This window comes from Notamacropus eugenii, chromosome 1, assembly GCF_028372415.1.
Source record: "Notamacropus eugenii isolate mMacEug1 chromosome 1, mMacEug1.pri_v2, whole genome shotgun sequence".
NCBI classification, from domain to species: Eukaryota; Metazoa; Chordata; class Mammalia; order Diprotodontia; family Macropodidae; genus Notamacropus; species Notamacropus eugenii.
In genome coordinates, this window is record NC_092872.1 from 585545823 (window position 1) to 585614746 (window position 68924).

General features: G+C 37.9%; 1 long non-coding RNA gene across 4 annotated transcripts; it reads right to left on the reverse strand.

Moving 5' to 3' along the window:
- Positions 1–39581: 39581 nt before the first annotated feature.
- LOC140527791 (uncharacterized) lies at positions 39582–58932 on the reverse strand. 4 transcript variants are annotated; one of them, XR_011974921.1, is made up of 5 exons: positions 58333–58932; positions 57437–57489; positions 56417–56524; positions 42247–42370; positions 39582–40049 (listed from the first exon to the last, which is right to left on the reverse strand). It is a non-coding gene; the product is annotated as an uncharacterized lncRNA (long non-coding RNA). The 4 variants fall into 4 exon arrangements; XR_011974926.1 differs by lacking the exon at positions 42247–42370 and having other exon boundaries at positions 39582–39977; XR_011974923.1 differs by lacking the exon at positions 42247–42370.
- Between the last annotated feature and the right edge of the window lie 9992 nt (positions 58933–68924).

Genomic DNA, 68924 nt, shown 5'->3' on the forward strand with positions numbered 1-68924 from the left:
AAATTTGAACTTTTTTCCCCCTCCACTCACATAGCTATTACTCTGGATTAGGCCTTCATCATCTTTCCCCAAGATTAGTGCAATAGTCTGCCTCTAGTATCTTCCCCTCTCCAATAGATTTTTCCACACAGTAGAGTGCCATTCCTAGAGCATGGGACTAATTAAGTCCTTCCCTTGTTCAGGAACCTGTAGTGATTCCCTTTTGCTTTAGGGTCAGATACAAACTCTTTTCTTTGGCCTGGAAAGTCTTTCACAGTGTGGCTCCGACCTACTTTTCCATATTTATTACACATCACTCCCCTTCATGTATGTGATGGTCCAGACAAACCAGTCTTTTCCTCACACAAAGACTCTATTTCCCATCTCTGCTCCTTTGCCAGCTGTACCCCTTGCTTGATAGGCACTCTTCCCTTCTCTCACCTGGGCGGCTTTCAAAGCTCAGCGCAAATATTACCTTCTCCGTTATGCCTCCTACCCCAAAAAAGTCTGTTCTGTTTATTTCATATCTATTATATGTTTAATACAGACAATGAACAAGGGCAAAATGGGTTCAATCAGTTCCAGAGAAGTAGAAAAATCCAGTGAACATTAAAGCAATTGGAGCAAAAATCTTTAACATATATACTTAGTTATGTCTAATGGTAGTCATGGGGTAAGGAGGGGTAAAAGAAAAAAAGACATTTATTATATATGTAAATGGAAGTACAAGTTGCACATAATACATTTCCAGTTTCATGTGCAAAATAAATAAATAAATTGGAAAAAATAAAACAATAGCCAAGGCTAAAAAAAAAAAAAATTATCCATGATAAAGATCTTCAGTCAGTTCTTTTGGCCAGGCCTAAAATCAAAAGGCTCAGAGGGGAAAGGTTCTAATTCAGTATATGAAACTATGTGCTTACATTTCACTCAAGCATATACCTTCAGTTTGGTCTGAGATTTTCCCCCCGCTTCCCAGTAGATTTAGAAGAGTAGATGCCTGGGGGCATATGTGCCTTAGGACCTGCTAAAGACAGCCCTCAGGTGGGTTACTAGGTGTATAATTAGCTGAGCTTGCTGATAGCCTTAGGGAATTTGAATAATCCCACCTATATACTAAAACTGGGGAATTGGGGGAAGGAATGTTTTCTCGGTTACTTGAGAGGTAGGGAAGAAAGGATTATAACCTTGGCTGTAGGACATCCATCCTGAGCTGAGTTTGCCCTGAATCTGGAGTGGGTGTTGAACAACCTCTTCAAACTGGAGCAGGAGAGGAAACTATGCTTCTGGCTAAGGCTTCAGGACAGGCTGGATAAGTAAACTTCAATAGGAGTACAAACTGTGTCTAGTGGCCAAGAGATTCTGCAGGGAAAAAGAAGCAGCAAAGACCCCCTAAATAAGAGGGACTTTTGAGGATTTCCTGCTTGGCTTTGTTAGTGAAAAAGCCCCAAATGACAAAGTTCTCAGTTTGTTTCCCATACCTTATTAAAACAACCAATGTTGAGAGCTCATAAGCCCAGGTGATAAAAAATACTAACTGAAAATGCTCAATGAGAGAAAAGAGGTGGAGGGAGATGAGACACTGCCCAGGAAGCCAGCTACCAACAGCAGAAACTAAGAGGGGTGACCAGCGGCATTCATGGAAGGAAGACCTCAGCCAGAGAGTGCTTTGTGTTTGGGATGGTAGCTGGGGCTTTATAAATACTTGGGGTTATTGGAAACCAAATAATCCCTTCATGAATCTTATTTGGTTTTCAATATATTTTTAATCTTTCAATATATTTTCTTCTATAGTGGCCCTGGATGCAGGGGGAGACCTTGGCCCTTGTAAGGTAAGGTCTTTCCCAGGTCTCAGATCTATATCTTGCCACTGGACCCAAAGGGCTCCAGAAGAGGGAGTGAGGCTGGTGACTTTGCACAGGTCTGCCTCACTTAAATCCAATTCACTTGCAAGTCAACACATCACCTTCCTGATGTCCTTGGTCCTGTTTGAGAATGAAGGACAAACAACACATTTTGTAATGTTATAACCAATATTTTTGTAGTAAGACAAAGTTGGTCAATATATCATGCAGGACTATTCAAAGATTTTCCCCATCTATATATATATATACTCATCATCACCATTCCCCACCTGGGAAAATGTACGTACCTATAGGTATTATTAAGGACTCATTCACCTATTTATTGTGGCGTCATAGGAAAATTCCTTAGCAATGACTTTATACCTAATAATTATAATCTGGGTGCATTGACTGACTGATCTGCTCTCTGATTATACTGAGGTAGGGGAAGAGGGTGGAACCCCTTCTTTACGATAGGAGTTGGCAGAGGTGGGATTTGAACCCAGGTTCTCTGATTTGAAACTAGCACACTTTTGCTGTGTCACACATTAAGATTTGAAAAAAATGTTTTATATACATTGTGTCATTTCAGCCTCAGTTAAATACAGCTGTATAGGTCTGTGATTAAAAAAAATATCTATGTAGATTTACACACATATATACACAAACATGTGTGTATGTATATATATATATCAGTGCATGTATGCACGTTTATGGATATATACAGGTGCATATTGCATTGTGCATGTATATGTGTACACACAGGCATGTGTAAATGTATATGTTTATATACATACATAGCAATGTACATATATGTGTGTACATGTGTGAAGTGTCTGTGCCTATGCGTATGTATGCATTTATACATATTTTATATTATATACATATGTCCCTTTCACAAATGAGAAAATTAAGGTTCAGAGAAGTTAAATGTTTTTTTTTCCTTCATGATAACACAGCTAATGATCAGAAGTTGATTTCAAACCCTAGTCTTCCAGACTCCAAGGACAGCAATCTATTTCAGAACAGTAAGACACTTCCTTGTACTAGAGAGATCTCTTGGGCCATGAGAGTCTCTTATCCAAGGGTTATGTACATATTACATTGAATCATAAAACAGTTAACCTGCTTGAGTCCCTATCAAGAAAGGAGATTAAAAGGATTCTAAGCCAGAAGCAGTTAATCGGTGTTCTGACAAGTTGATTGCCCCGGTTGTTGCATTTCATACCTCTGAAATAATTAATTCCTCTCTCAGGAAAAAAAAAGTACATGATATGAAACTCAATACTTCTAAGGCTGAGAGAGTGAGGTACTGAACAGCTAGAGGTACTTTTAGGGGAGTCCTGTTGAACTGGAAACGAGGAAGGACTTTTAAATCAGAGAAATGCTGCCTTTTCAAGCCTATTGTGTATAAAACACGGCTATTTGTGTCTTGAATATTTCACAGCAATGATGGGACATGAATCATCTGAGATGTTTTGATTACTTAAATGAGATTCAATTTCAAGCTTATCTTGGTAATGTGTATTCTCCAGGTTTGAGAAGCAGACATAACTTCTTTTAAGAAACTCCTATTACTGAAAGTTCTTGGCATCAGCAGAACAGAACTCCCCATGTATTTCTTAAAAGACAAGGCAGTAAAATGTCCTGTCCAATGCAGAGCTTTGTGGCTATATGTGCCCTTTCATATTTCCCTGGTAAGCTCATTCTAAACTGAAAGAACCTAAAGAAAATTTCTAGAGTCCTGCAGACCAGGATCACTTAGTCAAATGTAACTAGGAGTCAGTGCTATATTAATCCAATAACCTAGTATGGTAATACAGTTCACTTGTGTTTCTGATAGTGGACAGTTGATTGGCACAGTGGATGGAGTGTTAGGCCAGGAGTCAGGAGGGCCTGAGTTCAAATCCAACTTCAGATACTTAATATCTGTATAACCTTGAGCAAGTCACTTAACTTCTGTTTCCTCATCTGTAAAATGGATATAAGAACAATACCTCCCTCCCAGGGTTGTTGTGAGGGTTAAATGAGATAGTAGGTGCTATAGAAATGTTTGCTATTATTACATTCACTTTCTTAAGTTTCAAGTATTTCCTTCTTTTGTTTGAGTTGCTCTCACTCAACCTGAAGGCAAGATCTCTGTTCATATTCTGACTTTGTTCTTTAACTACCTCTGTGAACTCAGATGGACAAGTCCCTCAGCCTCTCTAAACCTCAGTTTTCTCGTCTACAAAAGGAAGGTGCTGGCTGGATTAGATGATCTCTAAAGTCCTTTCCCATTTCTGAATCCTAACATCCTAATTCAGGAAAAGTCAATTTCATTTTGAGGTTAGGTAATCTGACTGTACCGCCCACATTTCATTGGACATTGGTCAGCTCAAACCCTCTAATTTATTATCCTGTGCTTGGTTTTCAAGGTCATCTGTAATATGGCACAATCCTGCTGAGCCAACATTATTTCTTATTTGAATGAACAGGAATTCTTTATTCTTATTAGGACAGTTGCATCTACAAACCTCACATATTAATGCTCATTTTCACATTCGTATCTTTATGCTTATTCTTGACTCTATCCAAAATGCCTTCTCTCTCTCATTTAACTATTACTTCTGAATTATAGTTCTTAGAAGCAGTCACTTAATGGCTCCCAAATGACTTCCTGGCTTCAGTAAGTTCTCCCCAACTGGACTGTAAGCTGTGAGTGAGGGAGTACCTTACATTATTATGAGTCCCAGCAGGGCCTTACTCAGTGTAGGTACTCAATAAAAATTTGTTGAATAAATGAAGGGGAAACAAAATTATATCCTGAGATAATGTTCAACAGCACTTAGCACTTAGTAGAAGGAGCTCAGTAAATTTACTGTCTTCTCATTTCATTGGATCAGACAGCTCTCCATTTGTTTAAATGAATTATGGAAAGAATCAACATTCCTTCTTCCATGAGGACTCCTGAAATTCATCGGGTGTGATTCCCTGAGCCATCTCCAGGCTTGCACTGTTGTGTTTTGATTTTGTTTTTCCTACTTTTAAGATCCTATATTGCCGGTTTTAAAACACTGGCATGAAAGGAGCTGTCTAAGCAGAAAACAATGATTTCTGTTGACTAGAAGCACTCTGGGTAGGGGCAGCTTTAATATCATCAAATGTTTGATCCAATTAAAAAAGAACTTTTATTAAGGAGGACCTGAACTCTTTGGAGACTGATTGAAGGGAGGGTAAGTCTACAAGGAAATTCTTATTTTAAAAATAATAATGCTACCAAGAAGTGTAGGGATAATTCACCCATAATTTAAGGAAAGAAAAGTTGTAAAGTAGATAGAATGTCTCTTCCTTTCACCAGGTCTTTCTTGGGTGACAACCTATTCCCCCTCTTTCTCATCAGCTCCCAACCTTCCCCCCAAATACACCCACAAACTCACATGTACATACACTGCACACACATGTATACACACATGTACACATACAAATATGCACATGTACATGCACACACATATACTAGCAGCCAATCCAAATTCCCTGTTCCTTAGGCCCTCCCTAGCATATTACACTGCCCCAGTTCTACCCAGGCCTTTTATTAGGATAGGTCCATCACCCATATCTACCATCTTCTGTTAGCCTGTCTCCTGGCTATTTTCTATACCATGTGTGCCCTTCTCCCTACTGGAGCTAACTCTGAGTTGATCTTGTCTATTCTCTCTCTCTCTCTCTCTCTCTCTCTCTCTCTCTCTCTCTCTCTCTCTCTCTCTCTCTCTCTCTCTCTTTCTCTCTGTCTCTGTCTCTGTCTCTGTCTCTCTCTCTCTGTCTCTCTGTCTCTCTCTGTCTCTCTCTCTCTGTCTCTGTCTCTCTCTGTCTCTCTGTCCTCTCTCTCTCTCTCTCTCTCTCTCTCTCTCTCTCTCTCGTCTCTCTCTCTCTCTCTCTCTCTCTCTCTCTCTCTCTTCCGTTCCAAGATGCTGGGTAGTTAAGCTAATAAGTACATTTTTATGTTAGTGAAAGAAGACTAGAGGTCTCTCTCAGTTCTCAGGAAAAGAATTCATTTTAGACATAGTATTCTAGAAGCAATTCCTCTTTTTTTCTTACAACTAAGGGAATTTAATATTTAGAAGCACTGGCCTGGGAGTAAAGAGACCTGGGTTTAGTTACTGACTCTGACATTAACCAGCTATGTTGCCATGGACAAGTCTGAGCCTCATTTCCTTCATTTATAGGATAAAGAGATGTGATTAAGACAAGATAATCTAAAGTTCTCTCTGACTCTAAATCTATGACTCTGTGATCCTCAGTAGCTTTTAAGGTACCTTCAAAGTAGAAATTGAGTATCTATGACTCTTCACATAGGAGAAACAAATAGACATTATCATGGTTTCCCAGAGAATGGAATCTTTGGGCAGAGCTATTATTAGGAATCATTTCAAGTAGGGTTAAAACAATCAGGAGAAGAGAAAAGAGAGTGGCTGAGAGGAGAGTATGGTGGAGGAAGGGCAGGACAGAAGTGTAAGATAGTCCAGACATGTATACAGTAAAACAAAGAGAACAGAGTAGCTTATTCCCCAGCAGAGAGGAAGAGGTCCTGGAACAAAGGTGGCACTGGAAAATTGAGGCTAGAACTTGTTAAGGGAGTTAGACTGGCAGACAGCCAAGAGGCACAAGAGATGAGGATAGTAGGAAGTGTGTACACACACACACACAAACACACACACACTAGAAAAAAAAGTGCATACTTCTAGGAAGAAAGCATGCTCCTTGAATGTTGATTCCCTGGGATGAAACCTAAAGTACTCCTCCTTAATTATACCTCTACTTTAGTACTACCAGTTGGTCATACCAAGAGTTACAATAAGTGAGAGAAGCTAACAACTACATAAGCCTAGGCTTCTTAGACTACTAGCCTCCTCCACTCCTTTAATTTTCTTAGCATCTAGAAGGATGATTTGAAGAGAGAAAGTCAACACGTTGAATCTGGTTGTAATCAACTCCTCTCTGGGTAGCTCTATTCATTGAATATTACGTTGAACCTTTACATCCTCACAGTAGGTTTCCTGAGTTTGGAGGGAAAATGATGAGTAAAGCCCTCAGGTATCATAATAAACAATTTTTGGAAATTAACTAGTAGTTATTGTAGATTTTATTGAATTTTGATTTAAGAACTTGAAAGTAGCAGTGTTAATATAGCATTTTAACAGGTGAGGATATTTTCACAGTTTTGGCCTTCACATTTTGATTGAATTAAGTAGATAATGCTATTTAGCCAAAGATTTCCTAAAGCAAAACTCATTATAATAAAATCTCATTTTATATGATTTTTTAAAAACAGGAGTACTGGTTTTACAAAATGAAAATAACTAGAAAAGACCTGAATTATGCTTACTTCAAAAGATCAGTGATTATTTATTAATGTTGGTATTTTTCTGCTAAGAAAGATCATGCCAACTTTAAACCTTAAGGAATTCTTGTCCATATTTCACCATATCCAGGATATTTCAAAAGTCTTAGTGTACTATTGGGCCATTTTAGATAGACAGAGATCCTACCTAACAGATAGGATACTTTCCTCTCCTTCTTTTAGTATTTTGGATGTGTTGATACACCATTTGGATTATCCATAATTTTTTTCTCCATCTTACCACATGATCAGCTCATCTCTTTCTAATCATGAAGCATGTTACTTTAATAGTGCCTTTATGCCCCTACTTAAACATATATCAGGGTTGGTAACACGCCAAAATCCACTTATCACCATCATGCATCTTTCCACTGTCCTTTGAGTTATTGAATTATTATAATGTAAATTCTTCTGATCAAATTTTTCTCTTCCATGATTCACAATCATATAATTTTACCAAGAAAATATTGTCCAAGATACATACTATTGATGGATTAATTCAATGAGCTACATATCCAAGTGCACATCATAATCTTGGCAGCATTTCTTGCCCAGTATAGTTTTCTTAAGCAGACTATTAGACTCTTTCTAGCACAGCTCTAGATGAGTTTAAACATCAACGTAGGAATCCCATGCTGTTTTCTAAGCCTGGTAAATCCTTCGTATCTATTGTGAAAACTATCCCTCTTCCTTTATTCAAAATTCACTTCAAATATCTCTATAAATTAAGTAAAAGCAGGAAAGTTGAATATCCCCTTATATTAGTATACAGCTCTCCCCAAGAAGAAAAGGTCACTTATACATATATTTAACACAAAAAGCAAACATATGAAAAGACAGCTATCACCTGTTTGTCCTACCTCTTAGGAGCATAGATTTAGAGTTGGAAGGGGCCTTCCAGATCATCTCTAGTCCAACTCTTCCTCATTTAACAGCTGAGAAAAGTAGGTCCCAAACCTGCTTCCTGAAAGAATTATCTTGCTCAAAGTTGCAGAACTAACCAGTAGAGCTATCCCTTCCACATCTCCAAGGTTAGAGGTATGGCACCCCCATGATTGAAAATCTATGTAAAAGTTTTTGATCCTCTCTTAGTACCAGAGAAGTCTGAATTATTATGGTGTTAAAACATAAAATATGTTGATATTATATATATATGTGTCTGTATGTATATGTGTGTATATATATGTGTGTGTGTGTGTGTGTATAGTTATTTCTGAGTTTCTAAACTTTTTCTGGTCATCAGCTAGCTTTTGCATGTTGGCTATGGCTTCCAAAAAATGCCAAAAAATTCCCATTTAATCTCTTAAATCAACCTATAACATATCAAAAGCTCAAAGTGGAAAATCAAGAAATACAAGGGATGACTGTAATAACAGAAACACCAGTAATAGTAATAGACCACATTTGCATAACACTTTAAAGTCTGTAAACTTTATGTTAGTCTCATATTATGTTAGTCTCACAACTCCATGAGGTAGATGTTATTATTATCCCCATTTTACAAATAAAAAAACTTGAGGCTGAGGTTAAGTATTTGGACTCAAGTCTCCTTGACTTCAAAATGAGCCCTGTTTACTGTGTCATCGGGATCTGACCCCAGGTCCTCTGACTTGAATATGACACTGCTTCTTCTTGGAATGTGAATTTGCAAAGGTCAAGAGTTATGTACTAATAAATTCTCATGTAATTATGAGAAAAGCAATAATAATATTGATTGCCTGGCTGCTAAAACATCTCGCTTTCCTTTTCAAGGTTCCTGATACCCCCAGTTACTGGTTGTTAGTTAAATTTCTTTTTATGCTTTCATTTCTTATATGGCAGAGTGAAAATTGATTGGGAAAATGTGAATTTGAGTTCAGCCTCTGAGACAGACTGGCTGTTTGAGTCCGGCCAAGTCAATTACATCTCAGTATCTTGGGCAACTCTAAGACTATAAGTTACAAAGGAAATTTCCTATGTCAGTGAAATCACTGGTCTGGTTGATCTGGTGGTATAATGTGTGTGTCTGTGTATGTAAGTTTATATTTGTGTGTACATGTATACATGTATGTATATGTATATATGCATATATACACATTATATGTGTATATTTGTTCAACTTTATTTGATCAACTTTAAACTAAACATTATTCATTTAAGAAAACATCTTTGATGATTCCTTTCCTGTCACTGCCATGAAGTATTTATGATTTAAATAATCAGGTTTAAACCTAACAGTCTGGAAAAAACAGTCTACAAAAATTTACTATGTGCAGCTGCATGCTAAACATGGCAAGCAGATAGGAAAGTAATTCCTGACTTGAAGGAGCTTATGTTCTAAGGGGGAAAGACAACACATGAAAGAAAGCTGAAAAAGGGAGCAGTGGGAGAGGGAAATGATGCATTGGTGCATGGTAGACTAAGTCTGAGATAGAGGGAGGAGTGTAGCCTGGAGAGGAGTAAAGAAAGACATGGTTGGCCCAGGCCAACCTCCTTAAGATGGAAGTTTTGAGAGGAATCATCCAATCAGAAGGAGAAGCTATGGGGGTAGAGTATACTTCCAGTGTGTGAATTCCAGGACTCCAGTGAGTTTCCAGGATGAAGAGGTTTCTAAGTCCTCTTAGAGAAAGTCTAGGAGAAAATCAGGAGAGCAGTTTGAAGAGGAATAAAGACATACTTCATCCTGAAGCATGACAAATTTTTATTTTATAAATTTTAATGTTTCTATGCTCATGTAAAATGCAGCGTGGTGTTGTGTAGCAGCTCTCAAACTTTGATCTCAGGACCCTTTTACACTCATAAAACTATAAGCCCCTTAATATATATGTAGGATATATATGTATATATGTTTATCATGTTAGAAATTTAAATGTCAGTATTACTATGAAAGTAATTTTGACTTCATAGATGTCCTGAGAAGGGTGGGAACCCTAGATCACACTTAGAGAACTTTTGTTATAGAGTACCTAGAGTGTTGGACTTTTTTTGAAGAAAGCCAGACTAGTGCCTTTGACCCTGGCTAGCTAAGAGACCCAGGGCAAATCACACTATCTCAGTATGTCAATGGAAGCTACCTAGAACTTATCTAAGTCACAGATGGGTTGAAATCTACTTTGGTGGAAGAGATCTCCTTAACGAGAGTACCCAGTATTAATTAACTCAAGATTTGCCTTGTATAAAATGAACTCAAACCCCTTTTAGTTCTTCTGATTTTCTTTTAGCTCTATAGTTAATGTAGTGATGATGTAATTTGACGGAAAGAACACAGGACTAGGGGTCAGAGGCCTGGTTTCTTGTCCCAGTGTTACCATTTTAGTCAGTGAAGTTTTCTCAGGGCTTCAGTTTCCTTGGCTGCAAAACAGAGGTAACAATGCTTACCCTGCCTACCTCAACAGGGTAGATGAGACTCTAGTGGACTAATGCACACAATGGACTTTCAAGACTCTGAAGTGCCATACAGATGGACAGAGGTACATTCATGGTCTACTTTCCATTTTGCTTATGGTTTTAAGCGTCTTCTCTACCCCTCCCCACACACACACCCATCTCTCAAAACTGAATAAATTCATTCTACTTCATGCTGACCTGAAGCTTCAAGCTTCATCATCTTTGGCAACATCTACCTTCCCTTTGTTTTTTCCTTGATTTTCTTCTTAGACTTTTCTCATAAAAAGTTGAATGAAATTCTACACAAAAAAAATAAAATCATAATGATTTCATTGACATGGAAATTTTCTCATTATCCTATAGACAGCTGAGAGAGTTCATTAGGTTCCATTTTGTGGAGACTAAGAAAAATGATCCTGTGGATAGCATGTTTCCCTTTGCTTATCAGAGGGTGGAAGAAAAATCCATTTTTTTAAAAGAGAAAAGAAAATCAATGTCAGTTTTGCTTTTTATTGCGCTGCTTTAATTGGAGCTATGGCAAAGACAGGTTGGCCTTTTAGGATCATTGATTTCATTTGGATCTATTGTGTGTTTCATCAGCATCTTCCTAAATTTAAGTGAAAAATGTTAGACAATAGAAAGGAAATCGGTGATTCGAAAGGTCTTCCAATTTAGTAAAGAAAATAATAATGACAGTTATAATAATCATTACTATTAGTATGCTTCTAATCTATTACTCTTTCTTTTTTCCATGGAAACATAGCAATAACATTCTCCATACACTTCTCTACAATGTTTCAATCTATAAGGCTTCTGGTGCTCCATTTTAATATGCCCTGTAAGACTTTGTAATATCCCAAATATGTCGATTTGTTTAGTGTACTCTGTTCTGGGTAGCACACCAAATTTAGACTTTTCCAGTCTACTGTCATCACCATTTATTTATTATTAGGTAGGAAGAAAACACAGTAAATAGCGTAGTGGAGAAAGTGCTAAATTAGGAATCAAAAGACATCAAATCGTGGCCCTGCCACTTATTACCTGTGTGAGAGAGTACCTTGGGAAATGCATTTAAGTGATCTGTGCCTTAACCTCCTTAGATGTAAAATTGTAGGTGAGGGGGAATACACTAATATGACCTCGAAGTTCCCTTCAAAATTATCTTAAAAACTGTGATTTATGGTAATATATTTATAAAGAATGAACTAAGAGCATGGATTTAAACAAAAGGAAATATCAATTTGGTTTAGAGAATGTGATGGTGTTCCAGTTGAGCATTTTAGATGTGACTTTATATAGACATATAATACATTTCCAGTCAATAAGAATTTTATGAAGTGATTACTGTATCAGAATATACCTAATATTGAAAGGGAATAAAAATACCTATGTATACATACATATATCACTGATATATCAAGTGTATATGTTTAGGCAGGAGTCAGGAGGACCTGAGTTCAAATCTCACCTCAGACACTTGACAAGCTGTGTGACCTTGGGAAAGCCACTTAACCCCAAGTACCTCATCCTGGATCATCTCCAGTCATCCTGAGGGATATCTGGTCACTGGATTCAGATGGCTCTGGAGGAGAAATGAGGCTGGTGACCTGCCTGTGCCTCCCTCACTCAAAAACAAAGTCAAGTGCAAGTCATGCCATTATTTCTCTGATGGCATGGTCCTCTTTGGCAACAAAGGACAAACACACATGTTTATGCACCTATACTTATACCTGTTATATGAAATGTATATATGCCTATCTACCATTTACATAATATATACATGTATTTGTGCAGACATACATGCATATATATGTATACATACATACACTTACACACACACAGCATCCCAAAAGTCTTAGTTCAGTCAGGCTTTCTTGAAAGCCAGGTTACATTTACAAATTTACCTAGTACACAAAGGATATTGGAATTGCCTGTATGCTTGATGCTTCATTGCCTTGCAGGTCTCAGTACTGTCTCTGGATGAAGCAGAACACTGAATAGTCTAAGGCAACTAGCCCACTTACAATTTTTTAGACTTTTTCTAAGTGACCCAGAGCTATTAGGGTTTCTCGAGTTTTATACACATACAATGATATCTCAAGTTTTTAAAAATGCACCAATCTAGAGTAACTACACCCTAAGCAATTTTGACTGTACAATTCATGGGTAGGTCAGATTAGGATAAACATGGGACTTGGGAGAATTCCTGTGGGGTCAGGGTTTAAATAGACTCTTTGGTCATTTTAACTTATTCTGATTCTCACCCCTCCTCTTCTTCCCCTTTGGGTTTGGGGGAAGACCTCATCTAATCAGACTGAAATGGTGATTTTTTTTTTTCAGTTTGTAGTTTAATTCAGTTTTAAATTACTCAAAGGATTTGTATTTTAATCAATGGCTAGTGTACCCTTCATTCAGGGATTGCTGTGATTTTTCTTAGATGGTCTCCATGACATGTGACCTGGTGGCTGGCCCTCTGATGATAAATACATGCATAGTCTGCTTTTGAATCCATACTTGATTCCGTGTGTCACTACAGACTTCAAGAATCCAAGGACATTCCCTCATCTCCATACAGCCCTGGAAGAGGAGTTTAGTGGAAGCTAGTGTAAGTCTCATCTTAAAATACAAACTCAGATAATCCTTTTTATCTATTTGCATTTCTAACCTATTATTTCCTTTTGTAGGAAATTGCTTTTCCCCCTAAGAAGGTCTGTATAAAAAAAAAAACAACTTAGATTGTTTGCTTTTGTGACATCAATTGAAAGAGTACATGTTAAGGGACTGAAATGGAATTCAGTATATGCATATCAACAACACATATATGTATATATGTATGTTTAGAAATACACGTGTGTAATATAGATATATTGAGTGATAGGTGTGCGTATATAGACACATACAATACATACACATACAAACATGTACACATATGCATGCACAATACACATGTATACTATACATACATACACATGCAACATATGAGGAAAGGGAGGAGTTAAAAAAGGAATTTGTCAAGGGACCCCTTAGAAATTTTCAAAAAGATGATATAATTGTTTTGCATTTTCCTGCTAAAGGGAAAGTTGTGTTTAATGTCCCGAAGCTACTGAATCACAGAGTACCACCTAGCATACAGTGCCATGCAAATAATAGGAATTAAAATATTTGTTGATTTGAATTGAATCATAGGATGTTAGAGCTGGAAAGAAACTTACGAGATCATTCAGTCCAACTTCATCTATCAGTTGGACAGTCAATTAATATTTATTAAGTACCTACTATGTGCCAGGTCATATGCTAAGCTCGGGGACCATGCTAAGCCCTGAATGAAAGGCTATCTCTGATTTTGCGGTCCAGAGAAATTAAATGATTTGCTTAAAGTCAAATAATCACTTACTGCCAAAACTACCATTGGTAACCAGGGTTCCTGTTTCCGAATTCAGTGCTTTTCCCACTGTTTCATTGCCTAGTGGAAAGGATGTATGCATTGTCACCTTTCTCCCTGAGACAGACACAGCGGTGCACAGTTTGAAATAGATGTCAAAATGTTCCAAAGGCTTTGGGTCTCAAGGCACCTATTTTTAACCTAGACCTTCTTACTCCTATTGAATTTTTATGCAGAATTACAAGAGGTGAAAATACCTTCTGTCAATATGGCATAGTGGTTAGAGAACTGCCCTCAAAACCAGGAACCACTGGGTTCACATATCTTCTCTGAAGCATACTGGCTATGCAGCTGAGTAACTCATTTAACCTTCTAGTGTGTTAGGCAACTCAAGACCATAAATTACAGAGAAGTTACTGACCTGCTATGGTGGAGGTGGAGGAAATTCCTCCTCAAGGAGTTCTCCTACATCAATGAAATCCCAGGTCCAATCTTATCCATTACCTCTAACCTGGGCTATTGTAATAGCCCAGTACTTTGTCTCCCTGCTTCTAGTTTCTCCTCCTCTCTCTAATTCTTTTTCCACAAAGCTTCCAAATTAATCTTCCTGTGCCTAAGGCATAGGAAATTAATCTTGCTAAGGCTTGTGTCTGGACCTAAGTCCTCCCCTCCCCACTCAGAAACCTTCAGGGCTTCCCTACAGCCTCTGGGATAAAATACTGATTCCTCTGCCTGCCTGGCATTTATAGTCCTTTCACAATCTGGCCAGCCTGTGCTTTTTGCATTATTTCACAATACCTTTCATACAATCTGTGTTTCAGCAAAACTGGACAACCAGCTGTTCCCTGGGTTTGACATTCCATCTCTTATCTCAGTGTATTCACACAAGACACTTTTCCAGTCTTCAAAGTCTGGAATGCTTTCTCTCCTCATTTCCAATCTCTCTGAGACTCAGCTCCTTTTTACCTTTTTCCTAGAAGTCTTGCCTGCCCCCTCCCCCCACCCCAAATAGTTCATGTACTTTCCTTTCTGAAATTACCTTGTATTGAATCAAATCAGTGGACAACTTACAAGACCTCAGTAGAATAGAAATGCTTTGAGGATAGTGACTCCTTTTTTGTCTTTGTATCCCCAGAACTTTACCTTATTATTTGAATTTAAATGAATTGAGCATTAGAATCTAGTGCTAATCAGAGAGGTTTGTCTAATACAGGACACTGTAACCATCCTATGTAGTTATTGGATAGCTAGGTGGCCCTGAAGTCAGGAAAGACTAATTTTCCTGAGATCAAATATGTTCTCAGATACTTACTAGCTATGTGATCCTGGCAAGCCATTTAACTTGTTTGTCTTAGTTTCTTCATCGTAAAATGAGCTAGAGAAGTAAATGGCAAATCATTCCAGTGTCTTTGCCAAGAAAACCCTAAATGGGTTCACAAAGAGTCAGACAGGATGAGACAAGTTTGAAAGACAACAAAATAGTTAGCAAGGACTTCTCTGAGCTTCCATTTTCTACAAAACAATTATAGCCTTTTTTTTGAAATTTTCTAAGGAATCTTATGACAAATTCCTATTTTAAATCCCTCCTCCACATATGTGTGTATAAATATATACATTTATATATTTAACACACACATGCATTTTGGAGTATACAATATGTACATATATATGATGATATGTATATTCTTACTTCCATTAGTCTCTGAATCTAGACTCCCTCTGATGGTATGAAAGCAAATGATTTAAGCCTTTAGTTTTCTTTTTTCTTTTTTCATACAGATCTGAGTGTGTGGTAGCGTGCAACAATCAGCCCCTCTTTGTACAAGGTAGTGCACAGGTTTGTCTTCTTTCTCATTCAGATTTCACCAGCATTCTTATCTTCTTTGAGTATTTAGTCATTTTTGAGATCTTGATTCAGGAAACTATTTGAGGACATCATACAGCTCCATCTGAATGAGTTGAAAATGAGTTTTTTTGACTTCTGCCCTCAATCATTTGATTTAAGACCTTAATAATTTAATGTTATAGTTAACATTTAAAGAGATTTCATTTCTTCACTTTGTTCTCATTAAGCACACATGATTTGCCTTTAACTAGCTTATCACAAAATGATATTTCCATGTTTTTCTATTTTTTTCTGAAAGAACAAAACTGTTTGCATTGAAGAAATTGTATTCCAGTTGCCTATGATGCAGCAACTGGAAAATAGAATTTTTTTCCTATCCTTTTTGAATAGAATTGTGACTTATTCGTAGTTAATCTGCTACTTAACTAGATCATAGGGAACTGGGATTATAAAATAAGGAATACCTGTACTGTACTTACAGGCTTTGAAAAAAATCTATGTGACATCTTCAGCAAGTCCTATCTCCTTTCTTGCTATGCAATCCCTATCAGTAGAGAGCCAAAGGACTCTATAGGACTAAGAACTACTATGTGTTTTTACCTATTTCTTGGGTAGCCATGGCAAAATAATAGTGATGATTAAAGATTACCCAATATCTCATTTTCTGAGGCAGAGTTTTCTGGGATTTAGCTAGGCTGGTCCTTAGGCAGTAGAAATATGGTCTGTGGTCCCCTATATTAGAAGCTTACCTAGCTTGGAACAGTCCCCAAACTTCATGAATATAATAGATATTATATGTATTATTATCTTCATTTTACAAATAGAAAACTAAGGCTCTGAGAGTTTAAGTAGTTTGTCCATGATCACACAGTTAGAAAGTATTAAAGATGGAAACTGAACCTTGGTCTTCCTGAGTCCAAGTCTGTACCTCCAATGACAACCATTATGACATCTTTAAGTTACAAATAATCCTTCTCATTATCAGGGATAATTGAAGCTATGTCAGTCAGAGAGTTCCACTATTTTGTAAGTCATGGGATTCTTCCATTGATTCTTGACTCTGAGATCTTCTTCCTTGCAAGGAGCTAAGTGGCATAGTTTTTAATTTAATATTATTTTAAAATTATCTCATGTATAAGAATTACAAAATATCTCTGAGTTATAATTTAAAATCACTGAATAGGGGTAGAACCAAAACAGCAGAGGAGAAGGACTGACCTGTAAAAACTCTCTCCCATAAAATACCTGTAAAAAATGACTCTAAATAAATTCTAGAACAGCAGAAGACACAAAATGACAGAGTGAAAGAGATTTCCACCCCAAGACAGCCTGGAAGGCTGACAGGAAAGGTCTGTCACACCAACCTCAGAGCAGAGTGCATCTCAGCCTTGCTCTCCCAGTACAGCAGGGACAGGACCGGAACAAGCCTCAGGGGGCGGAATCCCTGGCAGAAGCTACAGTTCCCAGATTGCTCAACCTACAAATGCCGAAGACAGCTTCAAAGCTCAATGAGAAACCTCTTTCACCTGAGTAAGAAGGGAACTCGATCTGGCCCCACTGGCAGCACCCACTGTAGCAGCAGCATCCATTTTTGGAGCCCTCCACCTGAAGACTTGGAGGAAATTGAGCAGCTGATCTGGATCTCAGTCCTGAGTGGTGGCCCTGGGATCAGGAGGAATGCTGGCTGGCATGGTGGAGCTGGAGGAGGTTGTGGAGAGGGAACCCTACCTGCAGATCCTAGGTTGCTCCCAGACCAGTGCACAGGTCAGGAGAGGAATATACTCCTTTCTCTTGATTGTGCCACCTTGGAGGAACTGAGAACTTACAGATCCCTAGAGTATACCCTCTTCTTGACAAAGGACTCAAAAATCACATAATTGGCTGGGAATGTGCCCAAAAAAGAGGGGGAAAAAAAGACTATAGAAGGTTACTTTCTTGGTGAACAGGTATTTTCTTCCATCCTTTCAGATGAGGAAGAACAATGCATACCATTAGAGGAAGACATAAAAGTCAGGGCTTCTACATCCAAAACCTCCAAAATAAATATGCAATAGTCTCAGGCCACAGAAGAGGTCAAAAAGGATTTTGAAAATCAAGTAAGAGAGGTGGAGGAAAAATTGGGAAGAGAAATGAGAGTGATGCAAGAAAATCATGAAAAGCGAGTCAACAGCTTGATAAAGGAGACACAAAAAAATGCTGAAGAAAATAACGCCCTTAAAAATAGACTAACTCAAATGCTAAAAGATGTCCAAAAAGCCAATGAGGAGAAGAATTCTTTAAAAAGCAGAATTGCCCAAATAGAAAAGGAAGTTTGAAAGCTCGCTGAAGAAAATAGTTCTTTAAAAATTAGAATGGAACACATGGAAGTTGATGGCTTTATGAGAAACCAAGAAATTACAAAACAAAACCAGAAGAATGAAAAATTGAAGACAATGTGAAATATCTCATTGGAAAAACAACTGACCTGGACAATAGGTCCAGGAGAGATCATTTAAAAATTGTGGGACTACCTGAAAGCTATGATCAAAAAAAGAGCCTAGACATTATCTTTCATGAAATTATCAAGGAAAATTGCCCTGATATTCTAGAACCAGAGGGTAAAATAAATATTGAAAGAATCCACTGATTAACTCCTGAAAGAAATCCCCAAAGAAAAAACTCCCAGGAATATTATAGCTAAATTCCAGAGTTCCCAGGTAAAGGAGAAAGTATTACAAGCAGCTAGAATGAAACAATTCAAGTATTGCAGAAATACAATCAGGATAACACAAGATCTATCAGCTTCATACATTAAGGGATCAAAGGGCTTGGAATATGATATTCCAGAAGTTAAAAAAATTAGGATTAAAACCAAGAATCCCCTACCCAGCAAAACTGAGTATAATACTTCAGGGGAAAAAATGGTCATTCAGAGAACTTTCAAGCATTCTTGATGAAAAGACCAGAACTGAAAAGAAATTTGACTTTCAAACACGTCAAGAGAAGCATGAAAAGGTAAACAGGAAAGAGAAATCCTAAGGGACTTACTAAAGTTGAACTGTTTACATTCTTACAGGGAAATATCATATTTCTAACTCTTGAAACTTTTCTCAGTACTTGGGTAGTCTGAGGGATTACACACACACACACACACACACACACACACACACACACACACACACACATAGACAGAGAACACAGGGTGAGTTGAATAGGAAGGGATGATATCTAAAAAAATAAAATTAAGGGGTGAAAGAGGAATATATTGGGAAGAGAAAGGGAGAAATGGAATGGGGCAAACTATCTCTCATAAAAGAGGCAAGAAAAAGCTTTTTCAGTGGAGGGGTAAAGGAGGAGGTGAGAGGGAAAAAGGGAAGCTTACCCCCATCACATTTGGCTTAAGGAGGGAATAACATGCACACTCAATTTGGTATAAAAATATACCTTACACTACAGGAAAGTAGGGGGAAAGGGGATAAGTGGTGTGGGGGGAATGATGGAAGGGAGGGCAAATGGGAGGAGGGAATAATTAGAAGTAAATACTTTTGGGGAGGGACAAGGTCAAAAGAGAGAATAGAATAAGTGGGGGGGCAGGATAGGATGGAGGGAAATATAGTTAATCTTACACAACATGAGTATTATGGAAGTCTTTTGCAAAGTTACACATATATAGCCTATATTGAATTGCTTGCCTTCTCAGTGGGGATGAGTGGGGAGGGAGGAAGGGAGAGAAGTTGGAACTCAAAGTTTTAGGAAAGAATGTTGAAGATTGTTTTTGCATGCAACTAGGAAATAAGAAATACAAGTAATGGGGTATAGAAATCTATCTTGCCCTTCAAGAAAAGAGAGAAGATGGGGATAAGGGAAAGGAGGACAGATTAGGGGAAGGGATAATCAGAATGCATGGTGTTTTAGAGTGGGGGGAGGAGAGAAATGGGGAGAAAATTTGGAACTCAAAATTTTGTGGAAAGGAATGTTGAAAACTAAAAATAAATAAACGTTAAAAAAATTAAAATAAAATCACTGAATAATAGATTAGAGCTTGAAAGAACCTGTCTCTTTCCTTAACAACAGTTTTGGGACTAGAGAGGATTTTATTTTATTGAGGCAGCTTGGCATAATGGATACCACCTTTGACTTAGAGTCACTCACACGACACACTCAGTTCTGTCAAGTTCTTCATTATTCCTCCTGGTCAGCATGTGATACCTAACACCTTCATACCAGAACAGTTCACTGAAATAACCGAAGGTGGTAGTTTTTGAAGTGTGCAGCAGGTAGGGTTTTATTCATATGATCCTGTTTGGTCTCCCATCCCTAATGTCATGGGAAAGGAGATGTTAGGTACTGGTTGATACCAGAGACTCAACTGAAACAAACATGGAGTACAGATGTGAACTAAGGAAATTTCCAAAAAGGAGCAGGAAGAGAGGAGTGTACTCATGGTCCAGGATAGAGGCAGGCAGCTAAAACTGAGTCTCATGAGTCTCAAAAACACCCACAAAAACTAGGTATTATTGGACTATTACAGGACGTTAGCATCTAGGGCAACTCTTTCAGGTACAGATGAAAAACTTGAATTCTGAAGAGTGAAACTGATATTCCCAAAATAATATAGGTTACAAATAGCAAAGCTTCTGAAAATTGGGACTAAGGAACACACGAACAAGGGCAGTGCTTCTAGGATTTAAATATAGCCTTTACAAACAGAAAGAGATGCTGGTCATCTACCCTACAGGCTTATATGTAAAACTTTCTCACTGACAAGGACCTCTGCTAAGTAATATTTGGAGAGTAACAGAAGACTTACAAGATTGATCCATCCCTGCCTCTCACACTGGAGACAGAATCTTCTCTACAGGAAACAAATGGGTTGCTATGAACACATCAGGCTCTCTCTGTCCCATTTTAGGGTCTAACCAACCTTGCTTTATAGATGTAGAAACTACGAAATATAAAACACCCAGATTAAAATAAAAAAGAAATAGAAATTTTAAACAACTGAATTTGACAGGAAGAGATTAAACAAGCCATAAATGAATTTCAAAAAAATTAAAAAACTCCATGACCAGATGGGTTCACAAATGAATTCTATTAAACATTCAAAGAACAATTAATTCCACAGTTTGCAAAAATAACAAAAGAGAGGATTCTACTATTTTTTTCTATGACAAAAATATAATATTTACACATTAACCAGGAAGAGTCAGAACAGAAAAAGAAATCTATGGACCAATATCCCTAATGAGTATTGATACAAAAAAGTTTGTTTATACAATATGGCAAGCTTGGACTAATGCTAGCAATGTACGGGTGGTTTTATATTAGGAAAATTATAAACTTAATTATAGTAATTAAAAAATCAATAAATCATATGATTATCTCAATGGAAGCAGAAAAAAGCTTTTGATAAAATGCAATGCCCAAACCTATTAAAATCATTAACAGAAATAGGAATGAATTGACCTTTCCTTACAGTGATAAATAATGCATATTTAAAACTAAGAACTAACATTATATGTAACCAATAAACTAGAATACTTTCCCAGAAAATGAGGGATGATAAAAGGATATCCATTGTCACCACTTCTATCTGATACAGTGCTAGAAATGCTGGCTATATCAGTAAAATTAGAAAAAAGAAATTGGGGAAATTACCATAGGTAAAAAAGATGCAAAAATAGCACTTTTTGCAGATGATACAATGGTATACTTAAAGACCTTTAAAGATTCAATTCAAAATTGATGGAAAAAATTAACTTCAGCAAACTGGCAGAAAATGAAACAAATCCACATAAACATCATTATTTCTATATAATATACTTGAAACCTAGCAGGAAGGGATAGAAAAATTATATTTAAAATTATAACAGAATATGTTAAATACTTGGGGCACCTACTTTCCAAAAACATATACAATAGCTATATAAATACAACTATAAACCATTGTTTACAGAAATACAGATCTAAATAAATGGGAAAATATTATTTGCTTCTGAGTAGAGCAAGTCAGTAGAGTACAAATGACAACACTACCTGAATTAGTTCACTTATGCAATACCTTATCATTCAAATTACCAAAAGATTTCTTTTATAGAGCTAGAAATAAAATTCATTTGGCAGCCAAAAATTTAAGAATCTTACATGGAATAATAAAAAAGAATGGGAACAAAAAAGGCCTGGCAGTGCCAGATATCAAACTATGCTACCAAACAGTAATTCTAAAAACAATGTGGTACTAACAATAAAATACAGAGATTGATTAATAAAACAAATAAACTAGTGTGCAGAAATAAATCTTATCTAGTACCTAGTAGATAGCAAACACAATTACCCTGCTTCTGTTCCTTTTGTATCTTCTCATTAAATATTTTTTACGAAAATAAGTTGATTATTAATTGATTAAATGAAACTGAGACTCTAATTACTGGTGATTAATATTAAGGAGAACAATATTAAGGAGAACACACAGGACAGGGGTGCAAGTTGAAGCATTAAAGACACCTCTGACCCCTACAGGGGTACTTCTAGAACCATGAGGATTCAGCTTTCCTGGAGGATCTGACTCACCAGTGTGAGTGGGAGTTGGGATGAAGATTCTCAAAGTTTACAAGGTCTATATAAGCCTCAGAAGTGGCATTTGAACCCAGGCTGTCTGATACCAGAACTATGACTCTTTCCACTATACCATATTACTTCCAACTATGATATGCCTTCATAAAAACAATAAAAGAAATACGTAAAATACTAAGTTATCTTATAATAACACAGAGAAATATAAGGTATCAAAGACCTGACTTGTGGGACTTTAAAATGATGAAGAGGGCATTGCAATGGGATAAAATGTATACATCAAATATTTTTCATTTTTTAAAAATGGTTGAATCCCTACACAAGAAGCCCTGTTTTCCCTGACTGTCCTTGACAGAATCCTTTACACAAATGTTTCCAATTTCATCAGACAACAGTAATTACTATCTTCTCTACCAGGTTTTAAAGGTCTGGAAAGTGGCTTGCTAAGTAAGTATATCTACCAGGTATGTAATTTCTCAACCTTTCCTCTGTGTTGTCCAAACCCTTTAAATGTCAGGTAGAAACTGATTTGGTGTCTGATAGTAAAGCTGCATTTATTTTGGTAAAGTGCTAATAGTAAAGGGGTTGTTTCTAAACCTTTTATCAGCTGAGGCAGCACATTTGAATCTCCTCAGCTTTTAAGACATACCTACTGTTTGAAAATCAAAAAAACACAATCTGTACGAAAGTATCTGAAGGTCAGATCAGTTTCTGTCAATCTTTTTTTACACCACAAAGAGAGCAACAGATTTTTAATGAGGGCTACAAGAATGAATCAAAAGTTACAACAGGCTACTTTCCTTTTTGGAAAAAATTATTAAAAATACCTTTTTGGCATTCATGCACATATCTCCTACAGTTATTTTCTTTCTGGACTGGTAAAAACCAGTGCTGAATGTTTGTTGTTATATATAGCCTATACCTACCCTGTGCCCATGTATTCCTTGTGCCTTCTGATTCCACCTCAGAAATTTCTTCCCCAAAATCACACCAAGGAGCACAAAAGACAATAATGAAATTATGCTTTACAACAAAGGTGTCGAACACACAGCCCATGAGCCCCTTAGAACCCACAAAACTCTGAATGTGTCCTGAACCAGATTAAAATGTAGTTCCTATCTGATTTAATGTGTAGATGTATTTTTAAAAAATAAATATACAAACATGATTATCCAAGTCAATCTGTGACCTTCAAAAGTCCTTATGTACAGATTAGGAAACCATATTTCCATCTGAGTTGAACACCACTGTTCTTCAAGATCCAATCTGGTTTTGCAATCTTTTCAGTACAGTTGGCACCTTGCTGGTATTTATGCAATTAAGGAAGAGAAGTCAACACTATGGCCAAGTTTGGTGAAGAGTCCTGAGATCAACCATCAATCAGCAAGTATTTATTAAGCACTTTCTATGTGCCAGACACAGTGTTAGCCATTGTAGATATAATCATAACAAATGAAATAATTCCTATAATCAAGGTGCTAATATAGTATGGGGGAGATAAGTATATGCATAAATAATAAACATTTAAAATATAAAATAAGATAAATATATATTTGATTAATATTATAATATAATATTATGATATAATATTATATTATATATAATATTTGATTAATATTATAATAATATTTATTATTAGTTACTAAATAATAAATATTAATAATAGATAACATAAACATTTTAAAATATAAAATAATAAATATAAAGTAGTTGAATGCAAAATCATTTGAGAAAGAGTTGAAGAATAAAGGAAGGAATTCAAGTAGAAGATGGTGCTTGAGCTGCATCTAGAAGGAAGAGAAGGATTTAATGACTGACTGAAGAAGGAGAAAAGACTTAGGAAGGGCATGTTAGAAATCCAGCAAAGTTCAGTGGAAAAAGCAAGCGCATTTGCAGTCAGATGACCAAGGTTCTTCCACTTATTACCAGTGTGGCATTAAGAAAGATACCTAGCCTCTCTGAACCTCTGTGATCTCAGCTGTAAAAGAGGAGATAGACTAAATATTCTCAAAGCTACTTTTTAGTTCAAAATTCTATGAACAATCTTCAAGTATTTGAAGAACTTACATGTGGAAGAAAGAATACGCTTGTTCTGCCTAGTCCTGGAAGACAGAACTAGGAGGGAGAGGTGAGAGAAGGGCAAATTTAGTTTTATAAAAGAGAAATTTCCTTATTAAAAAGAAGGTGGAATGGACTGTGGTGAGTTTTCTATCAATGGATATGTTCAAGTGGAGACTTCAGGAATTATTGAATGAATGGATGAAAAAAGCTTTGGGATACAAACACAGTAAAATGCTTGGATTTGGGATAAGTATCTTGCACAACAAGATCCAGTATCATAGGATATCAGAATATATGGAAGGGAATAAGGTATAAGAAAACACCCAAAAAAATGTAGGAAGATGCCAGCTTCTGAAGGGCTTTCAGTACCAAACAGAAGATTTCATATTTGGTCCTGGAGGTGATGGGAAACCACTGGAGTTTATTTAAAGGGGTGAGGAAGTTATCTTCAGACTTGTACTTTAGGAAGATCACTGACAGCTGAGTCAAGGATGGATTGGAGTAGGCAGAGATATGAGGCTGAGAGACCAACCTGTAGGCTTTTGCAGTATTCCAGGTATGAAGTGATGAGAGCTTGTACCAAGGAGGTATCAGTATCAGAGAGAAGAGAACGAATCTTCTGATTCCAAGTTAAGTGATTGTTTTTCCCACTCTATCATATTCCCTGGAACTTTCTCATTTATCTGTCATTCCTAGCTTCCCTAGATAATTTTAAGATATGTAAAAATTTTACATTCTGCAAGATGACTTTCTTTGTCACTCAAGCGTCTTCCCTCTGAGATTGTTTCCAATTATTTTATACATATATGTGTGTGTATGTATATGCATGTTTATTTATATACTTATATATACACCTTGCATAGTTATTTGTGTGTTCTCTTCCTCATTAGAATGTTAGTTTGGTTTCTGTCTTTTAATCTGCAGTACTTACCGTAGTGTTTGTCACTGTGCTAGCTGGTGCATATCAACATTTAAACATACTAAATTTAAGAGTCTAATACCAATGACAAATTGCTTAGTCCAAGAACCTATACATGGGTCATAATTCTTACTGATGAAGGGCATAGTCAAATAAAAGAGATCATAACCAATCAACAAACATTTATTAAGTGTCTCTTATTTGCCAGGAATTTTGCTAGCTCTGGGGATACAAGCAAAAAAGAATAACACACAACCCCTGCTCACAAAATGTTTTGAAATAAAAGGTCAGTTTAAGCTCTGAGGTTCCTTATCCCAATTCTCACTCTCATGCATGAGTCCCCAAAGCCTGGTTAGGTATATCTCCCCATGAAGATTCTCAAGGTACCTGTGAGGGACAATGGGCTACCTTTGTCTAATTACCATTGGCTTGCTTCCACCTTTGGGAGAAAGGGAAGACAATAAGCATTTGTATAGTACCTGCAAGGTTCCAGGAACTGTGTTGTGTCTTTTTTTTAAACAAATATTATTTTAATTGATACTTACAACAAACCTACCACGTAAGTGCCATTATCAGTCAAAACCTGATTTAGTCCACCAGCATTAAATAGCTTTTAGGAAGGGATATTTACTAAGGTGCTGTAATATGAACAGTTGATATAAAATATCCTCCCAAATGCCTATGATATACTTGCCCACAAGTAAATGTAGAGTCTAGGGGATGCAGACATTTCCAGCAGGTGATCTGAGGACACCAACGCAAAGCCTGAAAGTCTCAAATTCTTCAGGCCTTTCAAAGTTGACAGTGGCCAAACTTGGGGGATGGGGAGATCAGTCAGAGACCTGACCTTAGTTTCTCTCTCCTCTACTCTCTCCCGTTTACCCAGGAAGTTTTTTTTCCACAGAGATTTCAATTAGAACTTCAGGTTCTTTCAATTTTATACAGCATATACAGGGTATAATGAAATCTCCTAACCAATTGGAACAGGCCTGTTATCTGAGGTCATTTCACTTGATCATATAGCTTTCAAAGATCTTTCTCATTTTTTCCAGTGCTTGTGTTTGAAATTAATTGATTAGACAACTTATCACCCACTTCAAATAAGGGTGGGATTATATAAATCAATCACTCCAATCTTAGAAAAATACTCCTTTTGACTTATATTAACTATCTTAAGTCACTCTTCTTAGTCAGAGTCTAGACTTAATACTAGTAAAAGCCCACATTTTACCAAACTAGAACTTTGCATAGCACTGGAAATTATGGTATTTCAATATAAGAGTGGTGATGCCAAAGACTAGGTTTCCTAGCAGAAAACTACCAGAACTTCAGGGAAACTCAAGTGAAAACTTAAAAGAGGAGATTTCTATCCAACCAGGACCTATGGGTCACCTCTTTCTACATGAGTTCTCTTACTCTGACTCTACTTTCCTCTAGACTCTATATGTATTTCTCAGAAAGTATGTCCTAGAAATTGGGGAAATGTTATATTTTGAATCTTCATGTACTTCCTTTAGTAAATATACCTTTGTTAAAGCTAATTGATACTAATTGGCTAAATGATATTTAGTAAATATCATCTAGTTAAATGAAACCATGGAAATACTAGATGTGGACTTGTGGGCAATAGTACTAGAGTCCTGACTGCCCTGTTCCAAAGCCCTCAGGATCACCTCTAGAATCCTGAGGGGAAAAGTAGTTAATTACCCTATAGGGGACACTACCTCTTAGTTCCAGTTAAAGTAGGGAAGTAGTCCTGGACAGGGTGCTACAGCTTGCTTTGTAGAAAAATTTTTTTGTTAAGATCAGCAGAAGCAGCCAATACAGTACTTATGTAGCACTTTAAGAATTAGTAAGCATTATGTATATATGTGCATATGTGTGTGTACACACACATATACACACATATATATGCATACATATATGTGTATGTGTTATATGTATATATGTGTGTATGTGTGTGTATGTATGTATGTATCATCCTATTTGATCCTATGATCAGCCTTGAGAGTCAGGGAGGATTCTCATCTCCATTTCCCAGATGTAGAAATAGCAACTTTCCTAAGGTCACACAATCAATAAGATGCGCAATAAGCTTCCCAAAGAAGAACAAGAGGTTTCTATAATTATTTTAGACTAATTCTTATTAATTTGTTGCTTTCAGCAAATTCCTATCTCTATTAATAATTTTGCAGGTCAACAAGCATTTATTAAGTACTGCTCTGTGCCAGGCCCTGAACTGGATATGGAATACAAAGAAATGCAAAAATAGTCCTTGATCTCAAGGAACTCACAATCTAACCTACAAACAATTATTTATAAAGAAGATATGTACAGGATGAAATGGATATGATCTCAGAATGAAGGTATTAACATTAAGGGGACTGAAAAAGGCTTCTTACTGGAGGGGAGGTTATTTTTTTATTTATAACAATTTGTTTTTACATACAACAAATTTTTCATGTGTAACGAATAGTCATATCGTTTTTTCATTCTGATAAAGGCTCAAGGCCAGAGATGATGCATAATGGTTTCTTCACCATCCCTGTTTAACTTGTAAGGTTCAATACCTAGTATTGTTCTTATTATTAATAACAAAACTTTGTAAATAAGTGGTTGTTCTTATTTAATGAAATAATTATTTTCAGACTCTGAGATCCATATAGTTAATTATCTCAAATGATGATGGGAAAAACAAGAAATTAAAAATGCTATGTATCACTCTGAATAAGTCACTAGAATTTTACAAATGTATCAAAAAACTAGGCCCCTTATGGTTCATTTGAGGGAATGGAACTTAATATAAATCTGTTTTCCACCGTCTCTGAAAAGAGGGGTTGCTGAGCAAATTAATAGCATAAACAATCCAGCGAGGGGTTATTTAGCTTAACAGCATCAACTGTTTCCAAGCATTTATAAAAGCCACTTTACCAATACTCTATTTGCATATACTTTACAGATTTTAAATGGTCCTCAACTATTGGTTGGATCTAGGCTTTTTCTGCTTAGCAACAAGCTATTAGCTATCAGTTTGTTTAAGGTGTGTTTGAAAGTAATTAAACAGAATTTCTTTAAAGACACAATGCATATAATCCTTCAGAGTAGGTATAGATATTTAATGAAATAGAGAACTTTCAAGCATTCCTATTGAAAAGATCAGAGCTGAATAGAAAATTTGACATTAAAAAACAAAACTCAAGAGAAATACAAAAAAAATAAGCCTGAAAGAGTAATCATAAGAGACTCAATAGAGTTAAACTCTTTACATAAGAAGTTTGTCATTATTAGGGCTATTAGAAGCAATATACATAGTTCAGAGGGCAGGAGTATGAGTTGATTATGTTGGTATGATCTCAAAAAAAATGAAAGGATGAGAAAAGGGGATCCACTGGGAGAAGGGGGAAGGGAGAGGTCAAATAGGGAAAATTTTCTTACATAAAAGAAGCTTGTGAGTAAGAGCTTTTATAGTGGAAGGGAAATGTGGGAGAGCAGGCAATGCTCAAACCTTGTTCTCATGGGAATTGGTTCAAAGAAGGAAGAATTTATATTTACACTCAGGTCGGCATAGAAAGCTATTTTACTCAATGGGGAAATGTGTGTTCGTCCTTCATTGCTGAAGAAGACCATACCATCAGAGAAATAATGACATGACTTGCACTTGGCTTGGTTTTGAGTGAGGGAGGGCTGTGCAGGTCACCAGCCTCACTTCTCCTCCAGAGTCATCTGAGTCCAGCAATCAGATATTCATCAGGATGACTGGAGATGACCCAGGATGAGGCAATTGAGGTTAAGTGACTTGCCCAAGGTCACACAGCTAGTAAGTGTCAAGTGTCTGAGGTAAGATTTGAGCTCAGGTCTTCCTAACTCCTGCACTGGTGCTCTATCCACTGCACCACCTAGGTGCCCCTATGGGGAAATAAGAAGAAAAAGGAAGAAGAGAAATGTTGAGGGTGGGGAAGGGAGGTGATAAAAGATAGGACAGATTAAGGGAGGCAGTGGTCAGAAGCAAACTTTTAAGGAGAGACAATTAAAAAAGAGAAGGATAAACAGAAGAAAATAGGATGGAAGGAAATATACAGTAATCATAACTGTGAGTGTGAATGCAATGAGCTCACCCTTAAAATGGAATTGGATAGCAGAATGGATCAGAAACCAGAATTCAACATTATGTGGTTTAGAAGAGACACACTTGAAACAGAAAGACACATACAGAGTTAAAATAAAGAGCTGGAACAGAATCTGTTAAGCTTCAGTTAAAATAAAAAAGGCAGGGGTAGCGATCATGATCTCATATAAAATGAAAGCAAAAATAGATCTAATTTTAGAAAAAATAATCAGGGAAACTATATTTTGCTAAAATATACCATAGACAATGGAGTAATATAAAAAAAATTCTCTGATAAAGGCCTCATTTCTCAAATATAGAGGGAACTGAGTCCAGCTTATAAAAGTAAGATCCATTGCCTGATTGATAAATGGTCAAAAGATATGAACAAACAATTTGCAGAAAAAGAAATCAAAGCTGTTTATAATAACATGAAAAAGTGATCTAAGTCACTAACTATTAGGGAAATGAGCATTAAATCAACTCTAGGGTACCACCTTACACCCATTAGAAATGACAAATGCTGGAGGGGATGAAGGAAAGTTGAAATAAACCGTTCATGGAGTTGTGAGCTAGTCCAATCATTCTGCAGAACAATTGGAGCTATGCCCAAAGTGGGGTAAAACTGTTCATATGCTTTGACCCAGTAATACTATTACTAGGTTTGATCCCAAACAGGTCAAAGAAAAAGGAAAAGGACCTATATGTATAAAAATATTTATAGTAACTTTTATGGGGGTAAAGAATTGGAAATTGAGGGGATGCTCATCAGCTGGGAGATGGCTGGAAAAGTTGTGATGGTGATGGAATATTACTGTGCTATAAGAAATGACAAGAGGGTGTTTCAGAAAAAACAAACAAACAAAACCAAACATGGCAAGAACTATATAAATTGGTACAAAGTGAAGTGAGAAGAAGATCATTGTGCATAGTAGCAGCAATGTTGTAATGATGATCAATTGTGAAAGACTTGGCTACTCTGATCAATACAATGATTTAAGACAATTCCAAATGACATGATGAAAAAATGCTATCCACCTCCAATAAAAGAACTGATGAACTCTGTGTGTTAATGGAAATACTTTTTTTGCTTTTTTTAAATAATATGGCTAATATGAAATCTGCATGATTTCACATGTATAATTAATTGATATGTTAGTGGGTGGGGGGTTTTGGAATTCAAAATTTAAAAAGGAAATATAAATAAATAATTTTTAAAAATAGAAACAAAAAAGACATCATATAATGTCATAAAGCAATCAACAAGGATTTATTAAGTGTTTTCTACGTGCTAGACACTGATGATACAAATACAAGGTTGATACAATCCTTGACCTCAAGGAAATTATATTCTATTTGGGGGAAAACAAAAAGGCTTCACTATTTTAGGTAGTATTACAGGTGAAATCACATACCAGTCCATGCTGGAAACATAATACAGAGCTAAATTATGTGGCATTAGCAAATGACTCATATTATTTCAGGCTTTTGACTACTGTTTTACTGATCTTTAAAGGAAAATCTTGAAAGATTTGACCTATATTGCTTGTCTACCACTTCTATTAATAACCTAATAGCTTCTTCCCTGCCTATATCCCACCTCCATTTTGACACTAACATAGACCAAAAGTTAATTTCATTACAAGTGTCATCTACCACAAACTCTTTCTAAAAATTAATCAATGAATTAATGAATGAAAAAAGCATTTATTAAGCATTTTCTAGATGTCAGTTATTGTACTAAGACTTGAAAGGAGGAAGACATGGTCTTTAGGAAATTTACTTTAGGAAATTACTTTCCATTGGAGGATGTATTGGAGTGGAAAGTGAGTTGAGGCAGGCAGTGCCTCCATCAGACTATTAGAATAATTGAGGCATAGAGCTATGCAGATCTGCAGTAGAGTGGTGGCAATGTCAGAGGAGAGAAGGGGGCATATTTCAGAGATATTGCAAAGGTGAAATTGACAAGACTTGGCAAGAGATTGAATAAGAAGGGTACAAGATAGTAAGAAGTCAAGAATGACAACTGACCTGCCACTTAGGTTGCAAACCAGAAAATTCAGGAGTAGTAAATGAAAAGGGAGAACATGCCAGACATGAGGGCCTACCAGTGAAAATTCATGGGGTCAGGAGATAAAGTGTCTTGTTCAAGGAATTGCAAGGAGGACATTGTTACTATCTCAGAATGCACAGAAGAAAGCATATGAATATTGTAAAAATGAGAAAGGGCCAGGTGGTGAAAGGCTTTATAAACAAACAGAGAATTTTATATTTGATCCTGGAGTTAATATGGAGTGACTGGAGTTTATTAAGTGAGGGTAGGGAGGGGGGACTGACAGCTGTGTGTGCTATTATTGATGTTTGATTAAGTTTTTATGCCAATGTATGGTTGCATTTAGCAGTTCTTTTATGTATAAAGGAAAGAAATAGTTGTCCCATATTTGATTTATATTGTACATTGAGTACCTACCTACTCCTTTTTTAGGAGACTCTAAACATGAGCCAAACCTAAGCTTTAAATAATTTTCCCTGGGCATCTGGTGTAGGGTTATAAAAGGGCCAAAGATTATAGAAGAAAGAGTATAACCTCTTGCTTTACAGACTAGTTTCCCACAGGACTGAACCCAGGCTTCACTTGAATAAGTCTAGAGTTGAGGAAGCCCTATTAGTGGAGAGGAGGAGGATAAGCAACCCAGCCCCCTGTGCCCAGTAGTAGCTTCTGTTTCATAGATAGGTTGAACAGTGGAGAAACTTGGGGCAGCTTGAATAATTAGAAATCTGTTGTAATAATCCAAGCAAAAAGTGATTAAGACCTGAAAAGTAACAAAGAGAATGGAAGGGACACAAGAGATATTGTTGGCATAAAAGTGACAATTTGGCAACTGGGAGAAAAGCTATACACACACACATAATATATACATATATGTATATATGTATGTATATGTGTGTATATAAATATATAAACACACACACACACACACACACACACACACACACACACACACACGCACACACACGCACACAGCCTCTTCTCTGTCCCAAAGCCTTTGTAGTTGCAACTAATGATGGCCTTAAAGAGCCAGGAGCAAAGACTTGTTGCAGTTACATATATTCTCACTCATTTGGGCCTGAGTGATAATAGCTTAATGCAATGGCAGATCCTCTCAACCAGAGCCTCTATGAAGAGAGCGGAGACAAATGTTGTCTGTTGGACATCTCTATCCAGATGATCTATAGACATCTGAAACCAAAGTAAAAAACTGAATTCATTTCCCTTCATAGGAATATAGAGTCAGAAGATACAATTCTAGAGATCTGGGACCTCCAGATTACAAATGAGAAAACAGAGGCCCAGACATACCCAAAGAGATAATTCACAAAGCCTGAATTTAAGCCCTGGAATTTTTCCTTCTCTTCCAAGGTTCCTTCTGATGCATCATCTTTCACATTCATTCAGCAAAAATTCAATAGGCATTTTTCAAAAACTATGTATCAAAGCATAGTACTGGGTGCTGAGGAAGGGAGTTAGGAAGAACAGTAAGACAGTCTTTGCTTACTATTTAGAAATAAGAAAGATAAGGTGTTTATAACAATAATGCCAAGTTAGAGCACTAGTAGAGAAGAGATAAGGATAGGGTGGTTGTTTAATAATAATAACAATAATAGTATAATACTTAGCATTTCTATAGCATTTTAAGATTTGCAGAGAGCTTTCCATATGCCTTTTAGACTCACAACTCTGTGAGGGATATGCTATTATTATGCCCATTTTACAGATGAAAAACTGAGAAAAACAAGAGATTAAGTGACTTCCCAGAGTCAAACAGCTAATATAAGTTCTGGGGTCAGATTTCAACTCAGGTCTTCTGGACTCTGAACCCACAACCTTTGGTGTTGTCCTTGATTAGCTATTCTCATTTACCCATATACAATCTCTTATTCATATCCTTCCTTCTGCTTCTTTCCATTTAATAATCATGATTCTAACTTGAGTTCTCATTCTCTCTCTCCTGAACTATTTCAATAACCTCCTAAATGGCTGAGGATCAAATGCTAAGGATCTTCATTTTAAATTTGAAAACATTGTCTGTAGCTAAAAGTAGAACCACAAACTGTGGCAGCAAATTGCATGGAATTAATTTTTTTTACTATGAAATAATATGAACTCAGACCTTTATTGAATCAAATCCATAGCCTCAGATAATTAGAATCTTAAGATTAACCAACAAAGAATCCAGAGAAAGAATAAAGAGACAGAAGGAGAAAAGAGAGCAGTGTTACAAAAGCTGAATAAGGAAAGCATATCAAGAAAAAAGGGGTACTCAATACTGTCAAAGTTCAAAGAGAATGAGGAATGAGAAAACTTCATTGAATACAGCAAGGAAGAAGCCATGGTTGACCTTGAAGGGAAGCAACTTCATTAGAGTGATGGGGAAGGAAGCCAAGTTGCTGGAGGATAACAAGTGAGTGGGTGTTGATAACATAAAGACAGTAAAGTTAGACTTTTCTTTCCAGAAGTCTAGCTGTGACCAAAGAGAAGAGATATGAGAGCTTGAGTGAGAGAGAGTGAGAGGCAAGGTCAGTGAAAAGTTTTATTCTTGTTGTTCTTTGTCCTTTGTTCTCAAAGAGGACCAGCCATGACTTGCAAGCAAATTGGATTTAAGTGAGGGAGGACTGTGCATTGTCACCAGCCTCACTTTCTTCTCTAGAGCCAACTGGGTCCAGTGGTAAGATACAGATCAAGACAAATGGAGATGGCCCCTGAAATGCTTTATTAGGAGACTACAGGAGTATCTTTTCTTAGGAGTAGAAGGAGCTAGTGGGAAAGAAATGATTCATGGAGCCAGGTACTGGAGGAAATTAGGAAGGGATAAGCTTATGAGGACAAGAGGACAAGTTAGCCTCATGGAAGAGGGGAGCTCACATCATCCTCTGAAACTGAAGGGAAGAAGAAGAGGAAAACCTGATAACACAGAGGACTTGACTTCTAGAAGGATAGAGATAAAGGAGCTCAACTCAGATGCCCTCTGATCTCTTGGTAAATTTGAAATAAACCATCTACTGAGGCAGAACAGAGAAGAGGTGGAGTTGGGGAGGGAAGATAAAAGAGAACTAAAAGATGAAACACCTACATGTATATGAACAGCATGATACAGTCAATAGAAGATTAGTGGAAGTATTGTGCAGCAATGAAGGCTCAGTAGAAATAAAGAATGAATTTTTAGTGGACTCAGTCTATAGGATTTTGTAACTTTCTAAAGTGGTGTCAGTAGTTTCTAGGAAGGAGTGGAAAAAGCAGGTGGTGAAGGCAGCCAAGGGCTAGAGATCAGCAGAGGAGAAAAGCAAAAAGACAAAGGGGCAAAGGACTTAAGGTTAGAGAACAACATATTGTTGAGTTGCATGACTAGATTGGGGAGAGGAAAGTAAACTAGAATGATGATCTAGGAGAGCAATGAGGAAGCAGAGGGTTGGATATCCTAACAATCAGGAAAAATAGGTTCCAGTGGCCAGAGGAGGTGGCAGAAGTGGGTGGACAGGATACTGTGATGAAAGAGGGGAATCCCAGGTTTAAGGTCTTGGAGGTTGTTGGGCTCTACCTAAGGCAAGGTCATAACAGAATTTCCACGGATGGAGAATGATCCTCATCTGGGGCAGGAAAGACAAAGCCCAAGACAGAAAAGGGGAAGAGGACTGCGGAGAATGGACACAATTGGAAGGCCAGACCAAGTTCTGTTCTGGGAATAACTGTGGAGTGCAAATATCCAAGGGGCTAAGAGAGTATTAAAGTATCAAACAAATACCACAGAACTGAGACATTCTTCCAGAGTTTAGGAAGCCAAAATTCAGGAAGTGTTCCAGAATTTATGCTTTGTTTGATCTCATGCTGCTTCTCAGAAACTTAAATTGTTTTATTCTTGAGGCTTCCATCTGTTGTCCCCATTCTGATGGCCAATGCCTCTTCTTTCCTAGGATTCTCTCCTTTGGGTGTAGACATTGTAGACCTCTAGGATCATAGTTCTAAAGGCTCTCTCTCTCCCTTTCTCTACTTCTCTCCCTCTCTCCCTCTCTCTCCTTTGTCTTTATCTCTCTGTCTCTCTTCCTCCCTTCCTGCCTCCCTCCCCCTTCTTCTTCTCTCTGTCTGTCTCCCTCTGTTTCATTGTCTCTACCTCCCTCTGTTTCTCTCTCTCCCTCTCTGTCTTCTTTGTTGCCATCTCTCTCTCTCCTTTTCCTTTCCTCAAATCCCTGAAATTCTGGAATTTCAAGAATGTAAAAAAGATATTACCCCATCCATCTCCTTCTTTGTTCGTGCCTTCTCTGTGGGATTGTGCTATGTGAGGTGTTCTTAGAACTTATTAAAGTTTCCATGCAAAGTAAATATCTGGCAGATTGGCATATTTGTCTTTGAGCTAAAATTTCCCCAGAGTAATCCATGTGTATTTTAATCCTGTGTGCTCAATGAATATGCAGTTCTATTTTCAGGAAGAAAATGGGTGGGTGAGTTATGAAGCATTATCTGCCAAGATGCCCTGTCCTCAAAGTCAAAAGATACCTAGTTCACTAGATACTTTAAATGTTATTGTAAGGGGAAGAAGGTAAGGGTAGTAATTTGGGTGTAGCTTCAGGAAGGCAGGATCAAAGTCACCATTCCACCACATACCTTCAGTGTGGCTTAATGAAGCTTCAGGGTAATATGCTTTGCCCTGGCACTGGATACTATTAGTATTATGGGACTTGAAAAGAATTTATTCATGCCAACCCAAATATCAAATGGCTTGAGAAAATTCATGGTAGGTGTGTTTGGGGCTACATGTTTTCATGGAAGAGCAATATAGTTCTTGAGGACAATCAGCTGAGGCTTGTTAATAGTTCAATTCACCTCAACAAGTTATTTTTCCTTTACTCTTCTTCTTTTGTAGCTTTCCAGGGTTGGGATAGCATAGAAGAAACCTGGATTTATCTAGGCACATTATCCAGGTTGCACAGTTCCAAGCAGCTATAAGGAACAAGTTTGTCATGCAAACATAGCTCAACCAATCAATCAACAGGTATTTATTAAGCATCTGCTATCTTCCAAGTACCACTGTGCTAGGTTCTGAGAATGCAAAGACCAAGTACAATAATCTTTGCTCTCAAGGAGTTGATATTTAATGGGGGTAAGGATGCATATAAGTAAGACAAAATAAATAGAAGGTAAATATGTAGAGTGCCTCTCCATTGCCATCAGAGTGATACTCATTTTTAGTTCTTTGAAGAATGTCTTGCTGCCACATGAAAACACCGGTTGTTTTCATAGGAATTTGGGGGTCAAAAAAAAGAATTTTCTAATTTTCTGAAAGGAATACAGCCCACTCTCTTCTATTGGTTCTCTTCTCTTCCTCATCTTATGCCACTTAGATGCCTTCCTCTACTATCTCTTCCTTCAGCCTTAGCTCACATGGAAGAGCCCTATCTCACATTCTTTATCACAGCTACCTACACAATTCATTCCATTCTAGCCTGTCTCTTCTACAAATTGTCCCCTCTGCCACTCTACCGTTTACCTTCATTCTCTCCCTGTCTATTAGGTCCTTTCCTCCTATCTACAAGTGTGCTCATGTCTCCTTTACCTCAGAAAATTCTTATTCGATCCATCCATCCCCCAAAACTATTGCCTTATATGTCTCCTATCCTATGTGACTAAATTCCTTGAACAGGACATTTACTTTTTTCTTCTTACTTTCTTCTTAACCCTTTACAATCTAGTTTCCAACATCATCATTCCACCAAAACTGCTCTCTCCAAGTTATTGTTGATCTCTTAATTGTCAGATCCAATGGTCTGAAATCAGTCCTTATTGTTCTCTCTTTGTTGACTCTCCCCTCTTCCTTGATATTCTTTTCTCTCTAGATTTTCAGAACACAATTTCCTCCTGGTTTTCTTCCTATCTGACAACTCCTCAGTTTCCTTCGCTGGAACTTCATCTAGATTATACCCTCTAACCACAGGTGTCTGGATGGGATTTTGTCCTGGATCCTCTTCTCTTCTCCCTCTATACCACTTTACTTGGTGATCTCATCAGCTCCTATGGATGTAATTACTGTTTCTATACTGATAATTCCCAGATCTACCTGTCCTGCCCTCACCTTTCTACTAATCTACAATTTTGCATTTCCAACTGCCCATCAGATATCTCAAACTAAAGGTCTGGTTAATCTTAAATTTGTGTCCAAAACTGAATTCACTATTGTTTTGCCTAAAAATGTCCTCCCTTCCTAAATTTCCTACTACTGTTGAGGGCAACACCATCCTTCAAGTCTCCCAGGCTCGCAACTTAGGTGTCATCCATGATTCTACATTATCTCTCACCTTCCCCCTCCTATATCCACTCTGTTGCCAAGGCCTGTTGATTTCATCCAATATCTCTTGAATATTCCCCATTCTCTCCTCTCATATTGTCACCATCCTAGTGCAGGCCCTCATCACCTCAAGACTGTCCTTCAGTTTATGATTCAAAGCTTTTTATAACCTACGCACACACACATACACATTCAACTCCCTGCCCCATTTCCAATCTTACACCTTACTCCCTGTCTCAGACTCTTTGATTAAGTGACACTGGACTCCTTGCTGTTCTATAAACAAAACACTCCATCTCTATGCTCCAGGAATTTTCTTTGGCTGTCTTCTATTCCTGAAATACTCCTACTCTTCATCTCAGCCTACTAGCTTCCCTGATTTCCTTCAAGTCCCAAGTAAAATCCCATATTCTACAGGAAGCCTTTCCCAATCCCTCTTAGTTCTGGTGCCTTCTCTCTTTTAATGATCTCTTATTTATTCTGTGTATAGCTTGTTTGCATATATCTGTTTGCTTATTGTCTCCCCCATTAGCTGATGAGCTCTTTCAGGACAAAAACTATCTTTTGCCTTTTTTGCGTCTTCAGTGCTTAGCGAAGTGCCTAGCACAGAGTAGAAATTTAATAAATGTCTATTGACTTGCTATCTGTTCTCTGGGCCCAGTTCATTGTCCATTTGTACCTATGGTCTCAAAAATATATACTGATAGATAAACTCAATAAGATATCCATCCAAATGTATGTTGAATTCTGACCAGTAATCATCTTTCATTCAGTTGGTCTTTGTGTGGATGGACAGGTCAAACATTTCTGAATGATGATAGATCTCTTCCAGCAGGCTCTTCAGTCTTCTTGGGCTTGATGCAACCAGCACAATGTGATCTGCAAACAGTAATATGTGTAGGACTTCACTGTCTACAAACAACCATTCAACCTGGATTCCACACTGACTCTCCTCCATTACAATAATGGTTAAGGGGAAAAACTAGCCTACATTTCATAACATGAACTTTAGTAAATGTTGAAAAAGTAGCCCAGTTGACCTGGAATAGATGTTGCTTCTACCACAGAGGGCAAATAAATAAAGGAAAGAAACTGGGGTCTGATGCTTGAGCCACAACTGGGGAGAGGAAAGGGAGAAGTGACAACTTCATGGAAACTTTCCCTATACCTGAAGCCTTTCTAGTTGGTAGCATCTTTCATGGCTTGAACTCCATTGGCACAACCTTCAAGCCAAAATCATCTCCATGTCAAGATGATATATTACAGGAAGAATAATGAAATTTGACTCCTATATAGTTTGTTATTTTAAACACTAAGCTTATCAAAACAATCAATTGAGTTCTCACACAAAAGCATTGTCAGCCAATTTTTCATACAGTCTGAAGCAAGTCACCCAATTGCTGCCTAATATTTTTCTTCTGTAAAAGAGAAATATTTTTAAAAGTTGTCCTTCATATGCAAAGGTCTTGCTGAGTCATCATCAATACAGTTTGAATTTCAAGCTGTTTTTACATTAGTGGTGATGGATTTCCAATGATCAATCCAGGATCAACAACGTGCATTGGCAGTCATGCTTTGGGGATGGCTGAAGTTAATTAAGGGTGTATTGAGAGACCAAAAAGAGAACAACATTAACTGGCCCACACAGGACTGAACATCCAACTTTTGTTCTACGGCTATCACAGTTTTACTAAGAAAGTCAGATTACTACAATACTTTATTTGGAAATTCACTAACTTACAAAGTATAAAGGATTCTGAATGAAAAGGGCATCAAATAAATATTGCATGTTTCTTCAAAGAAAGGGGAGAGAACCACTCCAGAACAAATTAAAAAAATAAATAATTGAAAATGCATTTTTAAAGTACTTACCATATGTAAAACACTGGACTCAGTACTAGAGATACAAATAGAAATTTAAGATAAATCCTGGTCTTAAGGAACTCATTTTAATAGAGGAAGACAACATGTATATGAAATCTCCCCTGCAGTGAAAGCCCAGTGGTCTTTAGGATGTAAGGTAAAAGAAGATGTTAATGCACCATATTTACTGTGATTTGCACTGATGAAACCATTTCTATCTCTGATGCTGAGCCATTTAATAGCATCAAAGTCTTTGGCTGTGAGAACTTCCTTTCCTGGGTCTTCCAGTAGGTCACTGGGTGTTGACAGCTTGTGTCTCCACAAGGGATGCTTTTGGAATCTGGCTGTGGAGGATGAGGTAGAAGCAGGGTTAGTGCTCCAAGGCAGGGGAGAAACTATAAGCCAGTGTCACAGACCTGGGAGTGTTCAACAACAAAAAAGTAAAATGGAGAGAAAAAAAAAGCTAGGTTTTAATTATCAACTTGTATACAAAATTAAAAATCTACACCTCCTTGATGAAAAATTTTAATTAGGAGTTTTTATTCCCAATTGTGCCATTTATCCAAGTCTCTCTATAATATCTAATAATGCTACACTTAGTGACAGCCAGATGCTCCCTTATTCAAAATTATTTACTAATTTTTACTGGCTAATAACAGATTACACATGCTATTCCTGGAGGTTCTGAAAATTAATATTAGTCACTAAAAAAGGACTTACATGAGACATACTGGGTCAGCCTTGTTGTGATCTATTGAATGATACTTAGAAATCATCACATAGTGATTCTATTATAAATTATTATAATTAAGTTGATTGTCATTAACAGTGCCATTACATGCTAGTGATTTAATTTCCTTAAACAATTTTTATTCTACTCCCTTCTCTGCCTCAAGGTTTGAAGTAAAGAAAAAAATACTAATCATTTCCCTTCCAGCTTCCATCTTGCATCATTATATTATCTTGACTGTTAAGAATTCAATAATTACTTTCACCTGATCAGCAAGATGAAGTAGGAGTTTTTTTCTATTAATTTCAACTGCCAAATTTCAGAACAAAGAATCATACCCCAGCTATAGAGTAACTAAAGCTGAAAATGCAGGACAAGAAAACAGAAACATCATACAAGGTGAAAATCTTATAGAATAAGATAAAGATAAAGAATTTAAGCATCTTGGGTGCTCCTCCATTCCTCAAACAAGTAAAGTCAGGGTAGTGCTTCAGGGTCTGGATGTAGAGGTCCCTGAGTGTTCATTCTCCCTCTAATACAAACCCAGCAGTGATTCAGCCTAAAAGTCCTGCTTCTCCAGTAACACCAATGGAAGAAGTCAGCAGCTGGGTGGAGGGGGAGGGGACAGCAGAAAATTGGAGCTCAAAGCCAGTAATGATGGAAACATTCTCTGCCAGGGTGAAAGGACACTAGAAAACTATCCAGGACAGGCACTCTCTCCTCCACTCCCAGTTAACTCTGGGCACTGACCCAGTCCAGACACCCATTCCACCAATGCAAAGAGGCTAAGCAAGGACAACCTTAAAGAGGGGTCTGTGCAACTACCAACTAAAGGGATTACTTTTTTGAAGTTGACAAGATAATAGCAAAACTGATTTGGTATGACAAAAGGCCTGGAATCTCAAAAAAAATCATTTTAAAAGTAGAAATGAATGTGAAGTTGCACTTCCATAACTCAAAGTATATTATGAAGCAATAGTTATCCAAACTATGGGATATTCACCAAAAACTAGATCAATAGAACAGACTACTTAGATGATAATAATAATAGCCTTTACATAATGTTTTAAGGTTTGTAAAGCACTTTAGCTCTCATGTGATCCTCCTCACATCAACCCTGCCAAGTAGGTGCTGTCATTATCTCCAGTTTAGATAAGGAAATTAAACGTAAGAGAGCTTAAGTGCTTTGCCCAGGGTCCCACAGCTAGAAAGTATCTGAGACAGGATCAAAACTCGGGTCTTCCTGATTCCAAAGACAACATTTTATCCACTGTGCCACATAGGGCCTAGAGAGATGGAGAAAACATTTACTAAATATTTTAAGTATTTACTAAGTTTGAGGATATAAGTGAAAGCAAGTCAAATAGTCACTGCCCTCAGGGAGTTTATATTCTAATTACAGAAGATAACACCCAAAGAAGGAATGAAGGGGGTGGGGATGGGGCATACAAAAACAAATGTCCAGAATGCAGAGGAGAGGGGCCTGTTCCTGGGGGAGACAGGAGGAAAACTCACCTAAGAAAGCCAAACAAGGACCTGGGGAAGAATTTAAGATTGAGGTGAGTTATGAGGAGGGAATGGAATTGCTTACCAAACAGAGCCCAGGATTACAGGGATGGTGGGATCTTTAACTCTGGATAGAAGTGGAGACTTGGAGTTATATGCAAGTAGGCAGAGAGATGGCCTGATGATTATGGCTTAAGAGAAGGCAAAATGAAATGGAAGGGAAAGAAACAAGCATTTATTAAATGCCTACTATGTGCCAGGCACTGTACTAAACAGGGCTTCTGCTTATTTGCCCCATCACCTTCTTGGGAAAAGCCTTCCTCTTCCATTTGATAACTCCTTCCCCAGGACAACCACTTTAGGAAGATTCTCTTTACCTCTATCTTGCCTTGATGTTCTCCAGAGTCCACATCCTTCTCACCCGTCATGATGCCCCTTCTTCACTACTGATTTTTCAGCACCTCTCTATGGATTGTCTTCCCCTGTTTGAATGCCAATTCCCTGAGGACAGGAAATTTCTTTTAGAGAAGGGGACTGGCCATTGTGCCTTGTCCTAATGAGCATGGGCAAAGTGCTATCAATATAATTCTTCATGTAGAAGAGGCAAGGGAAGCTGCTTCTGGGAGATTCATGATGATATGTAGTGGAAGTGCCTTAGAAGTATTTAAAGCATGCATGCTCTATAACTGGTTTCATTTTGTGAATAGAAGCCTCTTTTATAGGCTTCTTTATGTGGCTGTATAATAAGAACTGGGGGAATAAAGCAAACTATAGGAGAACATAGCATATAGGGGAATATAAGGAAATCAATGCCTTTGTAATGTATTATCCAGTCCTATTCCTTCTCTTGGTTTGACTACTTCCCTTTTGATGACATTCTGGTGAGACAATGCTGTGAGGGAGAAGCTTCTAGCTTTTCCTACCCAAGGCCAACATGTAGCCCTTGGATCCAGGTTCTTTGCCTTGATTTTTGTTCTTTTGTTTTGGGATATGGAGGTGACTACAAACATATGAACCTAGAAAGATCAGGAGAGCTAGTCATCAGCAGATCCAGAAGTGGAGTCTATGATAGATTTGCAGCAATCAGGTCTACCTTTGAGGACTAGGGGAGAAAGATCCAGCCCAGCAAAAACTGTGATGGGGACTCATTCAGCCATGACACTTGAATTTGGATGTGACTCTTGTGGGATCAATTATACGTAAAAATTTTACCAAGTCTAAGCTCATTTTCCCCAGACACTGAGGTACTACAGGGAAGAGTGTTCCCTCAAGATGCTAGGGGGAAATGTTAGTACTTATGTTCTTGCTATGTAAAAGTGAATTCTTGAAATGGAACTGGGATGCTCATCAATAGTGGCTAACCACTGTGGAGATCATATTGAAATGAGGGCTCAAGACAATGGCTTTAGAGAAGGAAGACCTCGATCCCTGAGGGGCACCCTTAGAACCCTGAGAGGGGGAGATATAGTCCGTATCTCTCTGTGAGATGAAGGCTAGAGCTCATGCTACACTTTCTTGCTTGTATTTGTATCTCCAGTGCCTGGCACATAAGAAGCAATTAATAAATACTTTATCCAGTAGACAACTGGCTGTACTTTGATGTTAGCACTACTTTGATTCTCTGTTACAGGTGTTGAACCAGATAAGAAGGTGTTTGGGGAACCACATTAGGAGAATATACAGAGAAGCTTGTGACAATTTGGCAGAATTTGAAATGGGGTAACACAGGCTACTCATTTGTTAAGGGTAGAGAGTTAAGTTCAAATAGAATCATAGAATCATAGAAAGTTGGAAACTTTCAGCCAAGCTCCCCCTCACTGTAGGAATCACCTATAATCCAGGTCTAAGAGATGATCATACATTGCCTACTTGAATAGATATAGTGATGGAGAACTCATTACTATTTTTTACCCAGGGAAGGCTTTATGTATTCATTAAATAATAACAAAATAGATTACATTTCAATCGCTATTAATTAAACTTGAAAAAAGACTTTCAAAATGCAGATATCTTTAAGCAGCTACTTCTTTTCTGTGTTCCCTCGTTTTTTTATCTATTCACCCATGTATGTTTATATATCTATATTTATTATCTTTAAAAATTAATTTATTTTATTACATAGCATAGGTGTTTTAGGGCAGCTAAGTGATTGAGTGGTTAGAGTACTGGGTCTGGAGTCAGAAAGACTCATCCTGACTTCAAATCTGGCCTCAGACATTTAGTAGCTACATAACCCTAAACAAGTTACTTAGCTCTCTTTGCCTACTATTTCCTCATCTATAAAATGAGCTGGAAAAGGAAATGGCAAACTACTCCTCTATTTTTGCCAAGAAATCCTCAAATGGGGTCACAAAAACTTGGACACAACTGAACAATAACAAAATTGGTATGTTAGCAATGTGAAGATTTAAAAATACAAATGGTATCCAATTTAAACCTTGCATATTTAACATATTTTTAAAAAGAATACTCTACTTTCATGCCAAATAATAGTAACATCAATAGTAGTCCAACCCCATTAAGGCAGTATATTAAAATATTTATCTTTAGTAGCAAGATATGTTCATCATTTAGCATCATTTAGTAGCAAGATATGTTGAGTATGTGTTCGTCAGTGCCCTTTGGCAATGTACTTCTATGCCTGAATTTTCATTCAGAGCACCACCACTGCACACTAGTAAATTAAAGTAAATGTGGCTTATCAATCATATCATTCATATCACTTTGGGTTTTTTTTTTATTTTATTATTCTGTTTCTTCCACTATCTCCTTACCATCACCACTGAGCAAGTTTTAAAAAGCAAAACTCCAAAATAAAACTTCCTCCATTCATATCTACACAGTCTGACAAGACAAATTTCAACCTTGGCCATGTAAAAAAATTTGTGTTTCTACACTTTAAGTTTATCACTTCTCTGTCAGGAGGTGAGTGACATTGCATGGAAGCAGCTGGTGGAAGAGTGGATAAAGCACTGGGTTTTGTGTCAGAAGAAAAGTTCAAACCTGACCTCAGATACTTCTAAACTGTATGGTCCTGGGCCAGTCACTTCTGTCAGACTCAGTTTCCTGAACTTCACAATGAAGGTAGGATTGTTGTGAAGATCAAATGAGATAATATTTATAAAGCACTTAGCACAGAGTATATAGTAGATATATTTCTTCTCCCCCCTTCCTTCATATCCACTTTTTGTACCAATAGTTTGCCAATGCACCAATCAGAATTACAGTTTTTCAAAGTTGTATTTCTTTATTGTCATATCTTTGTATAAATTTTTCTCCTACTTCTATCCACAGTGCTCTGTATTTTAAAGATGTCTTCCCAATTTCTTTTGAAGCTATTAATTTCATCATTTCTAATCCAGGGTTGTGCTAAGAAATATTCAACCACTTTTATGAAAAAAAATGTATCCACAACACACCTTTCAGCTTAATCTAGATCATAAACATTTTCTCCATTACTTTCTAATTACCTCTAGACAATCAACAAAATAATAAGTCAAGGTTTGTATGTAACATTTGCTGATTCTGGAAGTATAAGTGCTGATACTAAAAATTTAGCAAGAGAATCTCTTGAGCAGGTTCAAACTGCCTCTAGCACACTCCTCTCTTACAATACAGTAACATTCCATTATATTTATGTACCACAACTTGCCTCAACTTTCCCCAATTAGAAGGTCACTCTCTTGGTGTCTGGAACTATTTATACAAGAATCAGATTCACGCTATCCATTTTTTATACATTTTATATAGTATTCTGAAAATAACATCAATTAAAATTGACCTAAGTTTTGTTATCTTCCATTATGTTGTTATCTTTATATAGTCAGTGAGTATGTTGCTCTTTTGGTGGTAATTTCTTCAATCCACATCATTTTCATAGAAGTATCTTCATTTTCCTCTGAATTCTTGACATTCACCAATCCCTATGGTGCTATATTCCATTATATTTAGATGGCATAACTTGTTCAGCCATCCCCTAATTGTTGGATGTTTAATTTGTTTCAAGCTTTTTGTTATTATACACAATGCTTCTATGAACAATTTGGTCCATATAAAACTTTTCTTTATGTCACTGACTGCAATATAGTTTAATTATAGTTGTGAGATTGCTGTATCAATTAAGTAAATTTCCTCTCATTATTCCAAATTATTTCCCAGAATTAGACCAATTCACAATCCCATAATCAGTGAATTAGTGTGTCTTCCTACAACCCTACAAATATTGTCTTTTTCCATCTTTATTGTGCTTAACAATTTTATAACTTTACAATGAAATCTCAAGAGTTATTTTAATTTTCATTTATCTTACTGCCAACTATATAAAATACTTTTTTTCATATGGCTATTGATAGTTTGTATGTCTTCTTTTGAAGTGTTGGTTAATATTCTTTGTTTATGTCTCTTTGGGCGAATGGCACTTACTTTGTAAAAATGTTTCAATTCCATACCCATTTCAGATTTAATACTCTTTGGTAATGTTTGATGCTTAGTCTCGCTTTCCTGAATCTTTTCTTTTGATTCTAGCCATATCCATTTTGTTTGTCCAAAATCTTTTAAAATGTTTTGCATAATTAAAACTGTCCAATTTCAGTCTATAATATAATTTATCTCATGTCTAATTATAAATTTTTGTCCTAGTCACAATGTAACAAGAAATGATTGCATCTAACTCTAAAACTCTATGACTTTATCATCCAAGGAAAAAATTGTTACATTTTTATATAACCTTCATCCAGAGATATTCCTATGGTAAATGGAGCCCAGAAGGGACGTACAGATTAAGTCAAATAACACTTTTTGCTTCCTCCAGCCTTTCTCCAAATCCCAAGAATTTGTACATTGACTGATAACACTTTTCCTTCTAAGTCTTCACTCATTATCTCTTGAGTCAGACTCACTAACCTAGTTTTTGAAAATGAATAGATTTGCCCAATTTTAGCCATTTGGTATGTTTCCCATCCTCTACAAATTATCAAAGGTCACTTAAACATCATGTCTGCCAGTTTTTCTTGTATTCTGTATTCATGGAATACAGAAATTCCTGGCCTAGTGATTATAATTTTTTAAAAGTAGGTAAATGTTCTCACCATCTCTTTTGGTGTTGCGAACATTCTTCCCACTTTAGGTTTTACTTTCCTGTTAAGTATCATTACTCTATCACTAGTCTGAAGATCCTTTTCCTTGAAAACAGAAGCCAGACTTAAGTAGAGTTGCTTTTTTTTTCTATTATCAAGCAAAGATCTTTTCCTTTCTTTGATCTCTTTGTACCCACATCCTTTTTAAAATAACAGAATCAGAACACTTCTGAGTTGAAGATAGCACAAATTAATAGAAAGACTGCAAAATTTGGAGTCAGAGGACCTGTGTTCAAATCCTGGTTCTTCCTTTTATTTCCTCAGTCAATTATTTTAATGGACTTACCATTTTCCATTTTAACTACTTCCCCTCTAATTTTCAATATTTTCTTTTTTGTGCTTACTTTTGAATTCACTAATTGGCTGAGTTTTCTAGTTTGGTTTTTTTTTTTTTATTGCATGCTGAGATCAACATCATTCTCGAAATGTGGTACCCACACTTGAGCATATTACTCCAGAAAAGAATAAAGCATGATGATCCCCTCCCTAATCCTAGGCATGATCAGTCTCTTAAATAAGCTTATGATTACTTTAGGTCGTTATTTGCCTACTCTATCGCATTTTATTCAAGTTGATCTTGTGCTCCACTAAAAACCCAACAACTTTTTCTGAGGACATTGTCTAAACATGGTTTCCTCCATCTTGTATTTAGATTGCTTTTTTTTCACCTGAGAATTTACAATTTTCCCTGCAGATTTTAATTTCATTAGATTAAACCTAAGGTTCCATTCTGTTAAGACCTTTTTGAATCCTGACTGTGATTATAAAGAAATAAATTTAGGCTAGACACTAGGATAGCTCTCTTCACAATGAGAGTTCTCCAACAGTGCAATGGCCTAACTCAGGAGGTGGTTAGTTTCCCCTCATTGGAAGTCTTCAAACCACTTGTTGGATATGTTATAGTGGATATTCTTTTCACATACAGTATGGACTATATAGCTGCTCAATTATCTTCCAAATTCCATATTCTGTGAGTTAAAATCCAAGGTAAGTAGGGAGAGACCAAGAGGGCAAGTTAAAGCTATCAGATTCAAATGAACTAGATTCCAAGGGTATTGAAAGAATTGGTGGATATGATTTCTGACTCAATGCAATTAATACATGATAGATTGTGGGTGGAAAGGAATAAAGGTTTGTGTGATACAAAAAGGCAAATGTCACCTCAGCCTTCAAAAAAGGGAAGAGAATTGACATTTTCTATAAACTATAGGTAAGTGGGCTTGAGTTTGATTCCTACAGAGGAAGGGAAAGTTGCCAGGTGGTTATATATGCATTTGAACTTTTTCCCTTTTTTTAAGCGCTAGATGGGCATTTCCCAAACACAGTTAAACATCAGAAATACCAGGGTAGTCCAAAACATGAGGCTTGAACATTCATCAGGATTTACTCTCTCCTAAAGAAAGCACTACTATCATCTACAAAAATAAAAAAGTAATAATTTTATAGATTTCTTTATAATTTGATCCTTTAAACTTCTTGGAGAAATAAGTCACGGATAATCCAGAATCCATGACAATGATCTACATATTGTAGACACTTCACTGGTACTGATAATCATCATTCATTCATTCAGTATTCAATGTTCATTCAATAAACATTTATTAAGTGCCTGCTTTGAGTAATGTGCTGGGCTAGACATAAAAACGAATAGATAATGGTCCCTGGAGATCGACATAGAAAGAAGGAATGCTCGAGTAGAAACAGCTATGAACTCAAAGTCAATAATAGCTCACACTTATACATAGGTTTGTGGTTTACAAATTGCTTTACATTCATCATCTTATTTGATCTTGAGGGAAACACTCGTATAAACGTTATGCACATTTTATAGATAAGGAAACAGACAGGTTAGCTGCTCTTCTCTAGGACACACAGCAGTGGTAGAGTTCAAACAGAGGTCCTCTTGATCCAAATCCACCATTCTTTATTATAATCTTGAGGGCTTATGCTTATCACATACCTCTCCAGTGTACATTGGAGAATGGGAAATTTTGATTTTTTCAAAGATGGTGATGTCTAATAATTCATAGCATCATTGGAAGAATGTTAACATTAAGGGTCAGTAATGCAATTAACAGAAATAGTTGGTTGCCACAGGACTAATTTTTCTATTCTCTCCAGTAGAGGAATAGTAGAGAAATTTCATTTATTGCATGAAGCTTCTGATGGACATTTTCTTTTCTTTACCATCTTACTGTGTTCTTTCCTCCTGAAGCCAATTTTAAATACATTACTAGACCCTGCTGAATTTCAGAATGAAGATCTCTCTGGGATAAGGTATAGTATGTTCTTAAAGATGGATACCTACTGTGAAGTAGGAAAGAATTTGATTCCTGAAATTTGGACATCTTGGAGACTACAGCAGGATTAGGGATGTCCAGGGTTTGTGGCCAAAAGTCCACTTGTTGAATTCCTGTGTAACTATTGCCAAAGTCCTGGAAAGAGTCAATGTAGAAGGATTCATAAAATGAAACCTATTTTTGAGTGGATCATTCATTCTATTTGGTCTCATGATTGGATGGGGCCTTCACTGTAGTCAGGAAAGGGCCAAAGCTGGGCCTGGTCCAGAGTGCTAAATAATCCACTCCCTTGCTTGGAGAGTTCTGAGAAGGGTAGGGAAGAATCCCAGTAGAGACAGAGGTCAGAAACACAAGGTTGTTGTTGTTGTTGTTGTTTTAAGTTTTATTAGGAAAAAAGAGAAAAGCAAAAGAAAGAGTTTCCTGCTTAGAGTAGGCGCAAGTGATGTAGATTGACAGCAGATAAAATTGTCATTGGATGCTGTACAAATTCCAGTTCATATGGGCTATCACAAAGGTACGGCACTTGGAAGAGAATGCTAAAATAGCAAAAGATGAGGTGTATATATACTTTGAGCAATCCAGGATTTTGTCTATGCAGACGATCCCTCCAGTTTTGCATCATTAATGTCTAAGCCTTTGAGATTATTGTTCATATCTTCCTATACAATGCTAAAGAGTAGGGAAGACAGTAAAGATGAAGGTCAGAAACAAATACTGTAATCAAATTTTGAGGACCTAGTCAGAAAAGGTCAATGAACTTGAATGGGCCAGAGGCAGGAAACAGTGTCAGAAATAGAAGCAGTATTAAAGGCAAAAATCTTTAGCAAGTTCAAAAGAAAGGCTAGTCAGAGGCAGGGTGCTTCTCCAATTAGGTACTGAGTAAAAGACAAAGAGTCAGTTTAACTTATCACTTTTGAGAGCTCCCTATGGCAATCTATGCAGTTTTAAGCCTTAGTCATGCCCTGGCTAAACATGGCTTCTAGCCCTGCTCATACTCCCTTCCCGGCCACCATTATTTTCATTGACCCTCATGGAATCCATGAGAAAGCAGATTTAACCAAAATTCTCTCAGATGAAAAATTTACCATATCACAATTAAACTTTACGGAAGTTAGAAGATGATACACACTATAACTTCAGTTGGGCCTAGGCTTGATGTAATATTGATAGAAGGCTGGGCTTGATGTGCTGCTATTGATAGAAGGCCTTCACTAATTCTGGGATATAAAGGTGATGAGCCAGCTTACAGGTTCCCTCCTCTGGTCCATAATCTTCCTACCCCATCAGGTAATCTCTGTGACTATTAAAATCAAGGATTCTCCTCACTATGACTTCTTCCTGGCCTTTAACGAATATTACATAGTAGAGAGGCTGATCTTCCAGGTTTAGGTAACTTTAGGTCAATGTATATGGTAGAACAGACTAATGGAATATAGGATGAATGCCCTTGAAGAAACAGAGGAAGCTGTAGCTGGTACCCACTAGGTTTACCTCTTGAATAGAGAAGAAATAGCTTCAGGAGAGGAAATCTGCCAGCTACTTTGAAGGTCTATCAATTGCAGAAGTTCCATGTTCATAGCCATATCTGATCCGCTATTTGCAAAAGACTCCTGTGAAGTTGTATCTATTGTCTTTGGCTGCCAAAAGCATTTCTCATGAGTAATTTTGGGCTTCTCAGCTGACCATATAAGTCATTTATTATCCATGGAATGCCAGTGTAAGGGATAAGCATAGAAATGAACTAAAAGGTAACAACCATAAATTTGTTGGAAGTGATATTCCATCTGAAGAAATGAATTGAACAGAATAGAACTGTGTTTCAAGTAGAAGGACTGAATAATCATTCTAGTAGAAGGTAGGATTATAGCTCAAGTATGCTAATGACTACCTTTGACTGACTTTCAAATTGAGGATAATTTGAAATGTAGAAATTAACCTTAGTCTGGAGACCAATCAAGAGGGCAGACCAAAACTGAGCTTCTTGGTGAGGTCTTCATGATATCATAGATTTAGAAGTGGACCTTAGAGGCCACCAAATCCAACACTTTGCAGATAAGAAAACTGAGGGTCAGAGAGATTAATGTGTCAAAAATCACAGAACTAGTGACAGATGCAAGAATAACATTTGGGTTTTATTGATACTAAGTCCAATACTCTACGTACTATGGCATCTAGCTGTCCACTATGATGTGAGGTATGAAGGTAGATCATTCAGGCAGAAAATTTTCCTTTTTTTTTTTTTTAATTTAACTTTTAACATTTATTTTCACAAAATTTTGGGTTACAAATTTTCTCCCCTTTTATCCCCTCCCCCCCCCCAAACCCAAGCATTCTTAATGCCCCTGTGACCAATCTGCTCTCTCCTCTATCCTCCCTCCCTGCCCTTGTCTCCGTCTTCTCTTTTGTCCTGTAGGGGCAGATAGCTTTCTTGACCCCTTAACCTGTATTTCTTATTTCCCAGTGGTAAGAACATTACATTTGATCCTAACACTTTGAGTTCCAACTTCTTTAGCTCCCTCCCTCTCCACCCCTTCCCCTTGGAAGACAAGCAATTCAATATAGGCCAAATCTGTGTAGTTTTGCAAATGATTTCCATACTAGTTGTGTTGTATAGGACTAACTATATTTCCCTCCATCCTATCCTGTCCCCCATTACTTCTATTCTCTTATGATCCTTTCCCTCCCCATGAGTGTCGACCTCGGATTGCATTCTCCTCCCCATGCCCTCCCCTCCATCCTCCCCCCCACCCTGCTTGTGCCCCTGTCCCCCACTCTCCTGTATTATGAGATAGGTTTTCCTATCAAAATGAGTGTGCATTTTATTCTTTCCTTTAGTGGAATGTGATGAGATAGACCTCATGTTTTTCTCTTGCCTCCCCTCTTTATTTCTCCACTAATAAGTCTTTTGCTTGCCTCTTTTATGAGAGATAATTTGCCCCATTAAACTTCTCCCTTTCTCCTCCCAATATTTCTCTCTCACTGCTTGATTTCATTTTTTTTTTTTAAGATATGATCCCATCCTCTTCAATTCACTCTGTGCACTCTGTCTCTATGTATGTGTGCGTGTGTGCATGTGTGTGTGTGTGTACTCCCACCCAGTACCCAGATACTGAAATGTTTCAAGAGTTACAAATATTGTCTTTCCATGTAGGAATGTAAACAGTTCAACTTTAGTAAGTCCTTTATGACTTCTCTTTGCTGTTCACCTTTTCATGGTTCTCTTCATTCTTGTGTTAGAAAGTCAAATTTTCTTTCCAGCTCTGGTCTTTTCATCAAGAAAATTTGAAAATCCTCTATTTCATTGAAAGACCATTTTTTCTCCTAAAGTATTATACTCAGTTTTGCTGGGTAGGTGATTCTTGGTTTTAGTCCTAGTTCCTTTGACTTCTGGAATATCCTATTCCATTCCCTTCAATCCCTTAATGTAGAGGGTGCTAGATCTTGTGTTATTCTGATTGTATTTCCATAATACTTGAATTGTTTCTTTCTAGCTGCTTGCAATATTTTCTGTTTCACCTGGGAATTCTGGAATTTGGCCACAATGTTCCTAGGAGTTTCTCTGTTTGGATCTCTTTCATGCGGTGTTCTGCGGATTCCTTGAATATTTATTTTGCCCTGTGGTTCTAGAATCTCAGGGCAGTTTTCCTTGATAATTTCATGGAAGATGATGTCTAGGCTCTTCTTTTGATCATGGTTTTCAGGTAGTCCCAGAATTTTTACATTGTCTCTCCTGATTCTATTTTCCAGGTCAGTTGTTTTTCCAATAAGATATTTCACATTATCTTCCATTTTTCGAATCTTCTCGCTATATTCTGTGATATCTGTCTTTCTCATAAAGTCCTTAGTGTCCATCTGTGCCATTCCAGTTTTGAAAGATCTATTTTCTTCAGTGAGCTTTTGAATCTCCTTTTCCATTTGGCTAATTCTGTTTTTGAAAGCATTCTTCTCCTCATTGGCCTTTTGAACCTCTTTTGCCAATTGAGTTAGGCTAGTTTTCAAGGTGTTAATTTCTTCAACATTTTTTTGGTTCTCCTTTAGCAGGAAGCTGATCTGCTTTTCATGCTTCTCTTTCATCCCTCTCATTTCTCTTCCCAGTTTTTCCTCCACCTCTCTAACTTGATTTTCAAAATTCTTTTTGAGCTCTTCCATGGCCTGAGCCCATTGGGTGGGCTGGGACACAGAATCCTTGATTTCTGTGTCTTTGCCTGATGGTAAGCATTGTTCTTCCTCATCAGAAAGGAAGGGAAGAAGTGTCTTTTCTCCGAGAAAGTACCCTTCAATAGTTTTATTTCTTTTCCCTTTTCTGGGCATTCTCCCCAGCCAGTGACTTGACCTCTGAATATTCTCCTCACACCCACCTCGCCTCCTGGTCCTCCCAGCCAGCGTTTGGGGACTGAGATTCAAATGCTGCTTCCCGCCTTAGGGCTTTTGGCAGGGGCAGGACTGCTATTCAGTGTGAGAATTAAGTTCAGATGGTCAGGTCGGGGCAGGGCTGCCTCTCAGGCACAGTTCCCTCAGGGGGTTTATGCACAGACCTTCCACAATGGATCCAGGCTCCCGCCCGCTTAGGGAGACCCTGTCTGCAGCCACCTCTCAGCTTCTATCTCCCGGGGGGGCCCGAGCCATGGGGGCACCCCACTCCCCTCTCGACCCGCCAAAGAGACTCTCTCACCGACTCTCGTCACCTGTGGGTGGAGGGGCTTGTGCTGCCGCTGGAGATCCCGTCTCTGAAGCCTGCTCGGATCTGTACCTCTCGGAGCCGCAGGTCTGGGCTGGGCTCCGCGTCTGCAGCGCGACGGACCTTTTGTGAGAGGTTTACAGGTCCCTCTGTGGGTGGAGGGACCCGCGTGGCTGCTGGATATCCCATCTCTGTAGCCCGCTCGGATCTTTTCCTCACGGTGTCGCGGCTGCTGCAGGGCTGCACTCAGCTCCCAGTCCTGGCGCCCAGTCCACAGCGCGAAGGACCCCCCCGCGAGAGATTTGCAGGTCTCTCCGGAACAGAAATCTCCCTCGCTCCAATATTCCGTGGCCTCTGGGTGCAGAATTCACCGTGGGTTGGTCCCCTCTAGCCGTTCTGTGGGTTGTGGGTTCAGAGCTATGTGTATGTGCGTCTTTCTACTCCGCCATCTTGGCTTCAATATGCAGAAGATTTTCTTTAAAGAATGATGGATCTCTGAATGGGGTTTTTGGGGGCTGTTCACCCTGAGTCAACAAGTCTTATCTGACCAGCAGAGCCTGTGACCCTGAAGGAGCGAGCTATGAGTAATGAATGAGGCGGGAGGCAAAGATGTGAGGCAACTCCGTTTATTCCAACTAGCTCAGGCACTTATATGGTATCATGTACGCCTTAGTTACGTAAGCAGCTCAAGCAAGATTAAACTAGTTTAAGCAAGTTTTGGTACTACTTTCCAGCCACGTTTCAGGAAGTATCTGGTAGTAAACAGGGGTGGAACCCTTCCTCCCAGAGCCATCTCGTCCATGCCTTACCAATCTCCCCTCAGTTTACCTGAGCTGTGACTGGTGTACGTCGTCCAAGAGAGGTGAGGGTTGGCAATTCCCTTACAGATCTCTCTTGGGTGCTATGAGGGTAAATGATGCAGGGGATGAAGCAGTCTATTTTCACAAGAGTGGTAAAGTCCAGTCAGTTCAGTGACCAAGTCCATTGTTTCTGATTCCCAGGCTTGTGTAGCCCAGATCAATTCCCTTCAGCTTCCTTCTCTTGACACTCCACTGAAGGGACCAAGATGGTTTGTATCATACTTAGAACAAGGACACCAGCACTAAAATGAGACCACAGGGATGGTCTTATTACCCACATGACATTGGGCAAGTTACTTATTCTCCCCAGATTTCATTTTCCTTCATCAATAAAATGAGGAATTTCATCTCAATGGCTTCTAAACCTCTTCCCCAGTTCCAGCCATGCTTAACTATACTTCCTGGTCATTTTCTTGCTTCTAGTCTTGTGGCTTTATGCATGCTCTCCATCCCCTTATCATTTCTGTGACTTCATAACCAATCAATTCTACCATTGTTCCTGTAAATAATAGAGACCCTATGGCTTAACTCACCCTCTCTACAACTTTCCAAAGCAAAAATGTCCCTCTCACACCATCATTCCGTAATGTGTGTTGTCTCTCACAACAACAAGGACATAAGCTCCTTGAGGGTAGAGACCATTTTTGCTAGTGTATTTGCAAGTGCTCAGAACTTTGTAAACACTTAATAAATGCTTTTTTATTCATTTATTCATTCAGAATTTCCTTCCAGTTTTAAGAACCTATAAATAGTCCTTCTGTATCTTGCCACCATAACATTATAACCTCAGTTCCACCCCTCCAATATCCCCAGTAAACCATCTATTCTTGACCAGAGATAGAACTGCCCTTACCTGTGTGTGTGTGTGTGTGTGTGTGTGTGTGTGTGTGTGTGTGTGCCTCATTAGATGGCAGGCAGCTAAGCTTGAGAATAGGAATCCTATGCCTATCATTGTTGGATCAATTCAATGAGATCTAGGCAAGGTTACAAGATTGCAAAATTTTCTTGGTGTGATATCATTCAGATGGGTAAATAGGCAACATTCTAACTTCTATGACATGGCATCAACTTGGCTAATTGCAGTAGCCTGAAATGTTGTTGTTTTTATAGCAGCAGCAATTAACATATGCAGTGTTGTGACTTTATTAACATTAACTCATTTTATCCTTACAGCAACCCTGGGGAAGAGGTGCAATTATTATCTCCATTTCATATATGAAGAAACTGAGGCAGACAAAAGTTAGGTGACTTGCCTAGGGCCGCTTAGTTTCTGAGATAGGATTCAAACATAGATTTTCCTGAGTCCAAATCTAAGACTCTGACCACTACACCACCTAGCTGCATATCAAATATACATCATGGAGAAGTTAAAGCAGTTGAAGAAAAACACTTGACCTCTCAGTGGTTGAGTTTTCAAATCTATTAGAGATGCTCCGGATTTTTGTAATCTTACTACCTTTAGATGTTAGATCCACCCCCTCAGCCTCAGGTGATATAGTACCAACCCTTAAATATGGCCTTTGTGGTTGTTTTTCCCCAAATAATATTGGTTTAGGGGTAAGGTAGTTTCTTACTTGTTTTTTGTTGGGTTTTGCCTTGTTTTTATGTAGACAGCTTCAATGAAATATACACGGCTCCTTGAGAGGGGACCAGCTCAGGTCTTACTGCCAAGTGAGAGGTATCTATTTCCAACACAAAAAGATTTCACAGGTCTGGTTATATTACCTTCAGGGACTGGAGAACAATCTTTTTAATTCCCTAAAACGCTTGTTCTGAGGCAAGGGTCCAACAAAGTCTTTGGATGCTTGAGGAGATTTGTGAGGCTGCAGTGAAGTTGGGAAACACAAGCCATAACAGGTAGCAGTTCAACGTCTAGTAGAAGGTTCTTTGCTGTCATGGCTACCCCCAATGAGCATTTCCTCAGCCTTTTGGGGCTTCATTCTCTCCAAAAGACATAATATGCAACCCAAGGATTCTGGAATTCCCACTCAGACTTGTATTTCGCAAACTTTACAAGCAGACCACTCTGAGAAGCAGCTCATTAAGTCAGACCTGAGTATCTATCCAGTCTCTGACATCAGAAAACAGTGTAAGACTCTGAGCAAGTCACTGAACATCTCTTGGTAACTGTAGCTATTGCACACGGGGGTTGTTGTGAGGCTGAAATAAGATAAGGTACACAGGATGCTTTAAGGTTTTGTGTGACTGTCAGCTGTCACTATTATACAGATATTAAAGGATGGCCTTTTGGTGCCAGGGCAAGTGATTAAGTAAAGAACTACTTAATCTCCCTCATCCCAAATCTAACAAGTCCTAAAAGAGTTGAAAAAACCAAAGGGATAGTTCATTTTCTAAATGACTACTGAAAGTTGTTTTGCCTTCATTCCCCTCTGAAATCTGAATGGGGTTGTATTAGTATACCTACTGAAGATCTATTTCAGTCAATATAACTATCTGATACTTAAGAGGTCAGCAAGAAGGGATAGAGATAGGTCAAAAAGCTATTGAGATCAGTCATGGAAGAACCCTAACTCCATATTCTTTTGATACATAAATAGTACAATCAGAGAAACTAGAGGGATAAATAAACAGACCTCTTCTGTTTTTCACAGGAATTCAACACAAGCATTCCTGGATCACTTCTTTCCTGAAGGAAAATATAATTTAAAAAATTTTTTTAAAGCATTTACTGTATGCAAACCATTGAGCTATGCCCTGGGGATATCAAGGCAGGCACAGCCCTGAAGGAAATAACATTCTAATTTGGGGAGACACTATATAAAAGGGAATGATGGCTCAAGAAGGATGCTTTGAACTGGAAGCCACAGAGACAGTGACTGGCACCATGGGCAGTTGATTGACACACCCTTTCCAATTTGATTGGAAGGAGGAGCTTTCCAGGGCAACTGTTGGCGAAATGGCCAAAGCTATCTAGGAGAGTTACAGGAAGCACTCATATCAGCATAAAGGGGCTGCAAGATGTTCCAAAGTTCATTATCAAATGAGACACCACATGTACAATGACATATACAAATGAGATAACATATGTTAAAACACTACATAAATGCTATTATTAAAGGGTTAGGTCTTTCCAGGGCATGGTTTCTGCTCCAGGATTTGGACTTAATCAGGTAATGAGGATGATATGAGTGGATGGCGTCATGTAGGGGCAAATTAACCACAGGATCCTTGGGTAAGTGGTTGGAAAGGTAGCATCTCTGCATTATTGGCACTGAAGACGTACTATTATGCCCATTTGTGGGGTTACAGTGTGTTCTCTGCTTTTAGAGAGACAACTTGAAATGTATCCCTTCACCTGCTTTCCACATAATTTTTTTGGCAATAGAGCAGAACCTAATGATCCCTGTGCCTCCCAAGAAATACACAATTATTTCCAAGCCACTCCCTCAAACTCTAGGCACCCCTGAAACATGAGGGAAGTCACATGGCATCTAGCAATAAGATACCCTTTGTGTTCCCCCAGTGTTACCCATGAAGCCTTAATTTCTGGAGTCACTGGTCTCGATCACAAAAGCTGGCAGTCAGTTGTTCTTACAACCACCTGGTTCATTTGGAGTTATACAGCTACCATCTTCCTCTAGGCCAATTTGATATATAAGAGGTCCCCAAGTCTACCAGGGCTCAGATCCTGAGAACCCAGCCTCTTAGTAATTCCAGATTGAAGGGACAGGTACAAGTGGGCTGTCTTTTTTTCTGCATGGAAGGAGGGTAAAGGATTTGCTTCTAAATGCCCTCATCACCACAGTTCTTTGATATTTCTCTGACCCTATGGGACCTTCTCTGGACAAACCACAATATAAGCACTTGTAGCCCTAACTAGATGTTGAAGTAGATCTTGATTTACAAATGTCATCTGTAAGCCTGGTGGGGGTGGGGAGTTCAGGAGCAGGCTGATATCTGTCCCTTTGAGTCTCAATAGCTCATGCCAGACCAATCTCTTCTATTAAGTGATTGGAGGTGCTTGGTTCAATTGGATTTCCCATCTTTGCCAACAGATCCTTTGGTTTCTGGTTCAGACATAAAATTGGTCATCAGAAACCTCTCACTGCTCCTGGAGAAATCCGCAGAAGTTTGTTGCCAGGGAATGACCCCTTGTCTGGTTAGGGTGTGACCCTGTAGACACCATTATGATATCAGAAGGACATCTGAGCATACTCAGAGTAGAATCCCAAGGCTCAGGGAAGCCAGAGAACAGCTTCATTTGGGCAATCAACTTCAGATTAAGTGGGTCTTGGACAGATCTTTTCTTGGAACAGTCATCAAATTGCTCTCTTTCCTTCATGCTGACTTCAGTCAGGTATTCTGGGTTCTTCCTCACTCCCCTATGTGCTGCAATCTCAGTGGGGTTAGTCTAGTCTTCTGGGCCTGCCATTTTGATAATCGCTTTTAAAGTTGAGATCCCTGGGGGAAGCAGACATCAGAGCAGAGAAGAGGGAGCATCTGCACAGCTGTCCATGATCATGAATTAATTACTCCTTAGGCTGTACAAGAGTGTACTGGTAAAAGCCCCTCATGGGAGTTTATTCCAGGACAAGGCTTTTAAACCCAGAACCTCCAAGTTTGATTTTTAATAATTCAATAACTATATTTCAATAGAATTGGTTTCCTTTGTAATCCTATGTATTTTATGCTTTTAAAAATAATATTCTGAGGAGTACATAAGCTTTGCCAGATTGCTATAAGAATCTATGATGGAAAAAATTTGAATCCGTGCTCAAGGAGATACCTCAAATTCCATAAGAATCTGCACCAGAAGGCCTAACACCCACCCTAAAATTACCAAGGAATAGACACAAGCTGCCCTCCCCCAATACACATTCACTTACATTCCCTTACTTTGCATATGTGCCATTAATTAATTACTGTCTCCCTAACTCACAGCACAAATCACCCCAAACCTAATGGGATTCCACCCACAGTCTGTTCTCAGCTGCCTTCATACTTCTCATTGTCCTAACCACCCAAGTAGGTGCTGGCTTCCAACCATGCCTAAACCCTCAGTTATTCATATGAAGAGAATATCTTGACAATACTTAGGACCTGGGAGATAATTAACTACTGCTCGCAGCTGTGTGAACACTGTTTTCTCCAAACTGCTACGGGCCTCCCCCAGGATTTTCAACCCTAGTCAGAGCTGATGGAGAATGCTCCTAATAGCTGTCAGTTTCCCTCTAGCTAGTGGGACATAATGAGAGTATAAGCAGATTGTGCTGAAGTCTGATGAGGACTGTGGCCGGACAAGATCCTCAAGGACATGACTCCAAGTGAACTACTCATCCTTGGGGAGTGAGGAAGAAGGAAGCAGAGAAGTTTAAATACAAATAAAAGTCAGGAATATGGGCCAAGCCAATGCTAGGAGCCAGGCAGAAAGATCAGTGGGTTGTATGGGTGGGAGGAAAGGACAGAGAGAGGAGGATCAAAGCCAAAGATTTACAATAAAGTTCAAGAGTGGAGCTGGCAGGATACAACGTCTGGGTTTCATGCTGCAAGGTTTGGCAATCAGTCAACAGACAGGGGGTCAAACTAGACAAAGAAGAGCCAGACGGACAGACACATGAGAGTTTTGAGTCCAGCCAGCTATGCTCTTGTCTAAACCCCATCAGCTAAAGAGCTCCCTATGTCACTGCTACCCCTTTATGTGGGATTATGAGAAGCAAGAGGCAAGAAGTATGGAGGAGAGAACCAGTTGCCAAAATAGTAGAATGAAATGTAAAACAAATGGAGGCCCAAGGCAGGAAATATGTCTGGGGACCAGAGCACTTGGTTACCTGAGAAGCATCAAATGGAAGCTAAAAGAGAAGCAGAAAACAGACTCTAAGATAAGGCATAGAGTTTTAAGGAGGTCTGAGTTTGAGCAAAGAGTTCACATGCAATCTGTCCTGCTCGGTGAGGTAAGCGTAATTCAGTCCTCATTGTGGTATTTTCCCTTCCTTCCTTATTCATTGGAAAAACTTCAGCTATGGATAGCTCCTAGCTACTAAACATATACGAGTGTTTTCCTCATAAGAAACAACTATATCTGAGCATTAGCACTCAGTACACAACTAAATAATCTCTACTGACCAAGATCTAAGTCTGAAAGAGACCTTAGAGGTCATTCAGTTCAACTCCAATATCTTATAAGTTAAAAAACAGTCTGAGTTGTCCCAAGGTCACATAATGAGTATGTGACAGCCCTAGGATTTGAACACAGGTCTTCTGACTCCAAATCCATCACTCTTTCCACTATATCATACTTGATGTATTTGTTGGTATACCTATTGAACATAAGCCTGATGAGTATAAACATTAAAATAGTCTAAGCATGCTATAATATTGCTATGAGAACATTTGTCTTTTAGGTAGTTGTTTCTAGGTTGACATTGGAATTAGGAAGGGGCAAAGCTGTGGGAATTGGCAGTGTGTCAGAAGAGGGGAAGAGGATAATCTGAGCTCAGTAGAAGTCATCAAACTAAATTCCCCTGGATTTGAAGGCCAACGCAATGGGAGTACAAAAGAAAGGGAAGGGGTGGAGGGGAAGACACATGGGAACCATGCTGAAGCTAGGCCAATGGGAAAAGGTTAGAGAGGATTTAATAGTCCCAAACAATTGATGAAATTTGCAGTTATATACATCTACATTTTGAAAATATTACAGTCAATTAGAAATTAGAGGTAGAATGAGTACATATTAATATTTATGTATACATATGTATGATATTCATTCATATACACTCACATATGTATATATGTATATAATTATTTATATATATGTATATAAAAATGCATGTATGTACACATCTATCTAGTGCTATCACCTAGTAGCAATCACCTTGTTGAATGTTGTGGTAAACTGGGTGATTGTAAAAGTATGAGAAAGACAATGGGGGTTGTGTTCATGAGAGAGCAGACTGAGAGCACACATTCTCTTCTCCTAAGGGAAGCAATGAATAGTGAACTGCAATAAACATTCCTCTTTTTATGGTACTGAATTCCTGGGTCATATTTGTGCCAAAGCCAAAAGAGAACCAGCAAGGCAGTTAAGTGTTGCAATAAGGCTGAGCTGGCAGACCTCCTAAAGAACATCTGTCACACCAATTTACACAAAACTGTTGTCACTCATCCTTTTTTTTTGAAAAGGGTCAATGACTTTATGATGCTGAAGTAAAATAGTGTATGAGGAGTGAATTGGATTTAAGTGAGGCAGGGTTGGGCATTAGCCTCATTCTTTCTTCCAGAGTCATTCAAGTTCAAAGTCAAGATGACTGACCATGGCCTGGGATGCAGAGGATGACTTTGGTATCTTCCTCTGATGCCTGACCAAGCTCTAAGCACTTCACAGTGCCTACTTCAGCCCCTATCCTGGCCCTTGGAACTACGTAGAGTAGGACCATTAAGGATCACATGCCTGGCTTTCCCCTTCCTTCAAGTATAAATTTTATAGCTTTCAGGTAAAGACTGAATTAATGAATGCTAATTTATTAGATATTAAGCATAGCATATATTCTACTGGTCAGAATTTAGACTATTCTCTAATACTAGCCACATACATAAAATGAATTCCCTTTGAAAAGATACGGATAGATAGAGAGACAGACAGACATATGTATATCTTTAAAACAGCAAAATTTGTGGGCTTACGTAGCTATTATCCAATTTTAAGAGAAAATATGGAACATATTCAGACAATATAGTATAATAAAACAGTAGTGTGGTGCAGTGGACAGAGTGCTAGGTTTAGAGTCAAGATCTCTATTCAAATTCTACCTCTTGGCATTAACTAGTGGTATGATCAGTTAGTCAATCAGTCCATAAACCTTTATTAAGCACCTACTGTGTGACTGGTGGCAAGATGGCTCCGGGGGATAAAGTGGGGCTGGTGACCTTGCACAGCCCTCCCTCATTAAAATCCAATTCACTTACATGTCATGATATCATCTTCCTTATGTCCAGGGTCCTCTTGGAGAAAGGACAAACAACTGAGTGTGTGTGTTGCGGGGTACTGTGCTAAGTACTGGGGATACAAAGCAAAGCAAACAACAAGTCTGTGCTCTCGAGGAGCTTACAGTCTAATGGAGGAAACAACACAAACAAATGTGTACAAACAAGCTAAATACAGGATAACTAAAAAATAATCAACAGAGGGGAGACGCTGGAGTTAAGAGAGATTCAGAAAGAATTTCAGTGGGGTCTGACTAGCACTTGAAGGAAACTGGGAAAGCCAGGAGGTGGAGATGGGGTGGGAGAGCATTCGAGGGGTGGGTGTGTGTGTGTGTGTGTGTGTGTGTGTGTGTGTGTGTGTGTGTGTGTGTGTGTGTGTGTGTGTGTGTGTGTGTGTGTGTGACCTGAGCTTTAGGAAAATTATTTTACGTACTGGGCAGAGGATGGCTGAGTGGGGTGAGCATGAGCAGTTTGTTATACCTTTCTGAGCCCTAGGAAGTTAACTAATTCAATTCAACAAACCTTTTAAGCAACCTGGAATGAGTGTTCATATCCATGAAGTCACAACTCCTTATTTTCTATCCCTTCTACGGATATATGATATTATAGCAATTATACTTTAAATAGAAATTATTTGGTGTCTTTGTCAGACATCTGATTTCAGATAGAGAGAAAGGCAGAGAGATAGATGATTGTGTGTGTGTGTGTGTGTGTGTGTGTGTGTGTGTGTGTGTGTGTGTGTGTGTGTGTGTGTGTGTGTAGATACATAGATAGATAGATCTGGATTACTTTAGAGGTTCTTTCAAATATGATACAGGGGGAAGAAGATTGACTCTGAAGTAAAAGGTTTGGGTTCAAATTCTACCTTACTATCTCTGAGCCCTTGGGCAAGTCTCTTAGCCTCCTTCATCATTGTAATTGTGGGAGTTGAAATAGCTTTTGGAATCCCTTTTGGCTACAGATCTATGACCCATGAACTTTCTGAAACACTGGGTGCGTTATTCTTAAAATAGTCCACCCTCAGCTCTTGCACCCACTCATGGAGTTGCGTATGTACTGTGGAAATTTCTTCATTTCTGGCTAAAGTCATCTTTTGAATTTTAAATCAACAGAAGCTATGATTACAAGACAAATGAATAAATTGCCCAGTAATTCAGAGACAAATTCCTATTACTTTTTCTTTTCTAATAGACCTAGGATGATATATTCATTTTCATCCAATAAAATCACTGGGCAAAATACTGGGAGACAGATGGTGGCATTCAGGGGAGGTGGGCACAGTGTACACCAAATAATCTCTCCCTGTTCCCTAAAATAAGTGTTGTTTTCATTGTGTTCCCTGTGACAATCCTATGTCTGTATTCTGCTATGAGATGGCTAAGTGCCACTCCACAGGAGCGTAATTTTGATACCAAAATTATATGATTTACAGGGTGGAATGTGGCTCGGGTTGGATATAGAGAATTCTTGTTCCTTGTGACCCTCAATCTTCCTCTGTGCCCTCCTAGGCCTGATCTTTACCTTTTTCTCCCCTGAACTATATACACTAATTCCAAATACATGTGGTAGACTGTAAGATAAATTGGTCTCTACTATGATACCTGCAAGCATCACCCAGAGAGTTTTGATAACTTTCACCAGCGTTCCTGAAATTCCCTTCATGATAGTCTGTTTAGCTATTGAACACTTTAGTTCAAAATTAACTGAGTGCCTACCATGAGAGAAATACTATGCTATGTTTTGGGGAAACAAGAACAATATGACAAACTGACCTTACCCTGAAGGAGTTTTCTAAAAGGCCCCCTGTTAAAATGCACATATGTTATATATAAGTATGTAGACTGTTAACATCAAAGTAATACATAAAATGTCAGATATTGCCATCTCTAAGCACAGGAGTATAGGTAATGGGATGTAAAAGAATGTTAGAAAGATTGTGATTGAGGAAGTCATATCATTCCAGAGAAATAGAACTCAAAGACTAGACCTAGTCTAACTTGGTTGCTCTTGATCCCCAAAACTTCTTTTGGGGGGATCTAGTCTTCCTACTTTAGACCTACAACACCTAATGTCTTAAAGTTGACCTTGCTTTCAATCAAGAACCATTTTGTGACATTGCTACTCCAACAGATTTTACTAGGCTATGAGAGAAAGTAATGTGCCCACAATATTTAATAAAAATAAAATACAGGTCAAATCCTATTACACCAAGAATATGCATAAGAAAAAGATTATACAGTATAGATCACAGGAATTTAGAGTTGAAAAGGAGCTAAGAGAGGGATCAGTCCCACTCTCATGATGAAACTGAGTTCTAGAGAAATAAAAAGACTTGGCCAAGGTCACAGAAGTGATAAGTAGATAGGACAGAATTTAACCCAACTCCTCTGATTCCAGATTTCACACTCTTCATCCTACTTCCTCATGTATTTTAAGCAAATTTTTCCCCCATAAATCAAAGTTTCTAGTAGGCTGCGATAATTTAGTTGATTCATTGGACTTCATTTCAAAGTAATTTTAGATAAGGTTCAATAAGGTTAACATCAGAATATGAAGCATTAAGAGGGCTTAAAAGATGTGGAATAGATCATTTCTAATTTGGAGAGTTGTGCATTTTCCAGTTCAGTGGGAAGGAGTCTGGTGAATGTTGGTTGAATTCCTTCTACATGGCCAGAAAGCTGCCAGGTACAGTGAGAAGACAAAAGAAGTATATGAGAGAGTTCTTTAGTTTCTAATAGTTACAATCTAGTTGGCTGGAAACCTTTAGACCTAGAAGACAAAACTTATTCATAAGGATATTAGAAAATATTATGTAGCTTTGAATCCTGTGGAACTAGGATCAGTTAAAGAATTAATAAAGGTTCACTTGAAGGATCTAGAAATATTTAGACTAAAGAAGACTTAAGGCAGACAAATAGTTTTTCTTAAATATTTAAAAGGTAGTCTTATGTAAAAAGAAGAAGAATGGGAATAACACCATAAATTATAGCTCTAGAGCTAGAAGGCACATCAAATAGGTGACTTTCCTAAGGTCATTTGGGCAGGAAGTAGCATAGTCAAATTTTGAATTCTGATCCTGTGACTTCAGATTCTATACTGTACCATATGTAGCCTGGTGGCCAGAATGCTAGACTTGAAGTAAGGAGACCAGGTTTTGAATCCTACCTCAAATACCTACTTGCTATGTGTTCCTGGGCAAGTCATTTAACCTCTTAGGGTTTCCATGTGTTCACCTGTAAATTAGGGATAACACACACACCATGTACCTTACTGGTAAGTAGATTGTGAGTTGTTATTGTTGGTGTTCTGTGCAGCCTGAGGAAGAAGAATTAGGGGAAATATGTCAAAACTTCAGGAAAGCAGATTTTATTTGCTATAAACAACTTTTGGAGATACCCCAAATAGAATGAGCTGCCTTGAAAAAGGAATGAGTTTCCCGTGACTGGAGCTCTTCAGATGCAGGATGACTGACCACGTGTCAGGGATGTCTCAAATGGGATTCATACTTTGGGTAGGGGTTGAACTGGATAAATTATACTCTGTAATTCAGTAATTCCATGGGAAAAAAATGGAGATAATACTTGAAATGTTTACTTGGCAGTGTTTTTGTAATACTCATATGAGATAATTTACTATAAAGTGCTCTATAATTATAAAGAACTATGTAAACATGACAAATTATTATTATTGCTTAGGGCTAGCACCATCTGAGAGACAGTGAACAATTTAGCCCTGTTCATTGTGGTAATTTTTCTTTCTTTTTTTAATGTGACTATCTCAATCAGTAATCATAGTCTAGGCCCATGATCTCAAAAAAATTTTTAACTGTTCACCCTTATCAGAAAAAAAATGAACATAACCTCCCCTCTCTCTACATACACACACACATGCATGCACGCACACATACACATGCATACATACATATATATACACTTATTTCTAGATCAAATACATTCTACTTTACTAATAATTATGTACATTAGTAAACTTACACAAAATAGAAGTTAATATAGGAAGAGCTGAAGATGAGATAATATTTGGGGAGCCACTGGAATCTGAGTGAGCAAAGACAGACTTGCACTTTAGGAAAATCATTGACAATGGTATGAAGAATAAATTGGATAGCAGAGAGTTTTGAAGCAAGGAAACCAATTAGGAAGCTTCTGCAAAGGTCAAGGTGAGAGTTGATTAAAGTCTGAATGAAGGTGGCAGTTGAGTGAAGAGAGGGGAACAGTTTGGAGAGATGTTGATATAAAATTGGCAAGATTTAGCAGCTCATTGGATACGTGAGTTGAATGCAAATGAGTAGTCACCAAGGTTGTGAATCTGGCTGTGGAAAGATGTAGTACACTCCAAAATAAGAAGGATGTTTAGAAAGGGAGGTTTAGGAAAAATGAGAATGTAATGAGATCTATGGTCTACCACAACCTGATCTGTTCCTGCTCATTCTGTAAACTCTGTCTTACCAAAAACCAAAAATAAGGAAGTCATCAGGGCTTTCCATCTACCCTGAAGATGAACTTTTCTTATATGTGTTGTTTCACCCTTTTGCACGTAGGTTCCTTGAGAGCCAGGCCTGTCTTGCTTTTCTTTTAATATGCTTAGTACCATACTTGTGCACAAAGCATGATGACTAATAGATGCTTTTAAAGCATGATAACTAATAGATGCTTTTTTTCTTTCTTTCATTCACTCCATCATCTTGCACTAGTCTTCATCATGTATTAAATTTTCAGCCAAACTGAACTTCTTATCTTCCTCTTCTTATCCTGTTCTTTCCCATTCCTGTATATTTGTTCAAATTCCTTCCAGTACTTCAAAAGGACTCTCATTTTCCCCTGTCCCTTAACACATACACATCTGTACCTATTGAGATCCCATTCTTTTGAGGCCCAACTTGGGCATCCCCTCCTCTATGAAATTCTCCTCAGTTCCTAAGCCACCCTGTCCTCAATTGAAAGTGATCTCTTCCTCTTCAATTTTTCCTAGTACTTTGTCTGGACCTCTGTTTTACATGAGTCACATTATCTTGCAGTTATGTGTCTACATGATTCATCTCCTTTATCACTATTAGTAATAAATAATAACTCATTTATATAACACTTCCCTCACAATAACAAAAATAACAATTCTCCCCCAGTGAAAGATATGGAGAGCATTATATAACAAGAGTCATATATTAGAATAAGCACTCGATTCATAGCCAGAATAGACATCTGTTAAATCTCAACTCTGTTACTCGCCCGTTCAAGCAAGTCCATTACCTTCTGAGTTTGTTTCCTCATGTGTAAACATGGAAATAATGCTTGGCAATAAATACATCGTGGGGTTTTTGTGAGGAACGTACTTTGCAAACCTTCAAGTAATATATAAGTATAAATTGATAATAGTAATAACTACTATTCTCATTTTGCAGATGAGGAAATGAAGATTAACTTCTATCATTTGCCCATTTTAATCTAGTAAAAGACAGAAATGGGACTGGTACCCTTTTGGATTGGAAAAAATAGGGGTTCTTTCTATTACATGATTTTTCCTCTCTTAGATTCTAAGATGCCTGAGAACAGAGACTACTTTATTTCCTTTTTGTCTTTCCAGTACCTACCATCTTGCACATCCTAGGTATTTAATAAATATTTGAATTGGGTTAAAGAACTTGACGTTCCTATCTGGATGTCTGTGAGTTAGATAGAAATATCTAACATGTTACTGGTTCCAACATGGATAATTCCATTTTAGATCTCACAAAAATATAATATTTTCTAATAATTAAATTGAAAAAGACAATCTAGAATGAAAATACTTCTCTCTAGCAGTTTTTTATTTTAAAACTATTTTAATGGTTAAGTTGCAAAAAAAGGTTTGTCAGTTATATGGCAATCTTTTGTGTACCCGAATTGTTGCTTTTGTTTCAGAAAACAGAAAATTACATGATAGCTTATAAATGACATGTTCAATTTCACAGGCTGAGGCAGCTTGAAAAGCTAAAGGTTCCCATGTAATGCAGGGATTCAGATTTAATGGCATCAAATGACATATAATTTGATTCATTCAGCCAAATTTTCAGAAATTAATCACTGAGTGTCAGCACCTTCCATACTTGACTTGGTACGTCAAAACGAGCAGGCCTTTTCTTGGCAT